The sequence below is a fragment of the Chenopodium quinoa genome, unplaced genomic scaffold, assembly GCF_001683475.1.
Source record: "Chenopodium quinoa cultivar QQ74 unplaced genomic scaffold, ASM168347v1, whole genome shotgun sequence".
NCBI lineage: Eukaryota > Viridiplantae > Streptophyta > Magnoliopsida > Caryophyllales > Amaranthaceae > Chenopodium > Chenopodium quinoa.
In genome coordinates, this window is record NW_018745546.1 from 1,151,349 (window position 1) to 1,223,437 (window position 72,089).

The 72,089-nt window shown below is 36.8% G+C and overlaps 1 protein-coding gene and 2 long non-coding RNA genes across 4 annotated transcripts; 2 read left to right on the forward strand and 1 right to left on the reverse strand.

Annotated features, from left to right (window-relative positions):
- Window positions 1-9,269: 9,269 nt before the first annotated feature.
- LOC110716182 lies at window positions 9,270-13,508 on the forward strand. The gene is made up of 3 exons (XR_002510410.1): window positions 9,270-9,454; window positions 11,088-11,153; window positions 12,887-13,508. It is a non-coding gene; the product is annotated as an uncharacterized LOC110716182 (long non-coding RNA).
- On the reverse strand, window positions 11,160-12,747 carry LOC110716184. Its single transcript, XR_002510411.1, has 3 exons — window positions 12,538-12,747; window positions 12,374-12,413; window positions 11,160-12,271 (listed from the first exon to the last, which is right to left on the reverse strand). It is a non-coding gene; the product is annotated as an uncharacterized LOC110716184 (long non-coding RNA).
- Window positions 13,509-23,701: 10,193 nt separating the features above from the next.
- LOC110716178 (probable feruloyl esterase A) lies at window positions 23,702-49,574 on the forward strand. Of its 2 annotated transcripts, none has more exons than XM_021894806.1 (11): window positions 23,702-23,810; window positions 23,984-24,053; window positions 24,213-24,292; window positions 25,981-26,046; window positions 26,166-26,213; window positions 26,307-26,374; window positions 31,225-31,297; window positions 31,434-31,595; window positions 33,727-33,921; window positions 35,059-35,147; window positions 49,007-49,574. In XM_021894806.1, exons 2-11 carry the CDS (start codon window positions 23,987-23,989, stop codon window positions 49,218-49,220), a joined length of 1,062 nt encoding a protein of 353 aa, XP_021750498.1. In that variant the 5' UTR covers window positions 23,702-23,810; window positions 23,984-23,986; the 3' UTR covers window positions 49,221-49,574. The 2 variants fall into 2 exon arrangements, with proteins under 2 accessions (XP_021750498.1, XP_021750497.1); XM_021894805.1 differs by having other exon boundaries at window positions 23,735-23,894.
- Window positions 49,575-72,089: the final 22,515 nt, after the last annotated feature.

Here is a 72,089-nt window from a genome sequence, read left to right on the forward strand (position 1 = left end):
CTCAAACACTGTGTAACGAAGAACGCACTTAATGCATTCACTCAATACTCGGATTGAAAAAAAAGAGTGAATGAAACGATTTTGAAAACTGATGGGAAATACTCCACTCATTCCTATTACGACGAAAAACGATGCATGCATGATCCTAGTATACGATCATAAACAATATAGTGTATTTCTCGAAGACAAAGTGTGTGCAATGACTCAACATGTGTGATTAGGTGATTTTATTAAGACTCATGGTATGATCGCATGGCTAGACATGAGGACGTTGTGAAAAAATAAAGGACCCAATGACCAATTAGCACGAAAGACTAAAAGACAAACTAATTTGATTAATTTTGTCCAACTTTAATGTTTATGCTATTTACTAGGTGAAAACGTCCATTGGAAATCATTAGTCATAAATAAGATCAACCACAATCAAAGACAAAGAACACATGTTAAGGTTAGCACAAAATATCACAAGAAACTAGGAAGAGGACTAGAATTCTAGAAGAGTTAGGACTCGTGGATATAAAAATAAATAAATAAATAAATAAAAATCTACAATCCTATGTTATATGAATTGACACGGATTAAAGGACTTGGCTAAGACTAGCTTGACACGAATTTTTTTAAAAAAAAAATAAAATAAAAAAGGTAACGCTAAAAAGACACATAAACTAGACAGGCTGTAGTATTTATACTGGTTATAACTTTTGATCTGTGACTCTAATTAGGACAAAACCGGCTCCGAATAAAAGATAAAAATCGGGGCTACAGATCCATAGGTTTCACGACACGTAACTCTTTCTAGAATTCCGGATATGACTAAAACAAGTTGACTCTTGTACAGTATACGGGAATAAAAGTCCGGGTGACTCAAAAATTTTTTAAAAAAAAATCAATGACTCGACTCTAATAAAAAAAAGGGTTGATACAAGAAAAATATAAATAAATAAATGAAAAGTAAAAAGAAATGCACACATAAGCACATTGTCACGCATGATGCAATGAAGTTTGCAACCTAAAGTCAAATTCTATATTCGACTATGGTCAAGCTTATTTGGGTGTCAAAGGGTACCATGGTTAAGAGTTTGGACGCGTTAGCAAGGCAGTATCCCTTAAGGGTGTATGACAACGGGCGGCTTCATGAGTTTGTGATGAAATCGAACTCGGTTCCATGGTTTGGGTGGATTTAAAAACTCGGATGAACCCTTATTGCCATGAGCGTTTTCGGTTTGATAGAGCTTAAATCCCCCGGGCTAGCCACATACGTAGAACGCGTACTATTGTGGCAAAATAAGGTAACCTTAAAAGCATATGCATATGTGACAATGCCAATCAAATTGCATGAATACAATTCAAGAATCTTTCAAGTCTCATCCATTCATCTCAATTAGATAACGATCGCTCAAATCGCTAAATAACCAAGAATCCTCTGCAGTGGAGTCGCCAAATTGTAGGCGTCGTTTGAAGTGCGCCTATGTTAAGCATGTGGTGAATATGCTTGGCACTCTTAGGAAGTGGGAATTGACATATATGATTAGGGACAAGGAAAGTAGGGAGTCGCCAACAAGTTTTTAAGGAACTTGTAAACCGTTCACGGAGCATAAAAAGGCAACCACGAATAAGGGACAACGATAGGCAACAACGATTGACCCATGAAAGTTACACCCCATTCATAATCCATGAGATTACTAACTCCATATGGTTTGGAACCATGAAAGGAGGATCGGGGATGATGGTACGGAGTGAGTCATGGAGTCACATTCGCCCGTATTGGCCTCTACTCGATTCTTATTGTGAAAAGTGATTCCTGCGATCTTAAAGTCATGCAAACAAAATATTTAATTTGCTTTAATATATTATTAGGCTAAATTGGTTGAATATTAATGCAACACATAATTCTAAAGTATCGTGATCACTTTAATTAAACAATAAGATTAAAAAGGAATCTAAACCGATTGTCCAAATTATCTTATTAGGCGTGATTTTCAATTACATATTCCCTTTAAACATGCAATATGGTGATAAAAAATAATAGAATAAACATTAATATTGGAAGCAATTTAACAATAATAACGTTAGTCAAATCAAATATAAATAATCCTAATCATGATACTAGCAATATTAAAATAAAATAAGAGTAATTAAATTAATTAAGTACTCACATTCCGTTCGTTCCTTTAAATTGCTACATCATGAATAAATTGTTAGTAACTTCAATAAAAAAAATATAAATCAAATAGAAATTAAATTAAATAAATGTAAATTTGATTTGGTCCAAACCCTTAGTTATTGGTACCTTTCACGCCTTGGTTTAAGGATGGAACCTCGGGTGTTGTATGGACTCCTTGGAGTGCTTAAGGGAAGAATGGTGTAATTAGGAATATAAGTTTAAGGCTTAGAATATGAGAGAGAGAGAAGAGAATGATTTTTGGTGTAAAAGAGAGAAAGAGAGAATAATTTGATGATTGAAAAAGGGGAGATATGACCTCTATTTATAGAGAAAAGAAGGGTCGAAGAATTAAGAAAAGATAAGAATTCGAATTGGAATAATACTCTTGCGATAGACAGTAGTTTTTGCCGTTTTTTTTATCATATCTTTTGATCCATAAATCGAAATAAGATAAATAATATATCGTTGGAAAACTGTTGAAATCTACTTTCTAACCCAATTGGAATCAGATTAAAATATTTTGTAGAATAAAATATATATCCGAAATAGTGAGACGGTGTCAGTTTTGGATAGAGTTTGATATTTTATTCATATCTTTTCCGTTATAGCTCGGAATTGATATTATAATCTATCATTGGAAAGATAATTTCAAGGGCTATCCAACATATAAGATTCGGATAAAATATATGAGGCACAAAAATAATATCTGTCTATCTTTGAATGTCTTTCAATTCGAATAAAATTAGGAGTTTCAAAGAGAAATGATTTATTCAATTTTAAACTCTTTAATATTATCTTTTCAAAAAGGATAATTAAGATCTTTTAGAAACTTTTAGAAGCTTCCAATTAATCCTAATTGGTTTAGGAATGAGATTAAATCTTTTGGACCCTTCACATGATCATTGGGTCGTAGCTAAGGTGGGCTTAGGTTCGGTTTGGACTCAGTTTAATATTTTGGTCATAACTTATTCGTTATAACTCGAATTTGGGCTTATAATATATTGTTGGAAAGCTCTTTTCAAACTCTATCCAACTATTTAATCATTAGACCCAGATTATGGACCAAAATAAACTTGAATAAACGTTTTTATAAAAAGGTCACGAAATGAATGATTTTAAAGGACACAAAATGAATTATTTTGGGTTTAAAGGCACGAAAAGAGGAAAATAAGTTATGGTTTGGGGAAATGGGATAAGAATTGGGTTTGTTTATGAAATGGAAATATGGATTTAAGAACTCCAAAGATTAAATACTCAACCCGACCAATAATGGCAATGAAAGTTTGGTCATCATCGAGTTTGGTTTTGGGGAGACATTTTTAAGTGTCTACAACATCTTTTCTACTGCTTTGATTAAGTTTCATGTTTAGTATAATCGCAATTTTTGTTGTAATGCATATCCTCAAAATGATATTTGTAAATCATTAAATCTTGGATCGAACAATGGCAAGCAAAGTTTGATTCCTTTTTCATAAACATACATTTTAATTGTAATGTTTCTGGATTGTGAATTATTCAACAATTCCATTTTAGATGATCATTGATTTTGAGTTAAATATTTATCACAATAATCATATTGTAGTGTTAATTATTCAAGTCAAACTGATTTTACATTTCATTTTGGAATTCTTGAACTTTTCATGATTCCAAGCTTTACTTCATTAAGAAATTATCAATATAATTACTTAAATCGTTAGTAAAAGCAATGAAATAGTTAAATCTCTTTACTCATTCTTGAACTTATGGTCCACACACATCATATGTATGAGTTCCAAAAGGTTATTAGCTCTTTTACCCTTTCAACTAAAAGGCAGCTTGGTCATTGTACCTTATCAAGCATGACTTCTAATTCTCAAATGATTCATAATCATATAAGAATACGAGTCCATCTAATGCAATATTGGATGTGCAAATGGTTTATGTGACCTAACCTTACTTTGTTATAAGTAAGTTTATCTTTAAATGATCTAATATTGCTTTTGTGATCTACTTATACCAATGTCATAAAACAAAATTAACTCGTATCTAGAAAAATGAAAACAATTTATTACCTTGGTCATGGATCAACACTTGTCCAAGCCAAGTAAAACCAAATTAGTATTCAAACTAACACTGAAAATTGTCTCATCAAAACTAGAAAATGTCTAAAATCATCATAAAAATTTTGAAATTAAAACTATGAAGCTATCTCTAGTCACTCAAACACTTCTAGTGCACCGTCAAGCTCCATTTCCATGCTAGCTTCACTTACTTGCAGTTCCTATGCAACATTCATAATGTTAAGCACTGCAACTTGGTATCACTTACCTAAATGAAAGTTAAAATGTTTATAACAAGAATATTAGGTAACTCTTACCTGTCACTTCATTCTAATGAGGACATCCTTGTTAAAGCTCTGGCTTATTCTCCTTTCAGGTAACTCTCTGCATGATTCTTGAGTAAATCAATTAGCTTGACCGCAGAATCCCCATCATCATGAGTAAGTTTCTCGAGGTCAAAACCATCATGTAGAGCATGCAGAATTATATCATGAACCTGATAATATTTTTATGGTCTCCCTAACATACTCATGCGGCTAAATAGTTTAACCATCATATCCACATGAATCTGTACTGACTCGCCTGGCAAGAGTTTTCTCGAAATTATCTCGCCATTGATCTTGTAGGTTTCACACTTAATATTTCCAGTCCAGGAGTCGTCGTTCTTGGGAACCATATTAATGATTTCCTCGACATTTCCATCCAATTTTCCCATCAACATGGGAACTCAGTATTCCATTGCAAACATCACGTAAGCACTTGAATAAGAGATAAGGTTCATAGTCCATGAATCTTCTAGCCCAATCCTCTGGAATAGAAGACAACATTACATACGCAACTCTCTTAGAATCTGAAACATTTCTCAAATGCTTCTTAGGAGTCATGCCTGGACTAAATCTTCCCTCGATTGGTAAGTCTAAATGAAATTCGACATTTTCATTCCTTAGAACACTTCTAAGTTCGCTTTCCCAATCGTCAAAGTTGAGAAAATAAAGCCTTGTTTTCATTGTTGGTGGTAAAGAATTACTGTCATCGTTGTTACGGCTACCCATCTATGTCAAAATAAGGCAAAGTTTAATAATTATGTTTAATTTAACATTAAAGTACCATATACAAATTAATTAGGTAACTTTAAAGCACTTTATTCAATATTAATTGATCCCAATTGAATTATAAGTGATTCCAAGATCCTTTATTTGTGTAATAGTTGACCAGACTGAGGCCCTACCATCAAGCATTACATTTTCAAGGTGAGTAAACTCTTTACTGATTACAACTCTTGTAACTCTTGGTTGAATAATTAACCATCACATGTTTAATTATTACCCTTTGCTTTAAGGTTCTAAACTCTTTAGGTAACCTTGTTGAGCATAACCAATTAAATATGTAGAACGTGATCTACCCCAAATTTCCTAAAATAACAAGTGACGCTCTACTGAGGCCAACCCATCACTCACGATTAAAGGATTGTTGGGTATCTAATTGGAAAAGCAACCTTAATATTATTGGGACCTAGATTCATTTATGTTGTGATTATTTAGTGAACTCTAGCGCATCATCAATCAACATAAATAAAATCTAACATGCATAATCTACTAATGCAATAAAATATGACATAGTATGACCCCTTAGTCCTAAGAAAACTAGAAATGAAAAGCTCCCATTTGAATCATCATGGATCTTCATCCACCTTGCTCCTTTGGGCCTTCACTTCATGGGTTTCTATGGACTAACACTATTTAAATAAATAAGGAAAATTGACAAAAATAATCCCAACTTTCGCCGATTCGCTCAAAATAATCCCAACTTTGGATTATTTTTAAATAATCCGAACTTTGGGGGGTATTCGCTCAAAATGATCCCAACCGGTTACCTAACTTGCTATAACAGGTTAGGTGACACGTGTCACCACGTCATTGGTTGAAAAAATAAATTAAATTAAAAAAAAAACAAAGCAGATTTCCCAATTCCCACCCACGAACCACCCTCCCCAGCCACTACCAACAACCCACGACTGGCAGCACTATTCCTACCGGCACAGACTAGAACGGCAGCCACCCTCGATCTTCCATATCTCTTCCCCGCCGGCACTACCCTCCCCTGCCCCCATTCCCCCGAAAACACCAACCCCCAAGTCCCCAACAAGCGAAATCTCTAAAACTCCCTCCTCCACCACATTAAACGCCCAAATACCACTTCTCCCACCCTCGGAACCCTAGCTCCCAGAGTTTCGAGGGTGGGGGAGGGCCGATTGTGGTGTTTTGCAGTGGGGCTGAGCATTTTTAAGTGTTTGGGGTTGTTGATAATGGTGGTTTGGGGTTTTGGGTTTTGGGAATTTACACTACAAGAAAAAGGTGAATTAGCAACGGAATTTTGCGACTACCATAATAATTAGTTGCAAAAATAATTTTAGCGACTAAAAAAGACGAGTAGTCGCAAATTTTGCAACCGAATTTGCAGTAGTTGCTATGCGGTCGTTAATTAGCGACTGATTTTTGCGACTACTATAATAATCAATTGCAAAAAATATTTTTTGCGACAGAAAAAGACGAGTAGTCACAAAATTTGCAACCGAATTTATAATAGTTGCTATGCGGTCGCTAATCTGCGACGCTCTTGTAATAATTTGCAACTAACAAGGTAGTCGCTACTATTATTTTTAATATTTATTAAAAAGAAATTAAAAAAAACCCTTGGTATAATAAAAAAAATAAAAAAAAAACCCTTATTCCTAAAAAAACGAAAAAAAAAAGGTTATTGCCGCAAAAAAAACAAGAATTATCAATCAGTCTTACTCTTATCAAAAACAAGAACTATCATACTCTTCCTAAAAAAAATAAAAAAAATCCTTAATCATTTAACTTGTGAAACAAAACAAATAAAAGAAAAATAAAAGAATTAATCACTCGATACTCGCAGAAGGGTTAATTTTAGAGAATCAACCCTCAACCCCTCACCGTCGTTCTTCATCTTCCTTAGCTCCGCTGCGCCACCACGTCTCTTCCCAGGTAAGTTTAAATGCCTTCCACCCTTTCGCTTATTGTAATTTGTCGACTATGAATTTTAGGGTTATCATTGATTTTTTCTTGGGTCCAATTATTGATTTTAATTTGGTTTCCATGGTCTAATTGAAGTCAATTAATTAAAAATCAATCAAAATTGATTGAGTATGCAAAAATCCCTAATGATTTTCAATGTAAAAATCCCATTTCTAGTTATTTCGACCCCTTTTTTTAACTATTATTTGTTGTGGGATCTGTTAAACGTCGCCCGCAAATCTCCACATAAAGCCCACAAATATTTTTACTTTGACTCTTTTGTCCTTTTTCTAATTTTTACCGAAACCGTAATTCACTCTCACGAAGAATGTGGAGCTGGAGTGGATCGCCGAGGGACACCGAAGAGTCGTCATCGTCGCCGGAAAGCGAGATAATCCGGGGGAAAAATTACGAAAAGTAGGGGTGGCGTCTGGTCAGGACGCCGCCACCATGGCTGTGGCGTCCTGGCCAGACGCCGCCCCTGGCTCCTCCAGACGCCGCCACCATGGCTGTGGCGTCCTGGCCAGACGCCGCCACCATGGCTGTGGCGTCCTGGCCAGACGCCGCCACCATGGCTGTGGCGTCCTGGCCAGACGCCACCCCTACTTTTTGTAAATTTTTTTTTTTTTTTTTTTTTTGTAATTTGTTATTTATTTTTTTATTTTTTCTTTTTTTTTTGTAATTTTATTTAAACTTTTTGTAATTTTTTTAAAATTTTATTTAAAGTTTTTGTTTTTTTTTTAATTAAACATTAACACAAAAAATTAAACATTAACACAAAAAATTCTGATTTAAAAAAAATATATACATTAGAAATAAAAACATTAACACATAAAACAAAAATATTAAACATTAACAAAAGAATTCTGATTTTCCAAAAAAAAAATATTAGACAAAAAAAAAAAAAAAAAAGTGGTAGGGCGCCTGGCCAGGACGCCCAGCCCCTGGTGGTGGCGACAGCTCCGGCCGCCGGGACCAGGGGGCTAGCGTCTGACCTGGACGCCCAGCCACGGCGGTGGCGCCTCTGGAAAATGCGACAACCGTGGCTAGGCGTCCAGGTCAGACGCCAGCCCCCTGGTTCCGGCGGCCGGAGCAGACGCCACCACCAGGGGCTGGGCGTCCTGGCCAGGCGCCCCACCTCTTCTGGTTTTTTTTTTTAATTTTTTTTTTAAAAAAAAAACCCTGCCACCGTTAGCCGTCCTTCCCTCCGCCGCTGTGGCCGCCAAGTCCTTGTCTTGCCGCCTCAACATTGCCGTATTTTCGGGTGATTAGAGTGTGGGTATGGGTTAGATTTTTTTATTTTAGGTTTAGGGAAATAAGGTAAATTCAATATAGATTTGTGGGCTTTATGTGGAGATTTGCGGGCGATGTTTAGCAATCCACTTTGTAAAATATATACAAGTATCACTAGTAGAAAAAATGTTATTTGTAACGCCCTATTAGTAACTGGGGTATGTTATGCTAGTTACGAAAGCATCAATAGTAACCGACTAAGATAATGTCAGTTACAAATTTCATGACATTAGTAACTAGCGTAGTAAATGTCAGTTACTAAATATGTGGTTTATCATTGTTTGAAGTTTTATGAGTAACTAACTAAATAAATGTTAGTTACAAATATTTAGTCAAATAAACTTTGACTAATAAGTTTGTAACTAGCTTACAAATGTCAGTTACAAATATTAAGTCAAAGAAACTTTGACCAAAGCGTTTGCAACTAGCTTACAAACATTAGTTACAAAAAGCTCTTTGTTCAGAGACGCGTGAACATACCCAAAAAATCTCTATTGTTCAGAGACGAGTGAACATCACAACAGCAAGATGACGTTCCCTAGCTTGTGGAAAGTTGTCACAACCGCAAATGCAACACAAATCGGTTACCTCTAGAGTTTTTTTTAGACATTATTAGTTTAACCTCAAATTAATCTATTCATAAAGAGAAATATATCCCACGCTTCTTTCAAAATATATATATATATATGCAAAGATTGACGGTTCTCTCAGAGTAAATGAGGTGAAAGTGAAAATTAGTGTTATACACTAATTTTCACTTTCACCTCATTTACTCTGAAAGAACCGTCAATCTTTGCACCGCCGAAACCACCACCGCGCCCACTGACGTACGCCCGTATTCATCGGCACACCAGCACACCGCCGCACCAACCGGAGCACCACTGCACTACTGTACCGTTGCGCCACCACTGACTAACTAGGTGAGTTTCGAATTATTCCTTTTTTCTAGGAATTTGGTATCGAGTTTGTTAATATAATTGCAGTATATATTTATTATTCGAATTAAACAAAAAATTGTAGTTATAATTCAATCATATATTCATCGAATTTCAGTATTTTGATTCGAAATTTAGGTAGATTAAAAGAAACTTCAAAGTTATAATTTTAGGGCAAATTATTCAATCGATTTTTTTAGGCTATTATTTCTATCGAATTTCAGCAATTCAATCAAATTACACTTGATTTATTTGAATTACATTTATTTCATTGTCAATCAAAATGATTTTCACCAAATTAATCTTATTGTGTTATTGGATGTTTTTGGTATAAGCCTGGAGGCTGCTAATGTATTGAGTATCATTCTGTTTTTGGTGTCTCTAAGTATTGAAATATGACTGTATTTTAATTACATGTCTTCTTTCTCGTTTCGCAAAAATTTGCCATGTTCCTCATATGGACAATCTGGTAAACATATACAAATATATGGACCCTCGAGCAAAGATGCAGGTAGCGAAGCATCAGGGGTTGTATGAGGGTTCTTTTTTCATATTATTGTATCGTTGATGTGTGATTATTTTTTTGGTTGACAATATATGCTCATAAAATTGTTCTTAAAATGAAATAGTTTGGAGTTTATTTTATTTTGGACGCTTGCCATTTTGGCATATACAATGTAGGACAAAAAACTAAGACTGCCTGGTGAGGAGCATTGGAATTAAGGTTTACTAGATTTATTGTTTAGTCATATGTTTGGAATCTTTGGTTGAATACTTGGTGGCAACTTCCCCAATTTATAAGATTCTTGCCGAAAAGAAAAGAATTTACTGGGAATCTTTATCCTACCTTCTTCTATTGTCTTTACTTTTATGTATCCTTTTGTATGTACTGAGTTTTACCTTATTTAAGTCACGTTTCTCTTGTTCAGAACTGCTGTTATGTTTAATTAGTTCTTTTTTTTTCCTTGCATGGCTTAATTGAATTATTGATCCCTTAATTGAGCTGCTCATAAACTTTGTGCGAGTGGCATCATTATTCGATGGTTGTTGTGTCATATAAAGTTATATTTTTTTCTCGTAGTAGTGTTAAATTGATAATATGATGTAGAATTTAAGGCATGAATTGAATAAGTAGTCACTTGATTCTAAATTGACTCCCTGACTTAATTACTTGCCTTATTGAGTAACTTTGTGTTATGCTCTTGTTTTTTTTATCACTTGTTTAACTGTTTTGCTAGTTAATAAGCCCACGATTTTATCATTAGTATAAATAAATGTATAATTTCATTCAAGGGCTAGAGAATTGATACAATAATAAAATAAAAAAATTGTAAGTGAATTATATTCAAGTGTTTGGAGTTGGCATTCAAACCTTTAATGTTTTATTCAAGATTGAATTAGGATAATTTCTTGATTGCTTAGATTAGAAGTAATGTGTGGAACTTAAAATCCAGATCCAATCACATCATCAAGTGTGAGAGTTTGATTAATTTTCTATCAGGAGTGATATCATAATGCTAGTCATCGTATGGTAGTCTTTTGGGAGTTTTATATCTATCTTTTGAATGAGGTTCTTTCAATTATTTCATTACTATAATTTGTAAATTCTCATTTTCAGGATGTGAAATGTCAAATTGATCTCAAGAGGCTAATTGATCTTGATCGAGCTGGTGCATGACTTCTAGTAAGTTTCTGATCAGCTCTGATTTTTCGTGTACTTGAAAATAAATTAATTTACTTTTGTGTATGTTATTTGGTCGGTTAGTGATTAAATAATTGTTGATATTTATCAAGTTTATGTTGATTTATTATTTTGTTTATATGCGTTATTTTCTATGTTTGTAACTTGAATTATTGTTGAATGATTTTTTATATTATTGGGATTGATATAGACCCACTTGAACTTGCAATTTGCGGCCACAATTTCTAGTTATTGTGTTGGTTGATTTCCTTATAGTTTATCATGGCCTGAGTATTAGATTCTTATAATCAAATTGTTTAGGTATTTGTATTCTTAGCTTTAGCTCATGATTTAACGGTCATTACATACAAAAGTTTACTAATGATATGGCAATCAAGAAGTTGGTCATAAAACTTTTATGTTCAGGGTATTCTTTTAATTGTTTTTAGTGAGTACTAATGAAATAAATAGGCAAATAATTTATAAGCCCTTTTGAAAAATTATCCATCTTGTAACATGAAATAAAATCTGCTTTGATACATATTATAGATAGAATCGTTGAGTAATATAAATTTGCCTCGTGAAGTCAAAGCTCTATGAGGGTTTAAAGCAGCGCATAGGGATTTAAATATTAAAGAGAAGGATTCATGAGATGATACAGTATAAACCTTCAAAAGTTTTAACCTTGTAAATTACCATGAAATTCAAATCTTATATCCTTGGAAATGCTTTAAGAGTCGTAAAATCTGAGTTGACAGTAGTTGAAATCTCCAATAAAACTATAGAAGCACAAATACAAAACCTCACTATGCACTCAACCAAAGGAAGATGTAATTACAACACAATGCAGTCAACAAAAAGATGAATATTGGTTCCTAATAGCTCAAAAGTATTTATTAATCTCAATGAAATTCCCCCTAAGGATTGCAAATCAAAAAAGGTGAGTGAATAACATGAAAGTGGAAATTTTTTTAGCCTAATAGCAAACTAGGTAGCAAATTGTGAGCACATACCCAATCTCATATTAATGAATAAGGTTACAAGTTAGTACTGTAATTGGAGCCAAGAGGCAGAAGGTTTTGTCCTTGGGTTACTCAATTTGTTGGGACTTTTATTTGAATCTGACATCAGCCATAAGAATAATAAAAGACAGTTAACAATTTGGTAATAATTCGGACATCAGATTAAAATTTGCAAAACGGAACGCAGGTGAAGAGCTTTACCAGCAAATTTAACCGACACATGACCAGAATCTCCAACTGCCTGAAAATAACAAAGATGATACAAAATCAACAACAATCTAAGAAGAAAATGTGACATTGAAGGAATTCGTAATATTATGTCAAAAGTAAAGGAATTGATCACTTGAAAGGGAAAGAAATTTAACTGGAACAGATCCGGAGACAGATCCTCCTCCGGAGACGTTTTAATTGTCAATGGTAGTGTAATTGCCGGACATCATGCCTAGATAAAACAGTCTGAAGTTAGATTTAACAATCTGAAGTTGGGCTGCTTTATGTTAAATAAATCAGAAATAAAATTATTAATGTATAATATGCTATTTTGAGTTAAAATAATTTACTTTACTTGTTAATTATGTGCAGCGTACATATATTTGGAGACCTGAGTTCGATGCTAAGGCTAGGAGAGAATTTGACAAAAAAGCTGGGGACCGACTTAGTTTATTTAAGTTTTAACATTTGAGATCATAGTTACTAATACATATCTTAATGCAGGGAGAATATATGGAAAAACTTGAGGAATATAAGAACAAAGGAATTGAGATAAACCCCGACAAAGTCTACTTGGAGGTTGTAGGTGGGCAAAAGAAAGGAAAAGTCTACGGTTTAGGGAGTGCTTCACATATGTATTACAAGAGTGATCCTACTTCTTAATCTACTGCATCATCTTCCACTCCTTCCATGATTTCTCAATTAAGTTCTCAAGTTGAAGAACTAAAGAAGATGGCGGAAGAAAACCATAACAAGGTAGAAGAAAGCCAAAAAATAGCGGCAGAGAGCTTAAAATGTGCTAAGGAATTCGTCGAAAATCATGAGATCGAAAAAGCTACATGGAAGAAGGAAAAATTAGCTATGCAAAAAACATTGCAGGAAATGGCATCACTTGTAAAACAAGTTTACCGTCCTTATAAGCCTCCTACGCCTGCGGTCACCCGCTCTCGTGATACAACTAAGTGATTTTTATTTTCTTAGTGGTAATTTTATGAACAACTGGTCTTTTACATTCTCATTAATTCTTGTTTGAAGTAGCTTTTTTTATATGGGAGGTGACTTTTGGAACAATTAGTCATATGAGTTAAATATTGTTTTTTAATACATTGATACAAAATTTGATTGATATTTTGGATATTTGAATAAAATTAACATTTTGGTTATGTGAATTTATGCGTGGGTACCTTTTTTGTTTTGTGATTAACATTGGTCGTCGCTTAATTATGGTCTCAAATATTGATAGTTAGTCGCAAATATTTAGCGATTGCAAATTTGGTTTAGAGACTAATTGGTTAGTTGCAAAATCATTAGTCTCAGTAGTCGCTAATCTGTCACAAATAATTAGTTTTGTAGTCGCAAAAATTTGGTCTCGTATGTAGTTGCTAATCCGTCGCAAAAAACATTAGTCTCAATAGTCGCAAATCCGTCACAATAAAACTAGTCTCCGTAGTCGCAAAAGTTTAGTCTCGTAGTCGCAAAAATTTGGTCTTGCAGTCGCTAATTCGTCGCAAAAGTAGTCTTAAAACAGTGATCTCTGTAGTTGCTAATCCGTCGCAAATATATTACGACGGACAATAATTTAGTTGCTAAAATTTGAAAGTTAGTCGCTAAATGGTAGTTGCAAAGGCGTTGCAAATCTGTCGCTAAATTTGCGACTGTTCAAAAATTAGTCACAAAAATGGATTTGCGACGAGGTCTTTGGCAACGAACCAAAGTAGTTGCAAATCTGTCGCAAATCCATTTTTGCAACGGATTTGCGACTACTTTGGCCGTCGCTAATTACCCTTTTTCTTGTAGTGTTAGGGGGTAAGGGAGGTGGTAGAGCCGGCACCGGCGCGGGGGAGGGGACGCTGAGAGCAGCGTTTTGGGGCGGATAAGGTACCTGGGTTAGGTGGCAGGAGAAGGCTGCCGGTGGTGGTGGGGGTTGTCGTGGGTTGGGGCTGATTTTTTGTTTTTTGTTTTTTATTTTTTAGTTTTTAGTTTTTAATTTTTATTTTTAATTTTTATTCTTTATTTTTTATTTTAATTTTTATATATTTTTTTCAACGAATCACGTGATGACAAGTGTTACTTAAATTAAAAAAAAGAATATATTACCTCTTTAATAGGTTACCGGTCACTTGGGATCATTTGAGCGAATACCCTTCAAAGTTCGGATTATTAAAAAATAATCCAAAGTGGGGATTATTTTGAGTGAATCGGCGAAAGTTGGGATTATTTTCGTCAATTTTTCCAATAACTAATCTATTTACTTTAAATAAAAGTTACAAAATACTTAACGGCAAGCAGACCGTATTTATATTCCAAAAATACATCATGATGCGCAGATCGTATTTTAGAATCTATGGGCCACACTAGTCTATATATAGCAACATAATATCATATATTATAAAAGTGCCATATAATAAATCACTCAACATGTTTGTCTAAACTACAACATCGAATGTTCATAATCAAGGCAATGCATTTCCTAAAATATTTCATATTTTAATCATAATTAGATAATATCGTATATTATTCATGACCAATCAAAAAATATCATATATTTTAATTTAGGTATGAGATAGAATCAAATCTTATTTTAATCTAGAAAGATAATCATATTTAATCTTTCATGATTATGCTAACAAATTTAGGAGATTCTATCCTAATTATTAATCAATCAAATAATTTTTTAAAATCAATTATATCCTAATCTAATTATGAGATAATCACATTATTTAAATCAATTATTATCCTTTTGGAATATGCTCAGAATATCCTAATCGATCTTATCCAAAATTAACCACTTTAATTATGGATAATTACCAATTTAACAACTTTAAATATGGATAATATCAAATATAACAACTTTCAAGATTTGATTTTATCCCAAAATAAGAGATTTTATCCAAATAAAACCGATTTTATTTATCTTGAAATATTTTTCAAAATAGTTTTTTTTTTTAAAAAATCGTGACTACACGGTTGCTGCCCACCGTGGTTGGCTAGCCGGAGCTAGCCACGGTGGCTGGCTGCTTTGCAGCAGCCACTGCCGCAAGACAGCAGCAACCAGCAGTAGTGGCAGCCACGGCAGCAGCGTGCAAACGCTTGCACAACTGCTGCCCCAGCCACCCTGAACCGCCGCCCTCCCTTCCCATCCCTCTTGGAATGCCACCTGGTCGGCAGCCGCCGTGGCTGCGCCACCCAGCCGCGATTGCCGACCACCAAAACTATTTTTTTTTTTTGGGGTTTTCAATTTAATTAAAATAACTTTTATTAAAATTAAATCAAATCAGTCCAAAAATTAAAATTAAATCAACATTCAATTTTAAAATTAGGGTTCATCATAAAATTAATCTTAATTTAATTTTAACTCTTAAAATTAAATCGATGATCATACGCAAAAAAATTTCATGCATAATTCAATCCGATTAAAATTATGAAACATAAAACAAATCGAATTAAATCAAAAATCAATCACAAAAATCATATTTTAAGGCTAGGATTTTCGAAATAATTCAAAATTAGGGTTAGGGTTTTCGAAAATCCGAATCTAGGGTTCTAGGGATCAAAAATTTCGAAAACGGGGGCTTGGTTCGGTCCTCTTCATGGCTATTTTGAGCATAATTAAATCATATTTAATCAATTCCAAAAGTTTAATCACATTAAATATAATAATTGAACCATAATTAAATTAATTTCTCCCTCTTAATTGATTATAAAATTAACATGGACTTCAAATTAATCGTATTAATATGATCAAGCGCGTTCATGCAAGAGGCTAAATGATACCACTGTAAGAGTTTAAAGGTACTACGCAGCGGAAAATCATGAATCATATTCATAAAAGTACCGAATCCCAAGATCACATGCATAACACACAACACAAATAATCATACCTTTGAAGCGTGAATTCCACGTAGCAATTTGATTAACAAATAAGGGATAGAATAGATCCCCAAGCGTTGCTCCTCTACTTAGTCCACGAGCTTCGAACGAGCCGTCCACCAATACTAGATTGGTCGAGTGATTGAAGAAAACCGCGATCATCACCTTTAATGGACTAAGCCGACCACCACGAACCATCACCACCACGAACCACCACAACCGTGCAAGGGAGGAGGAGAGAGCCGTGAGAGAGAGAAGAGTTTGAGAGGGCTAGGTCTCGTGTTTGCTAATTCGGGTTTTAATCTTACCGATCAACTGAATTCAACTTACTTGCAAACCCTAGGCACTGATGAGTGCCATTTATGGCACTCATTTGGCTTCCTTTAGGATGATTTTCATGCTATTTTATAGCCCTTTTCCTTAGTTTTTCCTTAGTTTTGTTCTTTATTTCGTTAGTTTGTGCTTTCCATAGTTAGTTTCCTTATTTTGTGCATTTCTTTGTTTATTTGTTCTTTTTCCCTTTTATTTGTTTGTTTTCGTTTGTTTTTAGGTTATGATGGTGTTTCCAAGGATTCCCGAGCCTTCCTCTCATATTTCTCATCAATTTGGATGCCTCATGTTCGCCTTTTGGAACTTCAAGTTTGAAGGAACGCAAAGAGCAAGTCAAGAGATCGGTGCACGTATGCGGTGGGGGCGTCATCTCTGCCATGAACGCACCAAAATGGCCCTTTCAAGACTGCCTACCTTGGTGTTTGATGAGTCTATTTTATATATATTTTTATTCCCCGTCTCACGGTCATATTTGTGCTTATTTGAGCTCTGCGGAGCTATTTTTATTACTAATATATGTTTTCTAGTGTTTTTGTAGAGTTGGTATTATTTTGTAGGAATTTGCAGATTAATGTCAATTCCTGAGCTTATTGAGCCACTATGAAAATATTAGAAATGATCGTACCTTATGACGAGTATTTAAAGCCCAAGGTCGAGCTAATTAATTTGGTTCGGTGATTAAGGGCTCGGTTTGTTTGGAGTACTAATTTTGTTGCAAGTCCAAGATAAATTAAGAAGAAGAAGAAAATTTCAGCCCAAATTTTCTGGCCCAAACGAAGAACCAAGTACTGTTGGGCGTGATTTCTAGTGGGCCCGATCGGGCATGCTTGTTGCCGCAAATTGATTTGCCAGCTTCGTCAGTGGGCTTCATGGTTAAAGGCCCAATTATTTTGGCAACCTTCAGATGTAATTTTCCGCAGCTTTTTATTTAGCTCCTTTGGGTTTTGTTAAGAGTTTTATTTTGGTTAGGATTAGTTTTTCCTAAGCTTATAATTAAGATAAGATTCTTAAATCCTTATAAAAGGTGGAGTACGTAGCTTTTTAGGGGAGGCAAATTTCTTAGGTGTTATTAGCTTAGTTTTAATTCTTTTATTAGTATTAGTTTAGTTTAGTTTTCTTTTTCTCTTTCTCCCTCTAACTTTTCTTTCTCTCTCCTCTTAATTAAATTTTTAGTATTACTTTCTCTCTTATTTCTCTCTCTACAACTCTTGGTTTAATTCCACCCTTTATTTAATCTCTTCCCTTGATCATGTCTTGTTCTATTACCTTGATTAGTTTAGTTTTTGATATGTGTGAGTAGTTTAATTTCTAGGGTTTATGGGGATCCATAAATAATATGAAGAGGTAAATTATTGTTGTTGATTATCAATGTTAGATTAATTTCCTATTGATTGATTTAATGCTCTGTGACTAGATTAGGCCTATCTTTTATGCATGAGTTTGACAATATTGATTCAAGAATCGAGAGATGAGAATTAATGTTTAGGTCTAATTTCAATAGGCAAGTTATTTTATAAATGGTTAAGTCAATTGTGTGATTGTAATAAGTAGCGAGAGCCCTTTACAATCTGGTTAATTGATGCATTGATGATTGACTATTATTGATTATTGGTATTGCATGATAATTTCTTATTGGATTGTTTAAATGTTTTACAATTGCGGCTTGTAAAAGTATAGCAATATTAAATTGATGAATCGAGCAGATGTTAATTTGATATTAAAGGCTATTTTCAATAAGAACTTAGATCTAGTAAATTGCGAGATCCTGTTAGATCTATGTTGATTAATAAATTGCGAGAGCCTGTTAATCATGTTATTTATGCAATGTCAATGATTGGTTACTATGTTTTACCCTGGAGTATTATTTATTGGTGAACCTATGCCCTAGATCCTTTTATATATTGTTTTCTCCCTATTCCTATTCTTTGTAGTTTAGTTTCACACTCAAATATAAATATTGGTTACTTAAATAATTTAGATTATAATAATTAATTAGAAGAAAAAAGACTTGTTTCCCTGTGGAGATCAACCCTACTTCCCTATCTACTTTATTTAGAGGATTTAGGTATTTACTTTTGATTAGGGGATACGACTTTAACCTGTCAGTGTTCATCATTATCATAAAGACGAGCGCACGAGGATGAGCTTGGACGAAGAAGAGGGGGGGCTCCCCTGCTGCCAGTTGCGGCCGCACACCTGGGTGGTGCGGGCGCGCTTGCCAGGGCCCTTATCCCGTACCCTTTTTCCCTCGGCCGCGCCTCTCCTCTGATGCGACCGCGCCTTCCGGGGTTTCTTTTGGGACGATCTGACTAACTCTTCTTTTGTATCTTTCCTATATATAGTTTTTCCTTCTATTTTAGGAGGAAGAGAATTAGAATAGAATGAGAATCAATTTTAGATCCAAAATTAGAGAGAGAAACTCTAGATTTTTAGAGAGAGAATTTCATGGTGGATTGTTGATGATTAAAGATTTCTCCATTTCCTTTGATTTTTGATCAAGTTTGTAAGGATTCCTTTTCTTTAATGCAATCTTTAGTTTGATCTTTAGTTTGTTTTGAATTGTTTGTTGAATGTTCAAGTTTGATTGAAGTTTGATTGATTTGTGTTTAATTTTAGCTTGTTTGATTTGATCATGATGAATTTGTTGATTAGCCTTGTTTTGATCTTGATTTCAATGACTAGTGAGTAGATAGCTTGCTAGGGTAATGGTGAAGCATGTATAAGTAATGGAATAAAGCTAATTTGGGAAAATTGATGGAGTTGACTATGTGATTAAATTGATTGATGATCATGTGCATGTGTGTGATTAATTATTAAAGAGTAGCTAACTTTGATTGTTACACTAGATTGCATTATAAGTTTGCATTGATACGGACCATTGATTTGTGGCTTGCATTTAACGATTGAGGTGTCTTGTGATGTTTCCTAGCTAGAGTTTATCGTAGTTGACGCTAGTTAGACCTCTAGGAGAATAGCTTGATATGCTCTTTTGGTTGCATGATTGATTTTCCCTCACATAGCTTGACTTAGTCAATTTGACCTCCTAATTAGTTGAATCCGTTATGATTACATGTGGATCCTAGCCCTAGTGTTTATTACATTTGATTTCTTCTCATTTATTAGTCGTCTTTGTCCTAGCATAACATTCACACACAATCATTATATTTTGGAATAGCTTGACCATAGACAATAGATAATCGCCCACCATTCCTTTGGGTTCGACCCTCAACTTACCATTATACTTGTGTAGGGGTGTGTTGAGTGTTTACAAATTTTGTTTGGCCTCGGGTAGGGGTTAGTTTCAACGACCTAGTCTCAACCCTCGTCAGGCACCTAGTCTATTTATAATCACATTATAACTAGACTAGGGTTAGGAAGCCCAAAACCCTTCAATCCACTCCATGTGCCCGGGCATACTAGAGGATGAGGCCCATCATGGGCCTTGTCCTCTCGTGCCCGATCTAGACCCTTTGTGTGACTTTATAGGATCCGTTCAATTGGGATTTGGGCTATTTTTCTAGACCAAATTTCGTTGGTACCTCTAGCTATGATAAAACGACGACCCAAATGTCCGAACTTAATTATCTCCATAATTTGATCCATTGATATATCTAGTAATTGCACACGACGAAGACATAAATCCTTCATACACACCCTCCATTCAGGTACGTACAAAAAACCCCAAAACAAATGCTGATTTTTTTCTCATCTTGTTATGGAAGAAACGGGTGTTTCTATCTCCTTGGGATAGCCAATTTTAACGAGATAATTTTCCAAAATGGTTTTGCCCAAACAGGAGTTTTTCCCTTTGACGGATCATGCAGTTGAGATGGCTAACTAGAATAGGGTTAAAAGGTTGAGAGCGTAGGGAGCTCCTTAGGGTAGCTATCTTTTCAGCGTTGCGTAATATTTGTTATTATTGCTCCCATATCTTTTTCCTGCCCAAATTTGTAGTTGGTTTTTAATGCGGGCTAGTTTTTGTTGGATTCTATAGAATCTTGATCCATGGATTGAATGTGGCCAATTTTTTTTTACTAGATCATGGGAACCTTTGTCCCATATCTTTTCCCTGCCCAAATTCCTACCTAGATGTTTCCACGTACCTAAGGCACCATCAATAAGGGAAGTTTTTTCCCGAGTTTTTGAAGAGCCACGTAAGATTTAATTTTCTTAGCGCACCATGTAGGATTATAAATTTTTGTTGTAGCCAATTAAGTAAGCGATTATTAATTTTTTTTAATATTAAATAATTCAAATGCCACATAGGCAAAATTGGTGAATGAAATTTTTAAGGTTAAATAAATTAATTATTATATATTATCTTTTAATATAAGGAATTTTATCTAAATATATAACAAATTTCAACACATTAATACAAAAAAAAATTATTTTTAAAAAAATCAAACAAACAGTGCATCGCATGGGCTTCATCTAGTCCTATTTTTTTTAAACAACGTACATAATTTTTTTTTAAAACAACGTACATACTTTTTTTTATTTTTAAGAAATGTACATAAATTTTAATGTATTTAAGAAATAAAAAAGGTTTTTTTTTATTATCAAAACACTGTGTTTTGATGTATATATAGGGAAAACACTGTGTATAGGGCTGTTCATCGGTCCAAGACCGAAAATTAGAATTTTAAGAACTGAAGACCGGACCGATTAAGTTAGGACCAAATCCGGACCGGACTGAAAGAATCGGTCTAAAACCTAGACCGGACCGCTTTGGACCGATTTAAGAATTTTTTAAAAAAGAATACTAAATTTTTTATAAAGTTTAGGAAAACACAAAAAAAGTATTGGAAAAAACTATGTTGTAACGTCATTTTTACGTCTTTTTTTTGTATGTTTAGTGCGAAAAAGCTTATAAATTTAAAGTTTTCTAAGCTTATTAAGGATAATTTTAATCATTATTCAAGGTTTCACACATATTTTTAATAGTAAAAAAATCGGTCCGGTCCAAAACCCTTTTATAGGGTTTTGGACCGGACCGAAGAACGAAAAAATGAATTTCAAGACCCGAAGACCGGACTGATTAATTCGGTCCGGTCCGATCCGAGTTCGGTCCGGGGTGGTCCGGTCCATTTTTTCGGTCCGGACCGATTTATGAACACCCCTAACTATGTATAGTATATAGAGTTGAGTATTTAGTTTTCAAGACTCCACTTCAGATTTTGTTAAGACTTAGCTTCTTAAATGCATTAAAAAAACAAATTCTTGTCTTAATATCTGATAACTTGCTATTTTATGCGGTTTTAGGGCGTATTTGAACCTAGTTTACCTGAACAAATTTGTGTTTTGGTTCACTTTTACCCTATTATTATGCAATTTTTGTGTATCCTATGCTTCACGGGTTGTTAGTGTTTTTGTTGAGATTTTAGGTCCAAAGACGACCAAATGAAGCCCATGGTTACCAAACCGAGGTTAGAAGCAAGGAAATGATGGAAAGAATCCAAGTACAAGAGCATCGTAGAAGAAAACACGAAGAAAAGGGCCCAGAAGACCCTGCACGGCCGTGCAAGATGTTGCACGTCCGTGCAGGAGTGCAGACCTGAACCCATCTTTCTGCCAAGGCCTGCACGGACGTGCCAAATATTGCACGTCCGTGCAGATGATGCAGCACGGACGTGCTTCCGTGATTATGAGGCAGCACGGACGTGCCAAATATTGCACGTCCGTGCGGATGATGCAGCACGGACGTGCCAAAGGTGCACGCCCGTGCTGCAGCAGGTCGTCTTAAACTGAGTTTCTGCCTTGGTCTGCACGGACGTGCCAACTTCAGCACGTCCGTGCAGACCTACAGTTTACCCGTTTCTTGTTTTCTCCGTCCTCTTATTTTAGGGGGTAGTATAAATAGCCCCTTTGGACCATTTTAGAGGGGTTCCCAATTTTTTTCCAGATTTTCATACTCCTCTTAGTTTGAAACACAAAAATCCTCAAATTAGCATAGATTTTAGTTCTTGTTTTGAAGGTTTTCAATCCAATCATTGTAGAAGACAAGTTCCACCATTGTTAGTCAATTATTGAAGTTTCTAGTAATTTTTCTTACTCTTTCTTTCTCTCTTCTATCTTTAATTCTTGCTTTTTATTAATTGTTTGGTTGTTCTTTGCATGTTTAATTGTTAGATTCTACTTAATTCTTAGTTTTAATTTGTTCATGAATTCCTTGAAATCTTTAATTGCTTTAACTTCCATGGATTGTGAGTAGTCTAATTTCTAGGGTTTGGGTGAACCCTCAATGTAATCACCAACACTTGTTGCATGTACTAATTTGTTAATTGTGGGGTGTTGATTAGTTGAGTTTAAGAGGTTTCATTGTTAATTCTTGTAATTGGCCATTGCTTGAATTATTTATCTAGCTTCCTCAACGAAGGATCGAGAGATGAACTTGAGGAAGCTCCCTTATGCTTGATTGACTTGATTTGCCATGAGAATAGGAATTTCTAGTCAAGGGAATTTGCATGTTATCGTGAGGATGTTTTAACACTTGTTTCTTGCCCATAATCACGAGAGTAGGTTATGGTTTTGATGTCAAGTAATCCCTCTAGCTTGAGAGAGTAGTTGGGTGCATTTGATAACTTCCCCTAATTTATCCCCTAAATCACCATTTCTATGCATGCTACTTGTGGTCCGTGATGAAGTTGAGTGGTGTAACCCATGCCCTAGGCCTTCTTAATATTGTTAATCACCTCTTAGAATTAGTTGATTTGAATTAGAATAGTGTGACGTAATACCAACTTAAAACCCCCGACTTAATCTAGCTTGTTTAAACAATAACATTTGGTGGTTGATTCAACGCCTCTCATGGGTTCGACCCTTTCTTGCCCTTGCTACTAGTTTAGTAGGATCGAGTTAGGTCTTATTTCTTGATAGGTTGACGACGTCCTATCAATATCACAAAATAAAAAAATGATGATGTCTTTATTTTTTACGAAGAAAAAAAAAATAATGATGTCAGACGCAAAGTCTATTGAGTCTCCTCGTTGAAATTACTTAAAACCCCATGCTTCTTAATATTTGCGATTACTCGATTAGCTCTATAATTCTTCCCAGATAATACAGACATGCAGTATTACAGAAGGGGCAATCTCGTCAAGTCAAATAAAGAAACGTACAAGGAAAGGATAAGGGTTCTCATTCTTTTGTTCGTTCATGACTTCAAAACTTTATCCAGAATTTTAATTACACGCAGAAAACGTCAATCCTCCCCCCAAATAAACAAAGGGTAAAGTTGTCGGCAATCTATTGTGAAAGAGGAATTATTTCATCCATTGTTAAATATTTGAATTCGAGGAAATTGATGTTTGATGTAAATATTGTTTGGCCCTAATTTTATTAAATGGTTGCTTTTTGATTACTTGATTAAATTTGAAGAATTATTGTTGATGATGTGCGCAGATTATGGAGCGAAGTAGATTGTTAAGGATGTTGCTGTTATTATGTTTATTTGGTGTTTCTTTTGGCAGAGGTAATTTAGCTTTGGATTTTCACAGTTTAATTCACATTTTTGACTTCGTGTTTCTTGAATTTTATATTTGTTTGGAATTCAACTATTTGCTTTGTTATTAATTGTATGAAGTCTTGAATGTTTAACATAGTGGGACACTTGGTTTCCTTTTGTTCATAGTGCTCAACCTTGAACACGGTGATAAATTCTCTGTCTACAATCACACGCTTGCCAAAATTTTGGTGGAGTACAACGCGGCAGTAAGTACTCTACTACCTCCATTTTTATTAGATGCATCACTTATAAAATCAAAAAGTGGACTCATGTGATATGAGAGAGATAGAGTGAATTTATTAACCAAAATGGAAAATGATGCATCTAAATTGAACTTCTAAATATAGAAATAGAAATCTAATATATTAAAAGGCGTTACTAACTCTTTGCCACACATACCACCCCACGTCACCTACTCATCTCTCATTATTATGCCACATTATCACTACTCATTATTATGCCACGTCATCTAATATTGCTTCATATAAAAAGATGATGATAAGGGAATTCGAACACCCAACCTCTTATAAATAAGAAGGATGATTATTTAACCATCTAAGCTAATTATCATTTATGTTATGAACATAAAAATAAATGTATATAATTGATAATCATAAGGTCTAACTAAAATAAAAAAAAACTAAAATATCAAATACATATAATCACAAGGAATAATTAAAGTAGCAACCCAGTGCAACACCCGGGTTACACACTAGTTGATATATATTAAAAGAAATGGAGGAAGTATTTTATGACATACCTCACTTGTAATGATGAAAATTTAAATCTCTTTGCTATTTGTCTCTTGGCGCTGTTGAAAAAAATAGAATGGTAGTTGTTGATTAATAAGCTATTATGTCAATTAAAGAAACTAGTTTAAAGGGATCTAAGTAAGTATAGATTTTACCTGTGATTTCTGACACTGTTGCCATAGTTTAAATATCAGCCCGGGGTTTGAACTAGGCTGAGTGCATTTAAACTAGAAATGCAATATGTGGTATCTTTTCACTCCAACACTCCAGCATTAATAGATCAATAAATGAGGAAGTCTTAATGGCTAACAGCCTAACAATTAGACATTAAAATAAATATCTAACAACCTTTGATACTACTGAGAGTGTGAGAGTGTCTCTTATACTATTAAAAGCATATATAGTACTACTGATAATGTCTAGTAGTACTATTTTACCGCTCAGTATTACTATCAAATTTGCCATTATTTATAAAATTGCCACTGTTATACATTTGTCAATGTCTAACTGTTGATTAGGACTTCCTCATCAATGGATACTATTTTTGTTTCGTTATTGTAGATTGTTGTAGGTAATTTTTGGAGCAAGGCTTTCTTATATTTGCCCTTAGAAGCAGGTGCGCCAGTTGTATTTGGTTACGTTTGACTTTTGAGTGAAATATGGTTAATTTTTTCCCTTGGTAGAAATGGTATCAAGTTAAATTTATGGAGTATGTAAAATAGTTAGGAAGATGAGGTAAAGGTTGTCCAAAAGAGAAATAGATTTTTCAACCTCGTAACAGAAAAACATCCTGCAGTCTATCCAATATCTTTTGTTTTTAAGAACAGGTAAGTGGCAATATATGTACGGTTTTAGTAACAAGGTTGTGTTAATTTGTTGACTACTCTGACCTGATTAGCTTTCCTACGCTTTGGTTTTTATATATTTTATTCCAGATATATGTTCTGTAGCTTAGTTTTTTTTTTTTTTTTTTTTTTTTTTTCAGTGATAATGCTTTACTTGCAATATGTTTTTAGTAGTAGTGTTGATATTAATAAATTGGGTTTTGTGATGGAGTTGGCATTGAGCTGATTTCGTAATGCTGTTGAGGTAGCATTTTAAGGCTAATCTGTAGACTGATTCTAATTTTCTGTTGTTCACAGGTGTACGAGTCAGACTTGACTGAACTATTTACCTGGACTTGCTCAAGATGTAATGGAATGACAAAGGTTCTTGACTTACTATTATTAAATTTCTGTTTACATGTTTTATTTTGTCAGAATATCTCTAATGGGCATTAAGTTTAGGTATGTGATTTTCTTAATTAGAAATCGTTTCCTGTTAATAGGGATTTGAAATCATAGAGCTTATTGTTGATGTCCAGCATTGCTTGCAGGTGCGTAATCACATCTTTATCTATCCTATATGCTTCACAGAATTTTTATCAGTTCCTAACTTCTATCTTATATCATTATTCTGTCTATTGCAGGCATATGTTGGGGTTGCTAAGGATCTGAATGCTATTATTGTTGCATTTAGAGGAACCCAGGAACACAGGTTACATTTTTTTTTTCAGAACTTTTTGTTTTTGAAATTGATACTTTTAAGGTTGGTTATTAGTCTTATTACGTAGAAACTTATAATATCTAGCTAAATGGTTGGTTATAAGAAAGCTTTACATTTTTGCGATATTATAAGAAACTAACATATCTTAATACAAAATTCTCTTTTGAAAAATGTGTATAAGAATTCTGTCATATGCTTCCCACAGGTTCAGGCCAGGTCCCAGCCTTTGATTTTAGGTTTAGACAAACCTGAGATTGCCCAAGTTATGTGAACTTAGTATAGCTTGTTACCGTCTGTTAGACATTAAACAAGGTTTGTGACACGTTGATGGTGCATAACTAGGTTTGTTGGCTATTCCACAAGGTTACATTTTTATAGTGATCGTGGTGATTCGAAGGTCCAACATCATCCTGTTCTAAATTCCTTCTTTCTTTGATGAGGAACTCTGATTTTCAAAAATACCTGCTGTGTGGGCAGAGATATCTCTCTGATGTAGCTTTGAATCTTTGGTGTTAAAGGCTGTCCACAGTTTTGCTGATACCACATAATAACTTCCATCATGCTTTCCTTGTTCTGTCTGAATATCAAGACATTTAGATGCCCCAAAAAACTTGGGCAATATGAGTTTGCCTAACAACTAGCTACCTAATAGCTCTCTGTTGCAGTTTTTTGCTGTTATCACTCAGGTGAATATCATGAATGGATCTAGGTTACACCTAATAGAATCTTGATAAGCTGCATCTTTCTAACCTGTGATGAGGAGCAGGGGGTCTATATCATCCTAGCCTTTATGTGTTTGATTGTTCATATTTTTTATTTTTTGTTTTTGTTTCTGTTTATTTTTTATTTATTTATTTTTGGATTTAATTTAGTTTAGTTTTTTATTATCTTTTCTTTGTAAATTTTTTTCATGAGAGATTTTTATGCTTTTCGGATGATGATGGCATCCCACAAAGATTTAAGGTGTTTTTTTTTTCTGTCTGAAATAAGAAAGTATGGGAGGTTCCAATTGCATATTCTTGGGCTTTACCTGGAAATTTGTAGACCAATTGCAACAAAGGGAGATCAGAGTTGCTCTGTAGATGCGTAGGTGGTTTATAAACTTAGACATGCAACATCCTAACTTCGATATCATGAAGTATGCATAGAATGGAGACTTATTTATTTATTTTTTCTTTTGATACACATGTATTGATTGTATCTTGTCCAGTACCTAGGATTGAATTGCATGGCCACTTCAAAGCGGGGTATGAGACTTAGAATCTGTTAATTTACTTTCTTTGACACCCTTTCCCCAGTTAAAATAAAAGGTACTAGTCTTGTTAAGTTGTAACATATCAACTGGTCAAGTACTAGTCCTGATATACGTAATATATTTAAAGATTACCAATGCAATAGTATAATCTTTTAATAAAGATCAACTTTATCATGTCCTGGGATGGCAACTATATTAGCATATTCACTTAGGTTATGGCTCTGCTGAATACATCAATGGAATGTCTCCTTTTTGTGCCTTCACTGCCTAAACAGGTTCTCTGACACTCTTCTTGTGTGTCAAAAAGGTATGAGTTTATCATTAGTGTTAACTTGTCAGTCACGTCATGAAATCATGATTTACGAAATAGTGTTACAGACAAACCTACCAGTATTATCCTTGATCATATGTTTGTAGATCAATTTTGTTATTATACCTTTGGGTGACACCATAGTATTGAAATTTATAGAGTATGACATATCAAAGATAGCTTCAATTTCTTACAAGTCCCTATTAAATGTCACTAGGACTAGAAAGTTTGATGTCATCAGTGATTCAGTGGTGGTGCTGAGCTTTTGTACCCATGGTTCGAAAACTCGGCCGTACCGTCGCGAATCGGCCAAGATGTAACGGAATTTCAACTCTCCGTTCCGATATTTACCGAGACAGCGCGCTGTTTTTTAAAACTCTGCGATATCGGCCGATACGACCGTTTTGATACAAATCGAGGGCGCATCACACGTTACTGGCAGAAAATTGATGAAAAAAATCCAAATTTTAAGCTTTTTGAGAATTTTCACCACATTTTCGATGGGGTTTATGATTTCTCCATGAAAGCCGATCACTTTCTTGGCAAGTTACTGTTTGAATAAAAGATATTTCTTTTAAAATATTTTAAATGGGTCTGTCTTATGACAGCTGGAAGTTACTAATGCAACATTACTTTTCCTTTGAAACTTTAACCTTCTCCAGCTGACCCCACCACCTTTTCTATTCCCTTCTTCTTTTATTTTTTCCCACGTGACTACACCACCCCTTACTTTCACTTTTTCAATTATTTTAAATTATTTTTTATCCCTGCTTTTTTATTAAGGAGTATTTTATTTTTTATTTTTTCTGAAGCATTTCAATTACTATTTTCATAGTGCAGTACAAACTACAAACTTACAAAGACGCTTCGGATTACTCGCAACAGTTTCTAAAACAGCCGCTTCACATTACTCGCAACAACTTATTTTCTTTCCTTTTTTAGTAAGATTTTTTGTACTACCTCCGTTACATATTATTTGCAACGATTAGACATTTTTCCTCTCTACTTTATGTCAAATCGTTGCAAATAACAGGTAACGGAGGTAGTATAATTTTACAAAATTACCCTTACTTTTGTTTTAAACACCCTAATTAAAAAAACTAATTTTATCTTATTAACTTAAAATCTAACTTTAATTAACTTAACTATTTCCACTAAAATCAATCCTTTTCCATCTAAATTCTTCTATCATCCCAATTCCCAGCCACTTTCTTCCTTCAACCACCTTCATCATCCTTCATCTTCTTCCTCATCCCCATTATTTTTCACTCTCTTCCTTCATCTTCTTCCTCATTCCCATTATTTTTCTCTCTCCTCCTCCAACTCAATTTTCAAGGTTTTTCCACAGGGTTTCGTGGGTTCGTTGGGTTAGTGCGTGGGTGCGATGGCTTGGTGGTTTCGCGAGATCGGTGGTTTCGTTGGCTGCTTGTGGTGGTCGTGAGTGGTTTCAATGGGTTGGTGGGTTCAAGGGTTCGTGGTTTTGTGGGTTCAAGGGTTCGTGGTTTTGTGGGTTGGTGGTGGTCGTGAGTGGTTTCTCCGGGTTGGTGTTGGTGGTGGTGGGTTCAAGGGTTTTTGTGGTTTGTGGGTTTTAATTTCCAGATTTGTGGGTTTTCGTGGGATTGGTGGTGATGTTGGTGGTCGTGGTTTTCGTGGGTTGGTGGTGGTGGTCGTGGTCGTGGTTGTGGTTTTCGTGGGTTCGCTGGGTTGGTGGTGGTGGTGTTAGTGGTTTCGGTGGTGGTGGCTGGTGTTAGTGGGTTGGTGGTGGTGGTGTTAGTGGTGTCGGTGGTGGTGGTGGTCGTGAGTGGTTTCTGTGCTGTTGGTGACTTGGTGGTGGTGGGGGGGGGTGGTGGCAGTGCTGGTGGCGGGTGGTGGCAGCATTGTTGGTGGTGGTGGGTTAATTATTTTAATTATTGTTAAATTTGTTTTTACTTCTTTTTTTGGGGTTGGATTTGTTAAGTAAATGCCCTTATTTTTCAATAACTACACTTAAGATCTTTTGCCTCGGCCTCCGCAAAGTTGTCCTTTGTTGCGAGTAACCCAAAGCGGAGGTAGTAAGATTTTTATAAATTATGAGAAAAATTTTTAGATATTAAAATTAAAATTCTTGCCGTGTCAACCGAGACGCGTCCGCGATCAACGCATCAATTCCGTTACCGAATTACCGTTACCGTTTCCGCGATCGCGACCAAAACCGCATTTTCGAACCATGTTTGTACCATTGAGATAGAACTTTTTGTAGTTGGAACACTTGGAACTGCCAACTTGTGAAATTTATGCTTTTGGCTTTTGTCAACGCTCCTCAATGCCATTCCACTTTTACAAATAATCCAAATAGCCTTTCTCTGTCTGGCCATTGAATAAAAACTGATGCATTCAGTGCCTGATTGGTTTGACCTGTTCCTGATAAACGTGACAAATGTTTCATTTGCTGCTGATTTATTAGTTTCTTGTATAGTTCAAATTTTAGTTGATTTGCAACATGGTTAATTTGTAATGCAGGTCTGCAAAACATTACATACCAGTTACTTAGACTGATTGGGAGCACACTTCATTACATATGATAATAATGTAAAATTTTAATCTGCCTGATATCAATGCTGCTCTCATAGTCTCACTTCAGATTCAGAAGATCCGAGTCTATTGTTTTGATGATTTTCTGATTTTCTTTGATCTTTAGGCAGCCTTTTGTCCTTTGTTTGACAAATTTCATGCTGTCATGAGAGCTTATTTTCCTCTGTTTCAGGCTTCTGAAACAGGTGAAACCACTTACATTATTTGTGATGGATAATAAACTATCAAAATCACATTAAGCACCTGTAAAGGACTAACTTAGTATTTTCTGATTTAAGGACTAATTAAGATATAAAAGCTTGATAATTTAGATTAATAATGGCAGAATTTGGATACAAAAAGATAGATTAATAGCTCAAGGCTATCACTCTCTTGATAACTTTAGGTTATCAGTTATCACTCTCCTAGTACCTTGAGGTTACTACTCAACATTTTTCCTCACAATTCACATAAAGCCTAATGCATATACTATCTCCTATTTATGCTAAGGAGTAAGGACTACTAACCTAAAACCATCTAAACTTCCCAAATTGCCCTTCCTAAGGTTAATCTATTACAGCACCTGATCTGCTACATTTTTCTGCTCCTTCAATGCCTCCCACTTACAGATTGTTTTGGGTGCCTTATCACGGTTGTATTATGTCTGATTGTCTAGTATTGTTTGCTTTCACATGCTACTTGCTTGACATTTAACCTATTCTACAGCATCCAGAATTGGGTTGAAGATCTGTATTGGAAACAACTTGATTTAAATTATCCTGACAAGCCCGATGCAATGGTAGGTGTCCTATCACTGTTCTGTTCAGTGGTCAGACTGGTCACTATCATAAAGCTTTTTGCTGGCCATATGACCTCCAGGTCAGCGTGGGACGATGAAAGACATCACAGCTCTCCTTTCTGATTAAATCTTGCAGGTTCACCATGGATTCTATAATGCCTATCATAACACCACACTTCGCCCTGGAGTTGTTGATGCTGTTAAACGAACGACACAAATGTTTGGAGAAATGGACCTTATTGTAATAGGGCATTCAATGGGTGGGGCTATGGCTGCCATTTGTGCACTTGACCTCACGGTAATCATTGTTAGATACTTAATTTTTTATTTTATTTTATCTTTAAGTTTATTTTCTGCTGTTGCAGGGGTAATAGCTTTAGTTATGTGGGTGTAATATGTTGTTTGCTTGATAAGGGATCCTAAGATCCATATACTATGGTAATCTGTAGTTCAGTGTCTTTTTGGCCATGTGATCTTGGAAAAGTCTATTTGTAGCTACGAATACTTTCTCTTTCCCTTGCTAGTTTTCACAATAGTGTTTTACACGAACTTAAGGCTACAAGAAATGAGGGTAAGGCATGTGAGATTTTTGTACTACCTTCGTTTCTTATTATTTGCAACAAAGGAGTATTATTTGTGATGTAGTATATCTAAAATGGATCAGTGGAGCACTTGGCTTTCTTGGGAGAGAGACGATAAATATCCTTCCTCCTGTGAAAGGGTTTGCTCTATGATGAAGAGCTTTATGCACACGAGGGCATTTTTCTAAATGAAATAGGTGTTTATTAACCCTTGAAGGAAATGTAAAAATCTATATGGGAGCATTAAGGAAGTGTGGGAAATATAATGGATGGGGGAATTAATTTATTACTCTCAGGTCTATAATCAGGTGTGAGCAGACAGCGCTGCGAAAGTTATTCAACGTTTCTCATTTCTCAATTTATTTAGAAAATTTTTGAAAAAAAACCACCTTATAGAAGTGGATTTATGTCGGAAACCACCATGACCTCTTCCTCTGTTTTTGTTTCTGTGATCTGTGGAGAAATTTTGTTCTGAGTCAAACATGGGTGCAAGACTGAGTTTTGAATGAGTTGCTTGGTTCCTTTGGGGGGAAGAGAATATGAAAGAGAGGGTGGGGGGGGGGACAGTGAAAAGGGATGCATATACAATATAATTTATGGTTTAATGGGAGAGAAGGAGTGTTAGAGGAGTGTATGTCAGATAAGAGAAGAGTAGCAATGGAAAGGAATGGAGGAAATTAAGATAAGGAGAAGAGCAGAGAGTCTCATAGGATGAGCAAGAAACATGCGAGCAAGAATGTTTTTGAACAAGTTCTTACCATGGAAGAATGAAGATGAGCAGAGGAGCTGATGAGTAAATGTCAGATATGTTACATTGGAGAACTTAATGATGAGGAGAAGAATAGTGGTAGTGCAGAGAGAATGGAAAATGAAGGGGGAATAGAGGATAAAAAAAAGGGAGGAAAGTGGGTCACGTGCATCCCAGGTGGGTGGTCAAAATCGGAAAGTGGAGTCCAATGTCAAATCCAGCGTATTGTTTATTTGACAAAAAGAATTCACAAATAGGTTTTTTCCAATATTTATTTATATAAGGAAATTTATGACAAAAACCCACTTTTAAAATGTGGTTCCTCACAAATTTGCCTTTTACTTACTGCTGAATTTTCTTCTTCTGAGATATTCTAATCCAGTTTTTCAACATTGTTATCTTTGTAAATTCCTGCACTATATTTTTTATATAATATTTTGCCTTTTATTGTATTATGGACTAATCATGGATTTTTGGGACTTAAGGCTTTGTTGTTGTGTTTATCATGAGAGCTTATTCGAACTGTCATACCCATGTATCCAGTTATGTTATCTTCCTTTAAGTTTACATGTGCTCCCTCCATCCCATAATATAGTGCCTATATTCCTTTTTGGGTATCCCAAAATGTTGTGTTTGTTTCCAATATTTTTCAAAAAATTTTACATACTTATAACCTTCTTCATTTTTTTAACCTCTCTCATATGAAATCCCTGACATATCCCCAATTTTTCTTATCATTAAAACTCATTAGCTTCTTTTTTTTTAAAAAAAATATCTTTCTCATATAAAATGACCTATATTTCAAGCTTCATTAATGGTCGTTATTTACTTTATACCTTTCCAATAAATATTGCCCCTATATTTGAGAATGAGAAATGGACACTATATTATGGGAACTATTTTGGTTGTGTGTGGACACAAGGTGAAACTTTCTCCATATGGCATAGTAAAGCATTTTGCTGACTTGGTTTTGTGTTTCTAGCTGTATTTTAGTTTGCTATCAGGCTTTTTGCTTTTGGCGTTGTCCCCTATCTCCCATTTTTACTTTGTTTTGCTGTACTTTGTGTCTCATGATATATTGACAAATCATGTATATTCAGGTACATCACGGAATAAAAAATGTTCATGTCACAACCTTTGGGCAACCACGGATTGGAAATGCAGCTTTTGCTTCTTACTACAGCCAATTTGTCCCAAACACAATCCGTGTCACTCATGAGCATGATATGGTGCCTCATTTGCCGCCTTATTATCCTTATTTCCGTCAGAAGTCATATCATCATTTTCCTAGAGAGGTATGTTGTAATTTTTTTTCTTGATGTTCTCCTGGTGCAGGCATGTATGATCTGTGCTCAACCCCTTCCATGATTCATTTACTTTGGACATTTTGCATTGGTATCTGATGGAAGTAACATTGTTTTGATATCGCAGTGATTTACTAATTTCTTTGGAATGAATTTATTTTTACCTGTAGTGCAACATATTCTTTGAGATCAATGATGACATTATAGTTACTGCACATTTATTGCACTTGGAAATTCTTAGAGATCTGTAATGAAGGTGTTCACTAATCTTACCCTGTATACCTCATTAGGCTTTGCTTAATTGAATGATCCCATCTGTTCAACACTCAACCTGTAGCAGGGTTATAACTATAATTGAGTGTTCCTGACATTCTTGTTGTCAGGGGGTTGTTGGATTGCTATATATCTCCACTGTCTTTGAACTAGTAGGTTATTAAGCTAGCTTTGGTGCAAAGCTTCATTTAGTACCTTTTCATTGGAGAATTCTTGGAGTTCTGAGTCATTTCTGTTGTCAGCCACCTTAAGGCTCTAAGTAGATGCAACTTTGTGATGGATCCAAGTAAACCATTATTGGTTTATTCGAGGCGGGAGAAAAGGCGGCAGCAGCAACCATAGGGAAGAAGCATTTCTTCACACCAGGACAAATGCAACTAAGAAGAATGAAGGAAAGAAGGGCAATCAACTTTAGTAATGCTTAGTATGGTTTTGCTTAATTAGTAAAGTTTCACATGTATTCTCCCTAAGGTCAATCTGACCACTAGTATAAGAATTGTAGGAAGAACTCAGAGGAGATTACCCAGAAATTTGTAAGGCAAACACGAGAGTTACAACCTCAAGTTGCTTGGAGACTTGTAGCCTCAAGCTACTACACTATCACTTGTAATCCTTGATTAGTTATATGAAAAATCTGCCCTTCTTCTATTAAATTGCGTAAATTCAGCATAATCAATTCTAGTCCTTTACAAACTTGCTCTCGACTCCGTGGGTTAACTATGGTTATCTTCAATGTTGCTGACTATTGGTTTATCAAAAGCATGAACAAAACCTCTAGCCGTGAAATAATGTCTTTATTGTTTCTCTTGCTCTTTTCTTGTCAATTGCAAAATTAATTATTTTCTCAAATTTCAGGTATGGCTGTATAATATTGGATTTGGAAGTTTAGTCTACACTGTTGAGAAGATTTGTGATCTTTCTGGTGAAGATCCATCTTGTAGCAGGTAAGTAGCGTAACATTGTAGGTGTATTTTGATTATTGCTTGGAAACTTTGTTGAATGAACGAATTCCCTAGGAAGATTTCTGTATATGTTTTGAACATATGTAGTTTTAGATATATCCACTGTAGAGAAAATTAGTCAGTATCCAGATGGTTGAGCTGAAAGAGAGTAGTTTCACATATCATAACTGTGAGTTGGTACTCTTTTTCAACAGGAACTTCCTTAATTATTCCACTTATCAATCCTATTTAGAGTAGGATTCAAGCTTATTCATCAATCATCACTCAATTAAGAGAATATAAGACAAAAGACAGCTTTGATAGCATTTCAAAGCACCCAACGTGTTCCTATTCTACTAATTGATTAAAGACAAAAAGTGCTTTGTAGAAATGGAAAAAATATTCCTGTCTAGAGTTTTGGACTTGATTACTTTTCTTTCAATGATAGTTAAACTCAAAGCTAATCTAAGGATCATTCTGGAAGCAAGCAAATAATGTACACTTTATAGCTTTTTCCTTGATTTAGTAACTATTTTGTTCTCAGCTAATGTGGTAAAGGGTTGTTTTCTCTTGAAAGTTTTGGTACTAATAAGCTAGAATTAGTTAAGCAAGTATTTAATTCACACCAGAATCTAAGCTACTAGATGACAGATCCCTTGGTTGAATAACATTCCCTCTGTCACAAATTATCTTCAAATTATCTTCCTAGTCGGTCATATTAAGGAATTTTGTAGGGTGGGGTGAAAATATAAGAGAAAGAGAGTTGGTCAAAGTTTCCACAACACATAATTTAAGTGGGAAAATTTTCCTTTTAAGTAGCTTGAAGATTTTTTATGGACATCCTAAAAAGTAATACAAAAAGATTATTCGTGGGGAACAAATGGACCATTATTATAGGTTTAAAGTTGTTTTATTTATTTATTTATTTTTCACTGATTGATCCATTGAAGCAAGTTCCTGAAGCACATATGTGAAAATTTATGATCATATTTACATACTAATAGCTGCCACTTAATAGTTTGCTATTCTAGGAGAAATAAATGTAGTTGATTCAGGTCGCAACTTGCATGCATGGCTATCTCATTGTTTAGGTCCAATTTAGCTTAATTGGGCCAGTCCATAAATGATCTAATTAAAGTCCAAGGTCAAAGGTTCAACTCTCCAATCCATGCAAAGTGAGGCCAAGGGCCCAGTCAACGTGGCAAGCCCACTTGGCTTCAAGCCCACTTCTCCTTATTGTGCTAAGGTATTAAAGCCTTCATTTCCCTTACATTGCATTCATTCACAAATAGCCTCAAGCAACTGTGAGGAGAATCGGGCAAGAGGGGGGGAGGCCCCAATCCTTTGGAGGATAAATGGGAAGAGGACACATGGAGAACTGAACGGGAAAGGAGAAAAAACCTGCATTTCTTCAAGGAGTCCGACACCCAAATCTTCCAAAGTAACAAAAGCAACAGTCTGACTCTCGGCTAGAAACTGCTCGCCAAAGCGTCTATGACCGCCTTGGCGTAAGGGAGCCGAGTGTGCACAGCCGCCTCTCTTTTCCTACCAAGCTGAGGCTCATCCTGAATCTTCCCGGCCCAGGGACGAAAACCACTTCTACCTCTCTGAGAGGCAGAGCGCGGTCCTTTCGGCCAAGAATAAAGGAAAGGCAGTAATGCTTCCCACTCGTTCTCCATTCGAGCGATGGATACCGGAAGAGCATGTGCCGACGGATAAAATTCCGTCACACATCACTTACCACTTTGCCTCTTTCGAGGGGCACATGCTTCTGATACTTTCCTACTCTCAAGAGGGTCGCGCAAGCATGGTTCTCCAAGGGAGTCGAGGAAAGTTCGATAACGGGGTGGGACGATTTGTCCACTAAGTTTAAAAGCAAGTTTTCTACGGAAAATCGCCTAGAGAAGAAAACTGCAGAGCTCATGGGCCTACAGCAAGGGGAGCCCGAAAGTCTCCGAGACTACGTGACTCGTTTCAGCAATGAGTCATCAGGCGTAACAAGCCTTGACCAGGGCCGTTTTTGCTTTACAGCATGCCTTTCGAACTGGACCGTTCCTTGACTTCATGGTCATGCATACCCCGCAGTGGAGGAACATGGTTCGAAAATGTGGTTTCGGTCTTGATCGCGGAAACGGTCGCGGTATTTCGGTAACGGAACTGATGCATTGATCGCAGATTGTATCGCGGTTGTCACGCAGGAATTTTATATTTTAGTTTTATGTGTTTCATAATGATTTTTCTCATATTTTTTAAAAATTTTATATGCTTAATTTCTTATTTCTCCATAGTTTTATTACTATGGAGTACTTTTTTTTTTGTTTTTTGTTTTTGAGGGGTTACTATGGAGTACTTTCAGTAACTACACTAAATTAATACGAGTAATGTAACTCTTTTAAATTAATTTAAAGATTAAATTCCTATTCTATATTTCTATGTGCTAGAAATTAAAAGTGGGAAGGGTTACGTGGGAAAAAAATTAAAAAAGGGAAAAGTGTGCTCTTCAGGTTTACCTTCTATAGAAAAACAAAAGATAAGACCCTTCTAACTGTCACACACTCTGACACATTATTTTATAAAAACAAAAAGAAAAAGACTTTCACTTTTGAACTGAAAAGGGTCGACTTTAATGCAGTAGTCGATAGCCCTCGCCGGAAAAGAGATAAGGGCTTAATTTTGAAAGTGTGTTGTTCAGATCTTGGTTAAAATTGTTCAAACCAGCCGATGCAGTCGAAATTTTGTTCAAAACAGCCGATGCGGCGGATATTGCGGGTTGTCAAAAAAAGCGTGCGTACTGGCAAATCTTGGTTCGGTAATCTTCAAATCCGCTACAAAACGGCGATACGTGATGTTTCGGACGCATTTTCAAACCATGTAGAGGAAGCTCTGAACGCTTCGGATAAGTTCATCTAAGCCGAAGAGTGGAATTAAACAAAAACCCATCCTCAAACTGGGGTGGGAAACAAAAACAACAATCCTCGTCTGAAGACCAAGGCTAAAAGGCGAAAGGAAAGGCTAAAGCCTCGGAACAAACTTCGGCCAACGAGCCGAAGGACAAATCTGCACCTCACTTGGGCACATACGAGTCCTACACGTCGCTCGCCCTCCCCCGCGCCCAAATCTACAGCGTGACCAAGGACGAGCACAAATACAAAAAACCGAGACCACTTCCTCAGTGGTATCAACAGTAAAATAAAGATTGGTGGTGTGAATTCAATGAGTCTCCTGGACACAACACTGATTCAGCTGAAGGACCAGATTGAAGACATGGTCCAAAGGGGATACTTGAAAAAATACCTCGCAGATCATCGCGAGGAGAAAAAAGATGAAAATGCCGAGAAAGACTCTCGGCAACAAATTGACTTTCCTTGGAAGAACAAGTAGATAGAGGAAAAATTTCCTCCAATCATGGCAATTTCCGGAGGAACATGTTCTCGGAGGGAACGAAAACGTCACCTTAGGGCGCTAATGCTGACATCTAGCCTCCCGAGTCGCTAGTGCCGAACATGACTTTCACAACCGCCGATTGCCGGGGGGTGACGTTCCCTCATGAGGATCCATTGGTGATCATCACCACGGTGGCCAACCCCAGGCGGACGCTCGTCGACGGTGGTAGCGGAGCAAACATTTTGTTCCGAAAGGCCTACAATCAAATTAAGCCGAAGACCAAGCACTTAATGACAGTACCCTCCTCGGTATTTGGATTCAACGACTTCTTCCTGTCACCATCGGCCGCGACGGAGCAACCAGGAATGTCATGGCCGAATTCTTGGTCATCGATGCTCCTTCAGTGTACAACGTGATCATGAGGAGACCTTTGATTCACGAGATTCAAGGGGTAGTCTCCACGTATCATCAAATAATGATTTATGTTTCAGACGCCGACTACCCTGAAAGAATCGAGGGCAGCCAAAAGGAAGCCCGAAGGTGCAATCACCTCAAGCCATCCACTAGTCGTTCGGAAGACGACGACGATGAGGATGAGGAGGAAAGAGAAAAAGAAAGAGAGCCTAACGCGAAGAAGCCGAAAGGCCTAAATGCTTCAGAAGGTGCTCTGGCGCCAAAGAAAGAGAAGGCTGGACCTTCATCTAGGCTGAATGACTCAGAGGATTAGCTGAAGAAAAAGTCTGGGAAGCAGCTGATATCGGCAACAGGCAGATTGTGAAGAGTCCGGCCCAAAGCAATGAATCTTGACCATCAGACTGAAACAGTTGAGTTGACCGAAGGAGACTTTGAAAAATGCGTCACAATCGGACATGATCTTGATCCGAACGTCCGTGTGGAGCTTATCCAACTCCTTCGGGGTAATAGGGATGTGTTCGCTTTCTTAACATGCCCAGGATTGATCCGAACCTTATCTCCCATAAGCTTAACGTCGACCCAACGTGTCGGCCAATTAAGCAAAAGAAGCGAAATTACTCCGCAAGCAAGAACTGAGGCATCGCAGCCGAAGTCTAAAAGTTGCTGGATGCAGGCTTCATCGAACCATGTTAGTATCCAGAATGGCTGGCTAATGTGGGGATGGTTCAAAAGGCAAATGACATCTGGAGAATGTGCGTTGACTTCGCGGACCTAAATAGGGCTTGTCCGAAGGACTTTTACCCCTTGCCAAGGATCGACAAAGTGGGCATGCTCTGCTTAGTTTCATGGACGCATTCTCGGGGTATCATGAGATCTTCATGCATCCCGACAACCGAGCAAAGACGACCTTCGTCACGAACGCCAGGGTGTACAATTACAAAATGATGTCCTTCAGATTGGAAAATGCGGGGGCAACATATCAAAGGCTCGTAGATCAAGTTTTCGCCGATCAAAAATGCCAAAACATGGAAGTCTATGTTGCTATCGTCAAAAGCAAAGAGGATAAAGACCATATTGTGGACCTGGCCAAAACCTTCGCCACCTTGAGAAAGCACCAAAGTGTGTCTTCGGCGTGAAGAAGGTGCAAGCAGCGCTCGATCTTCCCGAGCCGAAAACAAAGAGGGACATTTAGCGGCTCACCGGAAGAATGGCCGCCCTTTCGAGGTTCATCTCCAGAGCCTTGGACAAGGGACTGCCCTTCTTCGAAGCCCTTAAACTCCCGAAAACCAAAGAGCTCATCTGGAAGCCGAGCAAGAAGAGGCCTTCAAGCAGCTTCGAGTGCATCTTGCTCAACTTCCTACGCTGGCTCGTCTAGCTCAAGGGGAAACCCTGTACTTATACGTGGCAGTCAATCCCAAACAATGACTCGGCAAAGTTGAAAAATCCGATAGGCTAGCCAAGTGGGCTTTCGAGCTCACTGAGTTCAGCATCCGAGAGCAGCCATCAAGGCTCAAGCTCTAACAGACTTCCTGGCCGAATGCTCGTACCAGGAGACACTAGACGAAGAAAAGAAAAGCTGGATTGTTTTTACGGATGGATCCTCCACCATAAATGGTTCGAGTAGTGAAAACCTCTCCCGCATGCAAATCCTTTGAGTATGCACTCAAATATTCTTTCAAAGCTCCGAACAACGAAGCCGAATATGACGCAGCGGTTGCTAGCCTAGAATTGTGCATATCTCTGGAAGCCGAACATGTCTGTCTCAAAGACTCTTAGCTAGTCGCAAATCAGATCCGAGGAGAGTATGAGGCTAAAATGTCCTCATTGATAGCCTACCTCGCCAATATCAAAATAATTTTTGCGAAGCTAAGAACTTTTGAAGTTCTGATCCCAAGGGGTCAGGATGCTCAAGGCGATGCACTCTCCAAACTTGCTAGTTTAACTTTTGCCTAGCCGACCCGATCTATATATGTGGAAGTGCGCCGAGAAAGAAGTGTCGACGAAGCACAAGAAGTTTGTAGCGTCGACATAAACCTAGCTGGATGGATCCCATTCTAGCTTACAAACTTTGGGGAGAAATTCCCAAAGACAAAACCTTAGCCTCTAAGCTGAAGCAAACCAGCTCAAGGTTCATAGTCTTCAGGGGAGAGTTAATAAGAAATCCTTCGCAGCCCTATTGCTGAAATGCGTAGGACCATTAGATACTGATTACGTCCTTCGGGAAATTCACCTCCTCACCTGTGGGAACCACATTAAGGGAAGAAGTTTTTCCCATAAAGCATTAAGGGCATGGTATTATTGGCCCACTATGATCTTAGATGCTAGGGAGCTTGTCAGAAAATGCAAAAAATGTCAAAAATTCACACCGTTATCCATCAGCCAGCCGGGATCTTGAATCCGCTTTCGTTTGCTCCATAGGGGCTGGATATCTTGGGTCCCTTTCTGGATGCTCCATATTAGGAAAAAAATATGTGATAGTCGGCATAGACTATTTCAGCAAATGGATCGAGGCCGAGGCAACCTCTAACATTACGGAGCAAACTGTAAGAAGTTCATTTGGCAGAATATTATCACTCGCTTTGGTATCCCGAAAGTGTTTGTCTTTGATCATGGGAGGCAATTCGACAATTTGCTAATCAAGTCGGCATCAAATTGGCATACTCAGCCGTGTGCCATCCGCAAAGTACTAGACAAGCCGAAGCTGCAAACAAGCAAATCCTTAACACTCTCAAAAAGAGGGTTGAGGACCAAAAGTCAAAATGGCTAGGGGAACTTCAGCCCTCTGGTCACTTCGGACAACCGAAAAAGAGGCTACGGGCCATTCACCTTTTGAGCTGGTGTATGGAGCCGAAGCCGTCCTTCCGGTGGAAATCGGCGCTGAAAGTCTTCGAGTGCACCACTCATGAAGGAATCCCTCGATTTCCTAGATCCCTTGATTTCCTAGACGAGGTCAGAGATTCAGCTCGAGATAGAATGGCCAGAGAATCAGCAAGTTCTACAATCGGAGAGTCCATGTAAGGCCTCTCAAAATTGGAGACCTTGTCCTTCGGAATGCTGGGACATACCGACTTCGGCAGTTGGACGGAACTAAGCTGAAAAATCATTGGAATGCTGATGTACTTAAGAAATACCATGTGTAAACCTTTCGAGGAACAATCTTTGTAAGTACATCTTTTATCAATAATAAAAAGGCCTTCGAGCCACCATTGCTATAAACATTCGCGAACTTTATTCTTTCATTTTTTTTTCCTACCCTATCTATTCTTTGAGAGCTTTCTTCATCATTGTCCAAACCTTCGCCTCAAAGGCATTAGGTTTTGGACTGCTTTCAAGCTCGCCTTTAACAGAGCCTTAGTCTTCAGCCGAAGCAAAAACTTCGGACAGACACGTTCTCCAAGGCAATGAGTCCATGGGCGAATCTGGGGTATTGCCTTAATTGAGCCTTATACCCAAAGGGTTGCCTTAAGTTGGCCTTGTGTCTCATATATCCATTCTTTCGGATAGACAAAAAAACAAGAACAATAACGCGAAGTACTAGAAATTTTGTTAACATTAGAAGTTTTGTCTGATTCAAAAAAATTCAAAAAAGGACAGACAGTCATCTTAGAAAGACCAAGTCTAGGGGCAATAAGCATGCAAGTACAAAGTACTTTCAGCCAAATCTTCCTGGCCGAAGCATTTTACCTAGTAAATTTTTGCGAATTTTTGAAAATTCATGAAGACAAGTATGCAAACAATGGCAGAAAAAGCACTAAATTAGTAAGAAATACACTCGGATTCCGAGTTACAGCGAGTTAAGTGTTTCAGAACTTAGAAATAACGCCGGTAGCCGCCCTCAAGCGAAAAATTACAGCCGCCGAATCAAGTACAAGTAAACAAAAACAAAGTTAAAAGTTTGTACACGGAGGCTAGCTGAAGCAAAAAACATCTAAGGCAAAAAGGCTGAAGTCAGATTGCGGCAATTCTGAAGTTAAGCACATGTCGAGCCGCAAGACTCTGGGACGGCTGCCCGAGTTCCTATGCTTTAGGGAGGCTTGGCTGTGCTGAGTTGGAGCCAAGGGGGTCCCTAGAGGACGAAGCAGCTTGAGCAGGAGCCTTATCAGATTCTTTCTTTTTCTGGGCTTGACTTCCTTCTCCTTCTCTGCACCTTCAGCCGCCAACTTGGCCAACTTGGCATCCAAGCGAGCTAAAAACTCGCTTTCAGGATGGGCGTTGTCCAAGTAGTAGTCATCCCCAATCAAGGCCCATTCTTCAGCCTGGTCCCAATTTATCTCGAGGTTGACGTGAATAGCAAGTCGCCGAGCCACCTTGTAACCAATGTTGTAGCCTACGTCGTACTCCTCTTGAGTATAAATTTTAACCTTCAACTCTTCCTTAGCATCACCAACCGCTTCTTAGTCTCATCAAGCTGAAGTTGAACCCTGGCAGCCTCGATCATTTGATTTCATTGGTTCCGGACAAGGTTTGTTGCAGTTTCAGCTTGAGACAATTCCGTCTCTTTCTCTTTCAGCTTATCTTCCAGCTCTTGCAACCTCTTATCTTTGGCCTCAGTAGCGAGTTGAGCCTCAAAAGCTTACCTGGTTCAGACGGGATGAATTATTCTCCAGCACCTTGATTCTTTGATAAGCTTTGCCTCTCGGACCATCCGAAAATTAACTTCATCCTCGATTTTCCGCTCAATCCGAGCTCGGAAAGTGGGGATGTCAACTGCCCCATACTCATTCAGGAGCTCCCGTGTCAAAGGGAGGTTGAACATCTTTCTCTATTTCATTGCAGAAAACGTCGAAGGCAGTAACAATCCCCTGAGCGCCTCGGCCTTCCTCTTCTCAACTGCATCCACTCTCCAGCTCATCACGCATAGCCATGGATACCAAGTGGTTATGCAACAGCTCCGAAAAGCAAGGAAAGTGTAAAAAAAAAAAACTTAGCTAAGTCTAAGAATGAGAGGCTGAAAGGGTTACCCGCATCAGAAGTCGTTGACTGTCAATAGAGGGGTCGGGACCCTATCCGAAACTTCACGAGCCCCAGCAGCGGCTCCAAAGGTCCAAAACTTCATCCTGTCCAACTCAAAATTGTTGGCAGGATCGCCAAAATAGGCAAAGGCATGGGGGCGCCACTCATCCAGCACGAGCCGAGCCTTTGAAGGCAGAGGCACCGTTGGAGCGGTACCAAACCCCATTTTAGAGGAGTGGAAGGTCCCAAAGGAGCGAGCCGCCGAAGAAGAGGGCATTAAGTCCTGCGGTGTTCAACAGTTCCTCGGCAGCGTCCTAAGCTCCTTATAAGTGAAAATGTGTGGAGCCTCCGACCTCCACGTCAACATCATCATCCTTCTCCCCCTCAGCTAAAGACCAGCCTCAATTTGAATTTCAGTGAGAAAGAAGAGAGAAGGGGCGTTATCCACATGAGGGTCAAGGGTCGTAGCATCCTGATTTTGAGGTCTCTTCGGAAGAGGTGCTTCCCGAATCATCCGGAGTTTATGACAGTTCTCTTTCGGTTCAACATCAATTCTTCTTCGTCCGAAAGAACCTCCTCCTCAGGATTATCCTTCTCCTCTTCCTCCTCGTCCAGCTTTAGAAGAGGACAGGGGGGCAAGACGTGAGACAAACAAAAAAATAAAAAAAAAATTAAAAAAAAAAGAAAGAAGAAGAGAAAAGGTACAAGTCAGAAAGCTTACTGTGGTATCCAGCAACCTCGCGTCTTCGGAGTCTTCCTTTGGCTCCTCTGCAGCAACTTTTGCCTCCTCAGGGGTTTAGCGGAAGAGAGGATCCTCTTTTTGCCACCAAGGCTTTTGCTTCAGGTATTCAGAAGTCGGGGTGATAACGAATTTTTTGGCGTGCAAGTGCAAGCGCTGAATCAGTAATAGAGGGCTGATTGTTGGTCACAACCCTCCCATCGTTTATCCCAAGCTGCTGATTGTTCACGCCGATGTTGCCCTCGTGAAATACTGAGAAAAGGAGAAAAATAAGCATAAGTGCAAAGCAAAAACATGCCGAAGTACTGAAATGAATTTAAAGTAAGAAAAGTGAGTCATCGGCCCATTCAAAGGCACATACTGTCTTTATATTTTCGGCTGAGGCCGACAACATCAAGCATGCGTTAGGTGCCCCTCAAGCCTTAAGTTTTGCATCTTCGGGTCAGGATGCAATAGGTATCGAGGCACGCCGAAGAAGTTCGGATGGCGGGGGGTCTGAAGGGGCCATAATCCAGTTCTACCGGCCTCGCCACTCCTTGTCCGAACTGTCGTTCGGCCACACGGTTAGGTACCCAGGCAGACTTTCAATTCGCCACCAGCTGAGGACCATGTTCACCGTAACTGCTCTGGGTGTTCGGCACAAGCCGATACAACTTCTTAAAGCAGTGGACACTGCTGTCGATAGAACAGGCACACCCCCAGAGATAGGTCATTATTCTTCGGATGCTGATGGGCGTCAGTTGGCACAAGGAGATGTTGTAATTGCTCAGCACCTCTGTAACAAAGGGGTGCAGTGGGAACCGAAGCTCATACAGCAGTTGTCGAGTATACACTCCCACATAGCCCGGCGGTGGATGATGGATTCTGTCAGTTTAGGCAGGGATTCCGCACCAATACCCATCCTCCAGGATGCCATAGAAAATTTCGACTTGTTTGACAAAGCAATAAGCTTCACCGTTCTTTGTCAACCAAGAATAGGGTGGGCAAAGCACAGTTGTGCTCGTGGTGCCCCCATTCAGCAACGCGGCGACCACCTCCTCCTGTTGGTTGTTGGATGGAGGTGCTCGCCTCCTCTGTTCCTCGAGGAGGCGCCGCTCCAGAAGTACTAGCCTCGTCCTTCTGTTGGGGAGACACTGTGTTCAACGGATTGACGGGAATCCCTTCCTCTTCGATGGAACAGGAGCGTTCCCCGGTTTGCCTGATTCTGTCCCTTGGGTGTCGGACTCGGCCTCGAGCCATGGTTCAGGTCGCCGGAAATTCGAAAAGAAAATCGGAAAAAGGAAGGGTACTTCGAAAATCAAAGAAAACCGAATCAAGTTCGGAGTAAATTACCTTGAAGTGAAGCGCAATTCGCCGATCTGCAAGTTTGGAATGTCAAAATTCTACTTCGAAGCCTTAATTTTAGGGAATCGATGGAGTTTGGTATCGAAATCAAAGGGTTTGAGTGAAGTTAAAGTGCGGTTAAGTGAAGAAATGAGGAGAGAGTGAGAGTGTGTCGTCTTAAATCATTTCAGAAAAGGGAATTTTGGGAGTTCGCGCCTTCAACCTCTCATTAATCCTTCATTAAGTAACCGTTAAACGCATTTCCTTCCAATTAACTACCCATTATCCGTCCAACTCCCTTTATCATTACCCAAAGGCCGTTATCTCATTAATGGCGTTCAAATTTTAAATCTTTTCTGATTTAATTAAATCATTTACTTCCCTCCATTTTTCGTTAAACAAAACCCGACCCGTCGGGGGCAAGTTGTTTGGGTCCAATTTAGCCTAATTGGCTAGTCCATAAAAGATCTAATTAAAGTCCAAGGTCAAAGGTTCAACTCTCCGATCTATGCCAAGTCAGGCCAAGGGCCCAGTCAACGTGGCAAGCCTACTTGGCTTCAAGCCCACTTTTCCTTATTGTGCTAAGGTATAAAGCCTTCATTTCCCTTACATTGCATTCATTCACAAATAGCCTCAAGCAATTAATTCTCTTGCATAACACTTTCTCTCTCTACACTGTACTGACTTCGGCACACCCCGATGCCAGTTTACGTGTGTTTGCTGTGCAAGAAACCCTCGGCTCTGCATTACTTGGACCGAGCCCAGTTTTCATCCACTTCACAGGACCTTTGACAAGGTCTCATTGTTTTTACCCGAAACACTCATTATTCCATTGCTTTTGTTTAGAAAAAACTAAAATAATTGAGGCTATTGTAGGGTTTACCTTTTGTCTTTCATGTGGTGCTAATTTTGGTAACACTTCACTTATATCAAGATGGCTCTTGGGAAGACTTTTGGCTCTTTTTTATGTACCTTTTTTTTTTAATAAAAATAAATTATTTATTATTACTTTATTATATTCCCTCCATCCCTATTTTTTTTTTTTTTTCCATTGCCAATATTTAAGTCACACTTTAAAAACTTTGACATAAATGGCTCTTTATTTATGAGAGATAATATAGTCATGTGGGAGTATGCTGGCTTCATCTCATTGTACACTTTATTAATACTTGTGTATCAAGTTTATAAACCTTACGCGTCTTGAAAATCGTGAAAAGTAAAGGGGGTAAATAAAATTGGGTGGATGGAGTAGTAATTACTACCGCTGTTGCATTTAATTGCCACAAATGTCTTGGCTTATTGTCCTAGGCAAAATCTTTTATGGGGTGATTAATAAAGTTAGGGGCATGTGATTAAGAAAAGTGGGAGAAAGAAAGTAGAGACCAACTTTTTAAGTTAGAGGCATGTGAATATGTGATTATGAAAAGTAGGGGAGAGAAAGTGGGGGACCAAATTTTAGGTAGGGGCATGTGAGTAATAAAGTAGGAGAGAAAATTTTAAGCGGAGATATTTTATCTAAAAATGAAAGAAAAAAGTTTCTTAAAAAAATAATAAAAAATAAAAAAAAAATGAAAGAAAATAGTTGCAAATAATATGTAACATCTATTTTTTGAATATGATGCACATAATATGAAACGAATGTAGTATAATTAATTTATATAAGAAGAGACGCCTTCACTCTTTGCGTAATTAGCTGTAAATAATTTAGATCCTTGGCTATATTAAACATGCCATCCAATATTTTCTTCATCCAGCTTCTTAGGCAACGAGGAAGTGAAAATGGAGAAATATTATGTATAATACATAACATTGATTAAAATATTTTAAAAACACATGGTAGAGAGAGAAAAAAGGAAAGAGATAGGAAGAGAGAGGTCTGCAGGTGGACCCCACCTATTTTTTGGTCAGATTGTATCACGTGATGGGAGACCACATGCTGATTGTTCCAGTGAAAATTTATATAGTACCATTGAATCCTCGGTGGTACTATTTATTTATGCATTGATATAGTAAAATTGAATGCATGTATAATACCATTATGTGCATATATAGTATCATTGTATATTCAATGGTACCATTTGATTATCCAATAATACCAAAATATACATTCGTTTGTACATATGTATAATTACATGAATACCCTTTGTTATGCATTTCTGCATGCTTGACATTCCTCCCTTTAAAATTCCTCCTCCTTAGGCAACCTCTATGTCCACATATGTCCAAAAGCTCCCAGTTCATTCTTCTGTAGGTTATTGTCAATTTTCTATGTAGATGATTGTTTATGAGAGTGGTGATATATAATGATGCTCTCTTGCAACAATCTCTTACATTCTTTAATTCCTCCTCTAGTTTACTGCTTCATGTGGAGAACAACATTAATATGGTAACGTCATCTAATCCTCAATAACCTCCACCTTCCTTACTGGTGCGTTCTCCGTTGACGTCTTAGAGGCTTTGACCATGTTAGCTGATTTCCTTATTTTTCCCTTATTATTAGAAACTCCAAACTTTCCTTTGAGGCTTTGAATATGCATGCCTATTTTAACATGCGCATTTGTACTACATCCATCTTGTTACTAATTTCTTAACTGCCCAACATTTTGGACCATATAACCCTGGGTTAATATATTTTTATCTTTGAACTTGGAAGCATTCAATGGTTATAGTTTGAAGCTTGCATTATACGATGGATTTTCTATAAAAATATATCAATATTAAGCTGCCTCTTTTGTCACTTTTTCAATAAAACTAAAAGTGATCCACCTATACTCTGAATTCTTCTCAGTTAGAAAAATTAGGAAACCTATTTGCTAAGTATAATTTTTCTCTGTTACCCACTTTGCCGAATTACATTTACTGAGAAATTATCTGCGTAAATCTTGGTTGTACCTTCTTGACCTGTTGTTGGAACTTGGAACTCTTATTCTATCGGTACTATACAAGAAACTATGCAATATTGAACTTGATTTAAGATCTTTTTATCATATGACATTTGTACTTTGTGCTTGTTATATTGCATCTCATTTTGCTTTTCTGGGCATTTCAGGTCAGTTATGGGGAATAGTGTATTGGATCACCTGGTCTATTACGGTGTCAATTTAGCAGCTGAGACATGGAATTCCTGCAGAATTGTGTCTGGTCCCCATCTTCTGAGGTACACAACTACAGATCACGCTGGAAATATTATCTTGTCCAAGCAACCTGGGTCTACTGTTTACCTTAGAGATGGAGTGTCAGGCAATGGGGCTAGCGTTTTATAATATTTCTGGGTTTTAGGTCTCCTTGTAGGAATACTCTGGGTCCCTTTATCTTCTTAGCTTTGGAAGAGAAGGAAGGAGGAGGGGCAACCAAATCCTGCCGAAAGTTGCAGTGGATCTGTATATATGCAGTGTTTTATATAGTGTATTGTATGAGAGTGATGGATAACTCAAGTGGTTAGAGCTTCCCTCCCGATTCCAGGAGATCCTGGGATCGATTCTCACCCCCGCTCTTGTGGCTCTCTAAACACCAAAAAAAAAAAAAATATAGTGTATTGTATAAATAATGCTTGATAATTGTAAATTCAAATTCGTGCTACTTAAATGAATGAATTATTTGCTCATTTCAGGTTCCTATGTTCAAGATGTGTTTATAGCATATCACAATAGCTATGTTAGTATGATTCTAAATCAATTTCTTCCATTGTGACATCATTTTTTGGTTTTTTTTTTTGACATCAGCAGAATCCTAAATTAATCCTAAACTAGAGCACACATTAGAACATTAGGGGTAGAACCATACAACAACTTTCTATTCGAAAACTAGAAGTATTCGACAGGGTAGGACGTTTATTTTTAGAGCCACTCAACCTGTAAAATAAAGAGTTGGTAAAAACCGAGGAACTTACATTCCTTGGAGAATCACTTTTCTTTCTAGCTCTGAAACGACGAGAGGAAACAAATATCATCACATTCTGAGAGGAATTGTTAGGGCTCGTAGCAGCCTTCAATGGAGAGCGGAATGGAGCAACTGGAAGGGGCACCGATGTACTTTCACACGATGACACTTGATTTAACAATACCTATGGTCAAATCTTCTTGCGTCAAAATTGGAGTTGTTTCACATCTATCCTGTCCTTTCATAAGGGTGTGACTAATCTCCATTGTTGTAAAAATTTCTTGAGTTTCAACATAATCCTTCTTTTGAGAATCAAGTACTCGAATTCTAATAAAATTTTTCTTGGAAGAGCAATAGTAGTGTTGTAGGGAATATTTCAAGCATCCCACACTTGAACCCCACTGTGATCATACACTTAAGTATGGTAGCGTCCAAATGGAAGAAAGTTAGAGTAAAAGAGTCGTCAACAAGTTTTAGGAACATGTAAATGAGATCTCTAACTCCATAGTGGTCTGGAACCATAACTGAATATTCGAGGATGAAGGTACAAATCCAACCTGAAAGAGATTGAACTTGCCCTAAAAATAGGCCTCTATGTTATTCTTGTCGTATTCATATGCGCTTTCTGACTAACATATAATCAATGTATTAACCCTAAACCTGTTTGTCGATGTTGATTGAATATTAATGTACAAACAAATCTTTATTGGCGATCACTTGAATTAAAATCATATTAGCCTAAACAAGATTATTAAAAGTATTACGTACAAATTCCTTTTAACCATTAATAAAAGGCGTGATCAGGCAATAACAATAACAATATATCAAGCAACAATAATAAGAACAATAATGATCATACCAGTCATCATATATAACAACCATGTTAACAATAAAGCATAATATTAATAGCAAAATCCTAGGCATGATATTAACAAGATTAATAACAAACCCTAGCATGTCACCAAACATTAAAGATCAAAGCTTCATCCCTAACATGATACGAACATAATATTAAAAAGAATAGAAAGCATCATAAAAACATAAATGATATTAGAAATATTAGTTAATACCCTAAACATGATACTAGGAATCATGAAGACATCCTAACATGATACTAGGAATCAAAATAATCAAAGCATGATTTCTATATCAAAAAAACAATTAAAGTAATTAAAATTACTTAATTGGATGCCTCTTATCTCTTTCTTATAACAAAATACACGCGTTAGTAACTTTAAGGAAAAATATTAAATCAAACAATTAACTTAAATTATTGAAATAGAGATTTGTGACCAAACCCTCAGAAATTATCAAGCTTTCACGTTTAGGGCGAAGGCAACTTCGAACTTGGCTAGGCGTGTCTAGATTTTGTGAGTGTGGAATTTTGTAAGAGAAGAAGATTTAGGAAGAGGGAGAAAGAATAAGCTTCTAGCTTAAAGAGAGAGAAAGAATTAGAGAATTCTAGGTCCTTTGAAAACGGAGGCCAAGGACCCTATTTATAAAAAAATAGTCCGGAAACCGATAGAAAAGAAACCAAGTTTCATTCGGAATACAAAACCTCCTGTCGCGAACGATAGGAGCCAGCGCCAGACGACGGGAACCAGCGTCAAGCCTGGCGACAGGTTTGTCGCCTTGCGCTGAGTCAGAAATAAAACGCGCTTTGTATGCGAAATCCTGTTCTTAATATGATAAAACAGTAAATTCCACATTTATCAAATTAAAACCGGGTTCATCATAAAACACTTATTTTATTCCAAGTAAAACTCTTTAGAAATATAATTATCAATCCTAATTCCATTAGAATTTAAAAGAACCTTCTAGATTATTCTAGAAGATTAAAGTCAATCATAATAGCTTTAGGAATAATAATTAATAGGCCCTCCTTTTGATCATTGGGCCGCATATAAAATTCATTTCGGGCTCAATTTAGTATTTTGGCCATAACTTCCTCATTATTAATCGGAATTGGGCTTATAATATATCTTTGGAAAACTCTTTGTGAGCTCAATCCAACTACACTATTATTGGACCCTTATCATGGACTAAACTAAATTAGACTGACTATTTTCATAAATAGAGCATATTTTCAAAAACAGAAAGAGAGAAATTTTAATAAAAACAACCGCATCACTAGATTTTTCACACTTTCACTTTGTTCGATAATCAAATGACGTGAAAGGTATTCATCACTAGGTTTTGTTTTGGGGAGAAACATTTAGGTGTCTGATGCGAGAGCATGGACACTACTTTTGGGCTAAATTAACTATTGTTGACTTGATCAAGATTGGAAAATATTTGAGCTTAATTTGAATTATTTAGATAATTGTCCTCGTTTGTGGGATGTGACTTAGGTTGTATTTATTTAGTTACTATCTTGTAATTAATCCTTGCCTTTTATTTTGTATGGTTTAGATTTAATGAGGTTTAAGGTTTTATTTCAAGTACTAGTGCCTCCCTATAAAGGAGTTACTTTATGATGTAATAGAATAGATTTGTTTTGAATATTGAAATTATGAGAGTTTTTCTCTTCTTTGAGTTCTTTGTGATCTCTCCTTTGTGGTAAAATCTCAATCTTTATCAAACTTTGTGGTTGAGTAGATTGAAACCCTTGTTTCTCTAGACTATGTGACTAGTGACTCAAGTTATTTTGCTAGATAATCTTACTTTGTATTGATTATTTTAGCTTAGATCTTGATCCAAGATCATATATTTATTTTTTTTGCACTCAAAAACTCACATAAATTCCTCAAAAATAGATAAACCTACCTTCCTACCTAAAAAACACAAACCCGCAAATCTTTGCCAGATTTTTGGGACAGGGTGATGAATAGGTTTGGTACTAGCATGTTGGGGGTCAGGAGTAGGCAAACCAGTCAAAGCATGATATATGTCACCCATTTTATAGTCCGCATGCCATTGGTGAGGTAATTCAGAATTTAATTCAAATAATTTACAAAATTCTACATAAGTTTAACTAATATTCTTATTGTTCAACCTAAAAATTAAATTCGGCCCATTTCTACTACTTACAACTTGTAAAGAAGACAAGAATTCAAAAGTTAGTTCTCGGAATGTAGGATAGTACATATTGTTGATGTTTAAAGGTTTTGATGATGAGGAACTTAAACTACAGCAAACTCATTTAATAAAGGTTTGTCAAGTGTTTGTTTAGTTTAGGTGAAATTGATCTTGGAGATGAAAGAAGTAACTGAAACTAAGAAGACTTGAAGAAGTTCTTTATTCAAGAAGGTTATTCGAAATAGAAGAAGTGTTCCCTCACAAGAACTGAGTTCCCTAACAGAAACGTTCCTTTACAAGAACTTGAAGATGGCTGGCTAAGATCTTTGGAGGAACTTATTAAGCGTGGAGCCCAAGTAAACCTACCAGTACAGGAGTGCGGCGCAACAATGATTTAGTTAAAGATTTTATCTTCTAGATTCATTGTTAAATATGTTAAGTAGGATATGCATGAAGTCTATTAGAAGCGTGACAAGTTAGCTTGGCAAATAAATTAAAATCGAAAAAGATAAAAGATAGAATTCGAAAAAGATTTTATTTAAATGTTTATTTCTTAAAATCAGTTTGTTAAAAAGATATTATGCTTTTTAACTCAATCTTTCTATCTTATTTTTCGGAAAAGATTTTCTTCTAATGATTTACATAAAAACCGTGTATAAAGATAAGTTAAGTTTAACTTATTTATCCTTAAGAAAACCTACTTGCTATACAAGTAATACTTGTATAAATAGTATAGAAAAAAAAGAGTTTAGGTTTTCTGTGAGTTTTATGCGTGAAGAATTTACAGAGCTTTAATTGTGTAAGTTTGCCAAGCTTATCATCTTGTCATATTAGTTTCGGGTTTCATGCATAGCTTGCCTATCATATACTAGGTGTCTTTACTTGTAATTGGTTTGGGTTATTTGGGTGAGAGTGTTTTTGTTATCATTGCATACAGAGAGAGAGAGAGAGAGCTTCTGTTGAGAAGTTAACAAGATCTGTGCTTAGGGAGTACGAGAGAGAGTCTGAGTGTGTGACTTAGACTGGGTAGAATAGAATCCTATTCTACAGCAAGTTCGTTCAGGAACTTGTGAATAGAGGTTTGATTATAATAGGTTGTAACTTGGTGTTTGCCCTATTATAGTGAAATTGTTTGTGTACGAAATCCCTAAGGTAGGGTCGAGGTTTTACTTCTAGTTGGGCACTAGAAGGTTTCCTCGTAAAATCCTGTGTGCATTGCAAGTTCCTATTTTATTCTGTTTTATATTTGAAAAAGTAGTCACTAGGAACTCACCTAAAATTCACCCCCCTCTTGTAGTGTTCGTCTCAACTAACAATTGGTATCCGAGCAAGGTTCTCACTTGCAAGCAGATAACTTTGCTGAGTAAGTTCCTGGAGAGATGAATTACAAGGAGAAACTTGAAGAAGGGTACTCAACCCAACGTCCACTTATGTTCAATGGTAATTTCTATGCCTACTGGAAGAACAGGATGGAGATCTTCATCAAGGCTGAAAATTACCAGGTTTGGCGTGTTATTGAAACTGGTGATTTTGAAATAACTGCAACCAATGACAAACATGAGGTAGTTTCTAAATCTATTTCTGATTATGATAAAGAATATTATCAGAAACTTGAACTGCATGCTTTAGCAATAAAGTATTTGCATTGTGGACTTGGACCCCATGAACATAATCGTATCATGGGATGCAAGTCTTCCAAACAGATTTGGGATTTGCTACAGATAACTCATGAAGGTACTAACGAGGTAAAACTTTCTAAAATAGATTTATTGATGTCTAGGTATGAAAGGTTTGAAATGCAGTCTAAAGAAACCATAGAAGAGATGTTTACCAGATTCAATGATATTATTAATGAACTGAACTTCCTTGGCAGGCATATTCCTATTGATGAACAAGTAAGGAAGATCCTAAGAAGTCTACCACAAGATGAACGCTGGAGATCCAAGGTTACTGCTATGCAGGAAGCTAAGGATTTCACCAGTTTAATATGGAACAACTAGTTGGATCATTGATGACACATGAACTTCATCTGAGTTCCAATACTGAAAGTTCCAGAAGTAAAAGCCTTGCACTTAAGGCTCAAGATTTAGAAGAATCGGAAGTTGATGAGGAAGAGATGGCTATGCTAGTGAGGAAATTTAAAAAGATGATGAATAATAAGAAGTTCGACAGGAACAAGAAGTTCACAAGTTCTAGAAACACAACATGCTTCAGGTGTAGGTCAAAAGATCACTTCATTAAGGATTGCCTGTACAGGATGGAGAGAAAGGAAAGACAAAAGGCAAAGAACAATCCAAAGAGTCAAAAGTCTATAAGACTTACTTCACCAAGGACAATGTGAAGAAAGCCATGCTAGCTGCTTGGGGAGAAACAGATTCAGAAGAAGAGGAGGACCAACCATTAGAAGAAACCGCTCATTTATGTTTAATGGCAAAAACTGATGAAGCTGCCAAACTAAAGGAGCTTGAGTCTGAGGTATATTTCTCTTACAATCAATTAAAACATCTGTCTAAAGAGAATCTAATAAATACTGTTTTGGAAATTCAAGAAGATTTAAAGGAATTACATAGATCCAAACAACAAAGTGATAAAGCTTTAGTTACTTACAAAGAGAATAGTGAATGGGTTGATAACATGAAGTTTGACATTCAATACAGGTTCTTTAGTCTATTTGATGATAATAAAAATTTAAAAGAGACTATAGAGAATCTGAAACAAGATAACATACTTCTGAATGTGGAATTGTCTTTGTTAAAACTTAGTGTCGATACTCCTAACTCTGAAGTTCCTCCACCTACTGATTATCCGAATTTTGAAAAATTAAAACATGATTTGGAAAATTACGGATAAGGCACGTCTTGAGGGGGAACTTGAGAGAGCTAGGAAAGGTAAGCAACCAATAGAGTATAGAGTTACTGATTGGATTACTAAGGCTCAAACCAAGATTACTGAAGGTTTAGGTTTTAAAAACAAGTTCCAGAAAGAAAAGAAGTATGTCAACTTGCCTAGTAGCATGGTTTGTTATTTTTGTGGCAATACAAGACATAAGCAGGTTAAGTGTCCTAAGAAAAAACAAAGCACACAGAAGAATGTCAAACATGTAGAACAAATCTGGATCAAGAAAAATGAATCAACTCCTGTTACACAGGAACCCAAGGAAACCTGGGTTCCTGACTCTAACGTTTAATTCTTCTTGCAGGTTCCAGTGAGGGGGAACAACACTTGGTACCTCGACAGTGGTTGTTCTAAGCACATGACTGGAGATAAATCTAGATTTCTCTCACTAGATTCCTACTATGGTGGAACAGTGACCTTTGGTGATAATATGAAAGGTGATATAGTTGCTATTGGAAAGATAGGAAGGTCACGTTCCCATGCCATTGATAATGTATTTTTAGTCGAGGGCCTTAAACACAATTTGTTAAGTATTTCACAGTTTTGTGACAAAGGTAATTCTGTTAGCTTTACTTCTAATAAGTGTAGAATCATCCACAATGACACTGGGAACATTATTTTGGAAGGAACTCGTAAAGGGAACACATATATTGTGGATCTTAATGAGGTTCCTAATAGCAGTTTAACATGTCTTAGTGTTATTGAGGATGATCCTCTTTTATGGCACAGAAGGTTTGGCCATGCAAGCTTTTCTTTACTTGATAAAATAAGATCTAAGAACTTAGTGGAAGGACTTCCTTGCATTAAGTTCCTGTATGACAAAGTGTGTGAAGCTTGTGCTAGAGGAAAACAGACCCAAATTTCCTTCAAGTCCAAAAAGATGGTAAGTACCAAAAGACCTTTGGAACTCATTCATATGGATCTTTGTGGTCCAATGAGAATCCAAAGTAGAAGTGGTAAGAAATATATAATGGTTATTGTTGATGATTTTTCAAGGTTCACTTGGGTTTTCTTTCTTGTAAGTAAGGATGAAACGTTTGATGAGTTTGTTGATTTTGTAAAGAAAGAACAGAGAAGAACAGGCAATCAATTGATACATCTTAGATCAGATCATGGAACAGAATTCGAGAATTCAAAATTTGATGAATTCTGTATTGAGTATGGTATGGATCACAACTTCTCTGCCCCAAAAACTCCACAACAAAATGGAGTGGTGGAACACAAGAATAGGAGCCTTGAAGACATGGCAAGGACAATGCTGATATCAAGTAGGCTGCCTAGGAACTTCTGGGCTAAAGTAGTTAACACAGCATGTTATATACTTAATAAAGTATCTGTTAGGGACATCACCAATAAAACTCCCTATGAACTTATGAAAGGGAGAAAGCCTAATATTTCCTACTTTAGATCTTTTGGATGCAAATTCTTTGTTCACAATAATGGTAAAAGGAACTTGGGTAAATTTGATGAACGTAGTGATGAGGCAGTATTCCTAGGATATGCCTTGAATAGTAAAGCTTACAGAGTCTATAATAAAAGGACTATGTGTGTTGAGGAGACTATATATATTATATTTGATGAAACTGAACATTTGGTTGATGTATAGGATCGTGATGATGATTTCGAAATTAGACTTGTGCGTAAGCAGAATCCAGATGAGGAACCAGCATCACAGTAGAAGCAGCAAGTTGAAATTGCTGAAGTAACGAATCCTGAAGCAAATGCTGAACCTGAGATGGAGAATGCACCAGGAACTCCACTTCAAGAACAGACTGATTTCCATAATGAAGACCAGAATGTGGAAACACCTGAAGAAGTTCAAACTGAGTTCCATGAAGAAGTTCCTACAGAAGAACCAGTCAACAATAATGAAGAAAAATTGTATCCAATCAAGGATTTCACTCCAAGGCCCTGGAAATATCAGAAATCACATCCAGTTGATGTAATCATGAGTGATATCACAAAAGGAACTCAAACCAGATCTCAGCTTAGGAAATTCTGTGCATTCAATGCATTCCTTTCCTCCATGGAACCTAAGAATTATGTTGAAGCTTTAACTGACGTTGACTGGATTAATGCTATGCAAGCTGAATTAAATGAATTTGAAAGAAATAAAGTTTGGCATCTGGAACCTAGACCAAAAGATAAGAAGTCCATTGGACTAAAATGGGTATTCAGAAATAAACTAGATGAACATGGTATTATTGTCAGGAACAAAGCAAGACTAGTTGTACAAGGTTTCAACCAGCAGGAAGGAATAGACTATGAAGAGACATTTGCTCCAGTAGCCAGGTTAGAGGCTATTCGTTTACTTATTGCCTTTGCTGCTTATATGGGATTTAGGCTGTACCAGATGGATGTTAAATGTGATTTCTTAAATGGATATTTAAATGAGGAAGTCTATGTGGAACAGCCTCCTGGGTTTGAAAATCCAGAGTTCCCAAACCATGTCTATAAGCTTGACAAAGCTCTTTATGGGTTAAAACAAGCTCCTAGAGCATGGTATGAAAGATTATCTAAGTTCCTTTTGGCTAATGGTTTTAAACGTGGTAAAATTGATAAAACTTTGTTTTTAAAGTCAAATGGAACTGATATCTTAGTTGTACAAATTTATGTTGATGATATTTTATTTGGTGCAACTAACGAATCTCTATGCAAGTATTTTGCTAACCTTATGAGTGGAGAATTTGAAATGAGCATGACTGGAAATTAAATTTTTTCCTTGGCTTGCAAATCAAGCAAACTGAAGAGGGAATCATGATTCATCAGCAAAAATATATTAAGGAACTGATCAAGAAATACAAGTTGGAAAATGCCAAAACCAATAATACTCCTATGGGAATTGCCACTAGATTAGATGAAGATCCATATGGAACTTGCATTGATTAATCTATGTATCGAGGTATGATAGGCTCACTACTCTACTTAACAGCTAGCAGACTTGACATATCTTTTAGTGTGGGTCTGTGTGCCAGGTTCCAAGCAAATCCAAAGGAGTCTCACCTGACAGCAGTAAAAAGAATTCTAAGATACTTGAAAGGAACTGATGATTTGAGTCTCTTCTATCTCAAAAGTGATTCTTTTGATTTAAATAGTTTTACTGATGCTGACTATGCAGGTGATTTGATTAATAGAAAAAGCACTTCTGGTATGGTACAATTTTTAGGTCCCTGTTTAGTTTCTTGGGGTTCCAAGAAGCAAAATACAATTGCTTTATCTACTGCAGAAGCTGAATATGTGGCAGCGGCAGCATGTTGCTCACAAGTTCTATGGATAAAACAACATGTCAGTGATTTTGGTATTATTTTTGAATGTGTACCTATTTACTGTGATAATACTAGTGCTATATGTATTTCTAAGGATCCAGTTCAACACTCAAAGGTAAAACACATCCACATTAGGCATCACTCTCTAAAGGATAATGTGGAGCAAGGGAATATAAAGTTAGAATTTTGTCAAACTGAAAATCAAATTGCAGATATTCTAACCAAGCCCTTGAATAGAGAAAGATTTGAGAAATTGAGACTGGAACTTGGGATGATCAAGCTGAAGTACTAGCCTCTGAAGTTCCAAGAAATGGCAAAGTAAAAAATAATGTAAATAAAGCAAAAAGAACTTCTACCACAACCTTGGTGTGATAAACATAGCTAAAGTGTCACCGTTGTTAACTACCAAAGGTAAGTTCATTAAATTGCTCAACGGTATAAGTTATTAAATTTGTACATTGCACATATGTAAAAAGCGTGTTCCAATTGTGTTTTGTAGAAACTTTGTTTAAGATTAATTGAATTTGGAAAGTTAAGTTTTTGAAAGAATCATCCAGTAATTTGAAATTTGAAAAACTAATTGAATTTGTTCAATTAATGACTGAACAGTGAAACTTCCTAAATTCCCTCACACCGCTTCATTTATTATAAAACCTGATTTCACCCACTTCTGTCACCTCACTGTCAAATCAAATTAAACCCTTCCCAGTAAAAACTCTTTCAACCTTTTATAAAAACCTTTCCTAAAGCATCAATGGTGATCATTGCTGAATTTGTTTCCTCAGAAGAATCCCAACACTCTGAAAACACAATTCAAGAAGAAACTTCTCCCTTAACCATGGTAAAGTACAAATAATCTTCTATCTCAAACAAAACTCTCGAAAACCCTAGGAAATCTCCTCCGAAACCAAAAGAAGTTGAAAGTAAAAGCGATAAAGGGGATTCCTCTGTTTCAAGCATTCTTCAACGACTAAAAGAGTGGAAAGAAAAAAAACGAAGTGAAAAGTCTCTTGAAGAGCAAATTGAGGAAGTTGACAAGTTTGCTCAAGGGAAAACTTAGACGAGACAACAGAGGAGAACAAAGTAGAAGAAGGGATGAGTGAGAGAGAAGAAGAAGATAAAGAGGAGGAGAACAATTCAGAAAAGGAAGAATCTGAAAAGGAAGATGAAGAAGAGGAAGTGACTGATCAAGCGAAACTTGAGTCATACGCTGGAAGGTATGTAGTTGGTCATCGCATTGATGTTGTTTGGTGTAGAAAAGCAAGATTTCTAGAATTTCTTGATTTAATTAAGTTTCAAGGTTGGGAATTTCTGTTGTCAAGAGTTTCAGCAAACTATATGTACCCTGTAGCTATGACTGAATTTTGCCAAAATTTTCAAGCAAAATTAGGGATAATTTCAAGTGTAGTTAATGGGGTAAAAATCGAATTGAACATTGAAACCCTAGGTAAAATTCTGAAAACTCTACTAAGGGGTATGACACTTATATTAAGGGAAAGGGAAGTGTAAATGTAGGTAGCTATTTGACTGGTGATATTGTTGAGGCCTTAGGTGGTTAGAGAGGGAAGAAGGTCATGAGTCATAATGATCTTAGTCCCTTAAACAAGCTGTTGTTTAATTTAGTAAAGAAGACTATTCTGCCTAGGACTTCTAAAAAGGGGGAAGCATGCTTGATGGATATGGCAGTAATTTTCTGTATTTCAAAGAAGATTAAGGTCAATTTTCCTTCTTTAATGTATCAACACTTAGCACACTGTGTTCCCAGTAGGACAAAAGTGGGGTATGGAGCCATTTTGTCCACTGTATTTGAGAATGCTGGAGTAGTTTTGAAGGGTAAATATGGGGCTTTGGATGAAAAGCCAGAAAATGTGATTAATGAGGAAACCCTGGCTGGGTTAAGTTTGGAAGTGGTGCAAGGAAAAATTCAAAAATTAGAGAAGGGAGAGAAACAGAAAAAGAAAGTGACAGGGAAGAGGAAAGAAAAGGTTGTATCTGAGCATCCTGTGAGAAAGAGCAGGAGGATTTCTACCAGTGCTGTTCCTCAAACCAGTATGGAACAACCACTGGAGTTGGATGTTGAGGACGATATCCTCAATGGGCAAGTTGCTGAGTTAGTGGATAGAATGGAACGGGTTGGAAGTCAAATAAAGGATTCTGCTGGAAAGCTTCAGGTGTTGACCCTGGAAAAGTTAGTACAGGAGCAGGGGAAGGAGTTAAAGGAGCTCAAGATGATGGTGCTAAAACAAAACAAGGAACTTCAAGAGCAAAAGGAGTTTCAAGAGCAAGAACTGATCAAGGCTCTACAGGAACAGAAGGAGGAGTTCCTGGTGAAACTCAAGGGCGTTGAAGAAAATTTGGAGACCTCTGCACAACAGAAAAAGGAGGACTTCAAGAAAATTCTGGAGTTCCTTGAAACCTAGCCTGCCCTATTTCATATTCAGCCTAGCCTATTTTCTCTGTTTCAGTTATGAACAATTTAAATTTCTGTTTTTAGTGTTTGAACAATTAATTTTGTTTGTAAATTCTCTAAATTGTTCAACTGGATGAAAAATCTTTTTGGTCTTTACTGATTGTTGGAACTCTGCTTATACTTGTGTGTTTATGTGTATTTTGAACACTTATGCTGAAGGGTAGAACTTACTTGAGGTTGTTTAGCAGCGCTGCCTTTAGTTTCCCACACTCGATGAATTGCTTGTGGGGCTGTGGGTAGATGCTTAATACACTTGAAAAAGCAGGACTTTTTGATAATGCCAAAAGGGGGAAAAGAAGAAGCAAACATGGAGGCTGAAGTTGTTCTGGGTTCCAGTTGATAAAGTATCAGAACTTTCTTCTGATATGATGCTGATAGAGTATTAGTTTACTTTCTGTCTTAGTTTTTTTTTGTTTTCTATTTTTAATTCAGTTGTGTGTTTACTTTTTGTTTATAAATCAAAAATACAAAAATACGTCCTTCTATTTTGTTTTAACTTTCTCTAGAGTTTGCTTAAGTTTGTCATCATCAAAAAGGGGGAAATTGTTAATGTTTAAAGGTTTTGATGATGAGGAACTTAAACTATAGCAAACTCATTTAATAATGGTTTTTCAAGTGTTTGTTTAGTTTAGGTGAAATTGATCTTGGAGATGAAAGAAGTAACTGAAACTAAGAAGACTTGAAGAAGTTCTTTATTCAAGAAGGTTATTCGAAACAGAAGAAGTGTTCCCTAACAGGAACTAAGTCCCTTAACAAGAACGTTCCTTTACATGAACTTGAAGATGGCTGGCTAAGATCTTTGGAGGAACTTAGTAAGCGTGGAGCCCAAGTAAACCTACCAGTACAGGAGTGCGGCGCAACAATGATTTAGTTAAAGATTTTATCTTCTAGATTCATTGTTAAATATGTTAAGTAGGATATGCATGAAGTCTATTAGAAGCGTGACAAGTTAGCTTGGCAAATAAATTAAAATCGGAAAAGATAAAAGATAAAATTCGAAAAAGATTTTATTTAAATGTTTATTTCTTAAAATCAGTTTGTTAAAAAGATATTATGCTTTTTAACTCAATCTTTCTATCTTATTTTTCGGAAAAGATTTTCTTCTAATGATTTACATAAAAACCGTGTATAAAGATAAGTTAAGTTTAACTTATTTATCTTTAAGAAAACCTACTTTCTATACAAGTAATACTTGTATAAATAGTAGAGAAAAAAAAGAGTTTAGGTTTTCTGTGAGTTTTATGCGTGAAGAATTTACAGAGCTTTAATTGTGTAAGTTTGCCAATCTTATCATCTTGTCATATTAGCTTCGGGTTTCATGCATAGCTTGCCTATCATATACTAGGTGTCTTTACTTGTAATTGGTTTGGGTTATTTGGGTGAGAGTGTTTTTGTTATCATTGCATACAGAGAGAGAGAGAGAGAGAGAGAGAGAGAGAGAGCTTCTGTTGAGAAGTTAAGAAGATCTGTGCTTAGGGAGTACGAGAGAGAGTCTGAGTGTGTGACTTACACTGGGTAGAATAGAATCCTATTCTGCAGCAAGTTCGTTCAGGAACTTGTGAGTAGAGGTTTGATTATAATAGGTTGTAACTTAGTGTTTGCCCTATTATAGTGAAATTGTTTGTGTTCGAAATCCCTAAGGTAGGGTCGAGGTTTTACTTCTAGTTGGGCACTAGAAGGTTTCCTCGTAAAATTCTGTGTGCATTGCAAGTTCCTATTTTATTCTATTTTATATTTGAAAAAGTAGTCACTAGGAACTCACCTACAATTCACCCCCCCTCTTGTAGTGTTCGTCTCAACTAACACATATCAACAAATTTTCTCATGCCAATGTCATTTAAAAATTGTTTTACAAAATCATACAAACCAAATGATTCTAAAGTAGGGCGGTGTAACCACCGAGAAGGAATTACCTCACGCCCGATTAAGTGTTCTAGCCGCTCTCTTTGCTCTCGGCTAGCAATACGAATCGTCGGCCAGTACGGAGTTGCAAATCCGGGTCGTATTCCTCCCTCGAACTGGAGCTCCTACCGATAATAGACCGAGCCCTCTTTGAAGCCATGGTAGAAATGGGTATGAAAATTTATTTGAATAAAATCCGAAAATTTTTATATGGAAATTTAGAAGATGAAGAGGGGATTACAGATATGTAAAAAGTTTTGGAATTGGGTGAGAATTGAAGAAGAAATCTTAGAGAGAAGGTAGAGAGAATTTGAGTTTTAGAGAGAGAAAGTAATGGAGGAAAGAAGAAATGAAGGAAGAAAGAAGAAAAAAGAGAAGAAAAGGAGGCAGACGACCTCGCGCCCGGTCGGGCGGTCTGTCGCTCGGTTGGGCGATCTAAACATTATATCCGCATGGTCTCGCGCCGGTCGGGCGATCTTATAGCTTAATTATAATCAACTCTCGCGCCCTGTTGGGCGCGCTTCGCCCGGTCGGGCAATCTAATGCTCAAATTTCCACCTCTTCTCGCGCCTGGTTGGGCAAGGGTTGCTCGATCGGGCGGACAATTAGGTCCGTATACAATGAGTTTCGCGCCCGGTTGGGCGAAATTATTCGAATTAATAGCCTAGCTATCGTGCCCGGTCGGGCGAGCTTCGCCTGATTGGGCCCGAGGCTAATAATCCAAGTACAACAACTAGGGCCCTTTGCCTAACGCTTGATAGGGCGGTTTCTCACCTGGTCTAGCGGTGTTTTGGCTGCGACGCGACTTCCTAACATGCCCTGTGGGACGCCAATTGACTTTGTCTGGTGGATCCTCCTTGACTTGGACTGGGAGGTCTTCAATGCTATGCACTAAAGATCCTTCTTTGATTGAGGGTTGCTTCAAATTATCATTGCATTCAACACTTGCAACTCGATCTTGCGGAATACTTACCGTAGGCTCAAATCACACAACTTGCTTGATTGATTCCACCTTTTCGTCCTCAAAACCAAGACCAACAGTGTAGAGGGCTTTTTCTATTGAATCGACTTCCTTCTGCCATTTGTCTATCTCAACTGAAAAGGATGAAACACAAGATACCGCCTCCAAGGGATCTTTTTCAAGAGCTTGGGGCTTGTTAGAATAATTCTCAACCACATTAACACTAAAACATTTCTCCTCAGTCATGGGGCTTTTAGGGGTATTATTAAGATTGAAAACAATTTTATCATCCCTTACTGATAGTGTTAACTTACCACTTCTCACATCTATGATTTCTCCTGCAGTGTTAAGGAATGTTCTACCCAAAATAATTGGGGTTTGCATATCCTCAGCCATATCAAGAACAACAAAATCAACAGGTATATAAAATTTACCTACTCTAACGGGGACATCCTCTAAAACACCTAAGGGGTATTTGAAAGAACGGTCGGCCATTTGTAGAGTTATATTGGTAGCTTTTAATTTACCCATATTCAACTTGGAACACACAGATAATGGCATGACACTAACGCTAGCACCTAAATCACACAATGCATTATCAATCATTAGATTGCCTATATGACAAGGGATAGAAAAACTACCCGAATCTTTAAATTTAGGTGGAGACTTATTTTGAAGTACGACACTACACTCTGTAGTGAAAGCTACTGTCTATAAACTGCCTATATGGTGAGGGCATTCTCTTTGTAGGTCCTTGAACCTCTCCCAATCTTTGTATAAAGATTCATCGGCTTCTTGGGCAAAGTTCTGAATCGCACTCCGTAGTACGGCTGTTGTCTCTGCAGGATAATACTTGTTATAAAAATTTAAAACAAGAGTTTCCCAGTCAGTTATACCAAGTGCAGTTCTATTTAAGCCATTAAACCACAATTTAGCTTTTCCAGTTAAAGAAAAGGGAAAGAGAATCTCCCTGATTTGGTCTTGAGTGACCCCGGCTTGCCTGATGGTATTGCAATATTGACAATAGTCGGCAATGTGAAGATTTGGGTCTTCACCCTTAGCTCCACTGAATTGCTTCCTCTCTATCATCGTTATAAATTGAGGTTTAATTTCAAATTGAACCCCATCAAGAGCCGGAGTGGGGGTGAGATGTGGAAAATCTGTAAGATTTGGTTGTGAGTAATCACTAAGCTTCTTTGGAACCGCCATCTCTGATTCTGCGTCTGTTGATACCTCTGAATCGCTAGAACCAGTTGGAGGGTCTCGGTGATTATTATTATCACTAGAATCCGCCAGGATTTGCTTGTAGAGATTTTTCTGTCAATGGAAGGAACGTTCGATCTCAGGATCGAATGGGATGTACCCTGATCTGGAACACCTGGGCATAAACAAAAAAACTAGAAGCAAATGTGAGATTTGCCTCAAAGAACTAACGTTCTCTGAGACAAAAAGAAAATAACCTAGAGTACAAAAACAATCAGAAATAAAAATAAAAACCGTTTCCCCGGCAACGGCGCCAAATTTTAACAGGGTAAAGTTGTATCCCAAAATCAAAAGTAAAACCTAAATCCTCTAACTAATGTAGATAGGGAAGTAGGGTCGAATCCACAGAGAAACGGATCTTTCTATTCCTAATTAACTAATATAATCTAGATTATGAGGTAACCATTATTTATATTTGAATAATAAACTAAACTACGGAGATCAAGAATAAGGAGAAAATTATATATAAAAGAATCTAGGGCATATGTTCACCAATAAATAATATTCCAGGGTAGAATATAATAATCATTCATCAAAACATATATTAATCAGATTATAAAGGGTTTTCGCTACGTATTATAATCACACAATTAATTTACCGGTATTAAATCTCATCTTTCGAATCTCGACCTAACCATTTATAAATTCACCTGCCTATTAAAACTAGACCTAAACATCAATTCTCATATGTCGAATCTCGAATCAATATTGTCAAACTCATGCATAAAAGATCAGGCCTAATCTAGTCATAGAGCATCAAATTAATCAATAGGAAATTAATCTAGCATTGATAATTAACAACAATAAATTACCCCTTCACATTATTTTGGATCCCCATAAACCCTAGAAAGAAAACTACTCAAACATAATAGAAACTAAACTAATCAAATCAATAAAGCAAGATATGATTAAGGGAATAAAATAAACAACTAAGATTAAGAGAAGAGAAATCGTTACCAAAATAAATCTGGAATTAAGAGTAGATTAAGAACAAAGGTTTAAGAGAAAGAAAATCTAAGAGAGCAATTAAGAGAGTAAAGAAAGAGTAAGAGAGAAAGAGAGATAGAGAGAGAGAGAGAGATAGAGAGAGGCAGATAGATCCTAAAATCGTATTACGGAGGAGTATTTATACTCCGTACAAATCCTAAAATAAAACAAACTAAAACGACGCTAATCGTCTCCTAACAATTACATGCGCCCGATCAGGCGAGGCACCGCCCGATCGGGCGTGCCTTTTTGCTCTTCAGGTTGAATCTCGCGTCCGGCCAGGCGCGTCACTGGGCGCCGACCTTAGCTTCTCCCGCCCGGCTGGGCGCCAGCCTTTTTGGCCGGGCGACTTTCTTGGGCCACTAATTGGACTACGATTGGGCTCCAATTCTCTTTTTGCTCTTCAGGTTGAATCTCGCGCCCGGCCGGGCGCGTCACTGGGCGCCGACCTTAGCTTCTCCCGCCCGGCCGGGCGCGCCTCTGGGCGCCAGCCTTTTTGGCCGGGCGGCTCTCTTGGGCCACTTATTGGACTACGATTGGGCTCCAATTCTTCGGGCCAATATGGGTTTCCTCCTCGGGTATTGATTACTCGGTCCAAATGCCCCGGTATCACCTATATCGAGCCTTTAATCACCGGTTCGATGGCTTTAACCGATCCTGGGCTATAAAGTTGGTCGTGCTTCTCCAATGTTCGTGATTGCTCCAAAATATCTCGGGAAAATACTCCAAAAGTGTAAATCCCTGCAAAAGTCAACCAAATCTACGAAAACACTAGAAAACACCAATTAGTAATAAAAGTGGCTCTAAAGAGCCATAAACACTACTAATTATGACCAAGGGACGGGGGTAAAATACTATATAAAATAGACACATCAAATGGTTTCCTTCAAACAAGTGTATTATTTTGATAGCGAGTTCAGAATTATTAGAAAGCTAATATATTCAGCAAGGTCAAGTGATCGGAATGCCTGAGTGGAGGCCGCTTCCGATCAGTAATATTAATGTATAATTAATATTACAGCTTAATCTTGACTGAACCCTTCGGGTCACACCCTAGCAAATATACGAACCGACTCGACGAATTAATTCTTAAGAAATTAATTCGTCGCCGAGTATTAAATATTTAGACGTCGGAAATTCGAGCTTAGAGCGTCGAAACCGAGCGTCGGAAGTCGACTCAAAACAATAAAAGACGAGACACGAAAATAATAAATCAACAAGACCAAAATACCCCTAGCATCGGAATGCCCAGAGCAAACCGAGTGCTAGGGGCATTTGGTGTATTGGTGGCTAGCACGCGCACCAAGCCGAGCTTAGGCTGGCTGGTGCGTGCTAGCGCACCAATGCTAGCATCGCATGCTAGCAACGCTGGCCAACGAGCGCAAGGAGCATCGGCACTCAGCAGCAGCCCGCATAATTGATGCGTGGCTTGCTGGCCGAGTGCACAAGCAGCCCGCACAAGCCGTGCTGGGCATGCTGGCCAGCAGCGCCAAGCAGCCTGCACGCTTGTGTTGGGCCTGCTGGCAGCCGCACATGGCAGCCCACCTTGGGGTGCCTTGGTGCCCAAGTGTGGTGCCATGTGGAGCATTGTAAGGGGAGGCTTTTAGGAATGAGGTGGCCGGTTTTTGGAGAGGGAGTGGGGAGCAATTAGTTTGGTCCCCCCCTCCTCCAAATGGTCCTTACCTAACCTCTCTCATGAGCTTGCCATTTGTTGATTTATTACTAGTTTGATTATTTATTTTATTTTAGCTTTAAAATAAAATGAAAAAAATCAAATTCTCCCACATTGATGGGAGAGCCTTTTCACTCTCTTGTTTTCCCTATAAATACCCAAGTTGGGGTATTGGGAAAATCACTTGAGTGAGAGTTGAAAAAGGCATCACCATTGTGAAAACCTTTGAACTCATTTAATCACTCGGGTTTTGGTCGGACCTTGCTAACTCCAAAGTAGTGGACCTGAAAAGTCGGTGTTCGTCCTTTGTGGGTGGATACCGTTGGAGGCTCGGTATTTTCGGAGCTAAATCTTTCAAGTAAGAGCCCATTAGGTCGGGCGAAGCATGCGTCAAAGGCAAATTACGATTCTATCCTTTTATGTTTATTTGTTATGCTTTATGGTTTTATTAATTGCGAGTGGTTCTTTGGGTAGGGGTCGTTTCCGCGGTAATTTGGACTTACCAAACCCCAACAAAGATTAAATTGATTAATGGAGCTTACATGTGTTTAGTTTAATTAGACCTTAATGACTAAACTAGATTGCATTAAATCATTTGACATGGCCAATTGATTTTGGATGCCAATTATGAATTGGTGTGATTTGTGATTCTTTTAATTTGTCACTCTTAGAGTGAACCTAGTATGATGATTAGGAGATAACACTTCAATTCCTATTGATAGCTTTTACCATTAGTCCTTACGACTATTAATTAGCTTGACCTACTTCATATTGGTACTTTATCATGATTACATGTTGATCCCCGTTTCCTAGTGTTTATATAGTTCGTTTGATTTCTTTGTTTTTGTAGTTTATTAGTGTTTGAACAATCGTCTTTCTCCTTTGACTGCCACCTAGCTTAGGCATAGACCGTTCCTTGTAGTATGGCCCTTGACTTACCTCTATATACTTGTATTTAGGTTAGTTAAGTGATTATAAATTTATTTAATCATAAGAAGGATTAGTTAACGACCTAGTTTCTTCCTTCCTCAAATATGTTGCATGAATCTGGAAATTGTTACATTGAGGGAAATATATAACATTACTAATTATAAAAGAAACAAGAAAACTAATACATCTCATAGTTAGATTCAAATTACATAATTAATAACATTAAATTTTTCATAAACCTTGCAGCGATGTATGTGAAGGCGGGTATATGACAATGGGGACCTTGAAAACATTAGTGGTGATGAAGAAAGCAAAGGCAGTGGCGCAAACTCCGATCCACACTGTACTCTTAGTATAAACTGATTAAAAACAAAAGGATTGAGAAAGAGAATTGCAAGACAATTCCATGAAACTACCCAAAACCAATTGAATTAAATAAATCAAATTCTCAAACTTAATTATCCATGCCCCCAAGCTGAATTAAAAAGTTCCCTAAACAATTTGATTTGAGGATGCTAATGGAAATAGGAAGAATGAATTGAATGACAGATCTAAACTTTGAGTGAGGAAGAATAGATGATGGAAATTAGCAATGGAGAACTGAGACATTATTTTTAATGAAAAAAAATTTAAAAGTGAGAATGAGAGAGAACGGAGAGATAAGGATGCAAATTTCATTTTAATGGTATTGAAGTGGAAACCACTTAGCGGATTCATTTTGATGAAACCTTTCCTTTTTATGAAAACGCTACTTCATTTTTCCGTTTTCCTACTGAAACCGCCATTTGAGAAATCGGTTTTGCCAAAAAATATCGGGAAAATAATAATTCATGAATTGCTGACGTGGATGGTAAATTAGGAATTTTGAAATAGTAAAGGTATGTTAGGAATTATAAATCTTCCATTAACATTAAGAAGGGTAAGCTTAGGAAAATTAAGAAAGAAACAAAGAATATATATAAACCTAAAATGTATTCTTTTGAGTGCCTAAAATGATACTCATTAGGTAGTCAATCTTTCGGAAGTAATTATTCCATCTCCATCCTTTACCTCTTAATTGGATTAATATAATAAAATTTGATTACTTTCATCTCTATTCTTATAGAAAAAAAGAAGAGACCAAAAAATTCTTTATGTCCTTTTTTAACAAATGAATATCACATTAAATTCCTCATAAATTTTTTAAGTTTCATTATTTTGGAAAACTTGTACATCGGCATGAGATCAGAAATCACTTGTCTTTTAAAAGAAAAACTAGTTATTGGTTCGGGCGATGTCCCGGGTCATTATAAATATATTACTTTAATCGAACTATATATATTTTGGCTTGTTTGTCGTTGAGAGCTTAAGTGGTGATTTTTTTTGTTATTTATTTAATAGATAGCTTAAGTAGTTTGTTGCTTGTATGAGTTGATTTGCTTATAAGAATATTTTTTTTACATTAAAATCATAAAAATATGATAAATCAAATCTTTATAAATTTAATGTTAAAATATATACTATTCCATAATGCACAAAAATATTTTACTCTATGATTACAATTTTATGAGTTAATGCACAAAATAAAATGGAGTAATGTGTAATTTCTTACAAATTTTATTATTATGTAATTATTAAGGAGTTACAGTCCAATTCAAGGGAAATTATCATGCATATGAAGAGTTTATCAATTAAACTTATTATTAATACATAAAAGTTAATGCATAGAGTTTTTCAATAATTAATACTATGGTATGATTTAGTGACGACACATCATATGTCAAATGGCAAATTTGTTGACACATGGAAAAACATTATGTCTTACCATAAATTTTAATATATATATATATTGATAAGTCATTGTTGAAATCGTAATTTTATAAATACTGAATACACATTCAACTCATCATGATTAGTTTTCTCAAAAGTAACAAATTTTGTCAAGTAAAAGTTCATTGTGGGAAAAATATTCAATTTTCAAGAATAAAATGAAAGAAAGTTTAAATTAAGTTTAAACTAAGTTATATTAATCTATGCCCAATCATTGATGTTTATCTTACTTTATAGTGTGACCCTATTTGTTTTTTTTTTCCTTACTATATTTTAGACGTAGAAATGTTATGTGTACCTTATGTTGGAGAAAATGAAGACTATTACTTTATCCATTATGGTTATCCTCATATTTGTCAAAGAAGTAAAGTTTAAAGGTAATACTATTTATTCGAGTAAGCTTAATCTAATCGAAGGTTTCTTAATATATACTTCCTCCGTTCTTTTCTACTTGACCCGTTTTGACTTTTACACTATTCACCACCCCTCATTTGACCGTATTTTGTGAATAATATGTAAGGAAAAACATATTTATGTTGGATCATTTTGAATTCGTCTCAATAAGTACAATCATAATATATAACTTTTATATTTTTTAATTATGGAGAATTAAAGTTATTCACAGTTAAAGTTTTGCATTGACAAGCGTGATAAAAGAAACAGATCAAGTAAAAAAGAACAGAGAAAGTACAAATAAATCAACGCATTACACGAATATATGATGGCATATTCCCAAATCGATTAACAATGAAAGTGACAATAATTCATTCCATAAAAAAAAAGTGACAATAATTCATAGTTTTATTTTCTAAATGTATGTAGGACCATTTTTTTTTTGATGTACTTATAAGTGTAGGGAATATTTCAAGCATCAACTTTGGGTCCAACTGTGATAATGCAATTAAGCATGGTGGCGTCTAAAGGGAAGGAAGGTAGAGCAAAAGAGTCGCCAACAAGTTTTAGAAACTTGTAAACCGTCCACGGGTGTGAAGGTTACACCCCATTTACGATCACATATATCGCTAACTCCATAGTGGTCCTGAACCATGACTTGATATTCAGGGATGATGGTACAAATCC

Bases quoted from the DNA above. Each gene is read 5' to 3' on its own strand.
- LOC110716178 (XM_021894805.1), top strand. The intron at 24,293-25,980 runs GTAAGTACTCTA...TGTTGTTCACAG, and splicing joins TGGTGGAGTACAACGCGGCA to GTGTACGAGTCAGACTTGAC. The intron at 26,214-26,306 runs GTGCGTAATCAC...TGTCTATTGCAG, and splicing joins ATGTCCAGCATTGCTTGCAG to GCATATGTTGGGGTTGCTAA.